At 34.2% G+C, this 72089-nt stretch overlaps 3 protein-coding genes across 5 annotated transcripts in view; all 3 read left to right on the top strand.

Annotated features, from left to right (window-relative positions):
• Positions 1-8883, top strand: part of LOC134855341 (MBT domain-containing protein 1-like) — a 144065-nt gene extending 135182 nt beyond the window's left edge. For both annotated transcript variants that reach the window (XM_063871841.1, XM_063871839.1), the window contains 2 exons: positions 858-1100; positions 8584-8883. In XM_063871841.1, the coding sequence (XP_063727911.1) occupies positions 858-1100; positions 8584-8751 (411 nt within the window). In that variant the 3' untranslated portion in view covers positions 8752-8883. The remainder of the gene's footprint in view (positions 1-857; positions 1101-8583) is intronic.
• Positions 8884-32067: 23184 nt separating this feature from the next.
• Positions 32068-37606, top strand: LOC134854995 (probable cyclin-dependent serine/threonine-protein kinase DDB_G0292550). The gene is made up of 3 exons (XM_063871374.1): positions 32068-33054; positions 33726-33960; positions 37568-37606. The coding sequence occupies exons 1-3, from the start codon at positions 32072-32074 to the stop codon at positions 37604-37606; spliced, it is 1257 nt and encodes a 418-aa protein (XP_063727444.1). The 5' UTR covers positions 32068-32071.
• Positions 37607-39592: 1986 nt separating this feature from the next.
• Positions 39593-59203, top strand: LOC134855425 (uncharacterized). Of its 2 annotated transcripts, XM_063871951.1 has the most exons (10): positions 39593-40579; positions 41251-41485; positions 42929-43033; positions 43762-43897; positions 44260-44393; positions 44557-44707; positions 46525-46697; positions 49494-49591; positions 54384-54582; positions 57264-59203. In XM_063871951.1, the coding sequence occupies exons 1-10, from the start codon at positions 39597-39599 to the stop codon at positions 59034-59036; spliced, it is 3987 nt and encodes a 1328-aa protein (XP_063728021.1). In that variant the 5' UTR covers positions 39593-39596; the 3' UTR covers positions 59037-59203. The 2 variants fall into 2 exon arrangements, with proteins under 2 accessions (XP_063728021.1, XP_063728022.1); XM_063871952.1 differs by lacking the exon at positions 57264-59203 and having other exon boundaries at positions 49494-49625; positions 54384-54536.
• The last annotated feature ends 12886 nt before the right edge of the window (positions 59204-72089 follow it).

Raw genomic sequence — 72089 nt, 5'->3', positions numbered from 1 at the left:
CGAAGATTGTTGAAAGTTATTTTTTTAGATGTGTCTGTTATGCACTAGTTTCAATCAAAGTAGAAAAAGTATGTTTGAAATGTTTTAGACTGATCTCTTTTCTTTTAGGCTTTGGGTAATTATTTTCAGATCGAAATCAGAGATATTTCTTTTTTTTCAAACTTTTCTATCATCCCGGAAAGTGAAAAAGATTCGTGTTTCGTTGAATTATCCTAAAGATTCGAAATAATACTGTTGGCTTCTTTTTCTTTTTCAGCTTTTCTTAAGAATAGTGAACAAATTGAAGATTTTGTATAGATCATGGTGATTTTTTGTTTGTTTGTTTTTTCAGGTAAAATCTTCAAATTTGTTCTGGTTCAGTTTTAATCTTTCGCGGCGTGACTATTGATCTCTTTTTAATTTCAGTTCATTTCCTTTGTTAAAAGGAAAGCAAACTCTACTATTGAACAGCAAAAGTGGAAAAGTCATGAAACACGCGATCGACTTCTAGTTTCGAAAGCGGGATTTGATTATCAGTTTTCTTAGAGAGTTGAAAATTTTGCCTATTAATCCAGTTTTCTCAAATATGTTAAATTTATTTAAAAATTGTTAAATTTAAAATTGTTCTGTCGAAACTGTGGATGCTTTTTAATTTTCCACATCCCTTAGCTATCGCTTCTGAGGATTTAGTATGCAAAATACGACAAAATTTGTCCCAGAAAAAAAAACATTTCTTTCAGTTGCAGAATCTTTCCGTTTAGAAAGAAAATGAATTGAGTTCTAATGTTCGAAAAAAAATGGCCAAATTTTTTGGACAATTGTTTCAGTGCCGCAGTAAAAGGTGATAGTTTCTTTTCAAGTCATTTTTTTCCTTTCAGGTCGAAACAGTTGACATTTTGAACCCGTCCACAATCCTTCCAGCCACTGTGATGTCAGTAGCCGGACATCTGGTCAGAGTCAACTTCGATTCTTGGCCGGCCCAGCAGGACCAGTGGAAGTACATGTACAGTGACGACATATTCCCCATTGGCTTCTGTGAACTGGTCAAGTATGATTTGATGCCGCCAAAGAAGTACTTGAACGCACAATCGGCCAAACAATTCGGAGTTGTTTTTGAACAGGTAATTGAATTAAAATAGATTCAAATGATAATTAATTGGAGAGAAATTAAATGGGGGCTATTTTTCTGGCCGATGAGCTGCGTATTTTTGTGATTTTATAACATAACTGAATTCTGATTGGCCCAGATTTTATTTGATAAGCAGAGATTCTACTTTCGGATTAATTTTGTTTGAATAATTGTTCGGTCGGGTAATTTAATAGGATCATCGGGTAAAATTAATATTGCATGCTTTTTTTAATGATCACTCAAAAGTCTTTCACAGGAAGTGATCTAATAAGAGTCTTGATTGTAGTGAATATTCTTATATAGGTCTTGGTGTATTTTCAGGAAAAGTCTTAAAATTGTTCACATTCAAATTTGATTTATTTCGCGGTTTGACTTTGTCGTCTTTTTAAATTCAGTTCATTTCCTTTGTTGAAAGAAAAGTAAACTCCACCATCGAACATCAAAAGTGTTAAAGTCACGAAAAACGTGCTGATTACGCTTGCGAGCTTTAGTTTATTTGTACGAACCTGATTTTTCTATTCTAACTTGCAAATAAAGGTGTTCATTATTTGGTGGCAAAGAGTTCTTTCTTGGTGGCATTTTTGCTTTAACGCGAGCCGTAGCATTGGAAATTTCATAGCGTCTATTCTCTGATTTGTTTGTGGCTAGTGTTTGTGATCTATAAAGCGTACGTCGCTGAGCGGTTAGTTTGAGACTCATAATTCTAGGTCGCAGATCGAATCCGAGACTTAGCCGAACTTTTTTTTACTTATTCGAAGCGTATTTCTACTTTTTTTATTACACTATATAGACCTGCTTTTTGTCGTGTTCTCGCTAGTTTTTACGAAGCGCAGTTTAGCCTCTGTAATTAAGTTAACAGAACGAAACGAATAAAACTTAAATTTTAAACAGGGTTTTTTCAAATTTTGTTGATTATACACCAAAAAAGACCAAATTTGCTTAGAATTTCAGTAGAAGTATTATTGTGTAAATAAATTTGTAATTTATTTAAGAAGGTATGATCTCAAAAAATGTGTGCACAAGTTGTGATTTGTTTATAAATAAAAAATTGAAGTTTTATGTATTAAAAATGGCGGTTTTGCTATCAAACAAAATAATTAAGTTTATACTAAATTAAGAAGATCATCTTTTTCTTAAATTTGGTTGGGTTACATAAAAGGCTCACTTTGTCTGCAATTGAAGAGGCTCAGTAAGAGGCTCACTTTGTCAGCAGTAGTTTCGTCTTAATTTTTTTTACCTGAAAAACATCCAAATTTTGCCTTATTTTAACCCAAATCCTGCTTTGCGGTAATATTTTAGTTCGCAAACCAAATTGCATCAAAAAAAATCTGCTATTTTTCTAAGTAAGTTTGTTTTCATCTTGTAATGTCTAAAGTTGACACAATTTGAGAAAAAAGCGTTTTGAATGTCTACTTTTTTTGTTTTGTCCGTATGATTTAAGATGGAACTGTAGCTTTGAAATTCGATTTTATTTTTCAGATTTCCCAGCGGAATGAAAATTTTACCTTCTGATCCAATTTTCTAAATTGGTTAATTTTTACAAAGAAGTTTTGAAAATAAATTGTTTTGAAATTGTTCAAAGAGCTGTTGGGTCATGTATTGTTTTGTTCCGACTTTCGAAGAAAATGTGAGAATATTTGTGCTAGGGGTGGTTTTTTGTCCAGACAATTTTCCTGTTAATGGGGTTTAAATTTAGCTAATTTGGAACAATTAAATTGCGATATATTCCGTGCTATTAACCCGTAAGCAGTGATTTAATCCGAAAAGAAAGCGTTCAAAATTGAAATGAGGCGTGATTTTTTGTCTATTTAATACTTGCTATATTCAAAATATATTTTTTTTGTACTGAACTTAGCGTTTGTGCTGATTATTTTCAAAAAATTATTCTCAATTTTTATTGTTTTTCCTTGTTTTGAACATTTCCATTTTTTGTAAAGCGAACAGGATTTCATAGACTTTATAACGCAGTCGGAAAATTCAGGGTTTTGGCCTGATACGAGCAGTCTACTTCTCTTTGAATTTTAAAGTAGGCGATTTTTTTGAAAAAAAAACAAGTCAGTATTTTTTCTATTTCCTTGCGTTCATGACTTTTTCCAACCTTCTGTTGATTATGTTACAAGCTATTTTTTTTTCTGTGTGTTTTTGAAAACTCAATTTGCGAAGTGACTCATGGAGAAAACCCATACTGTTTTTTTGCTTTGTTAATTTGCAATGGAACTGAGAAACCCTGGGTTCTTTCATCAATTTGGTTTGACGGATAATAGTATCATTAAGGTTTCTGCGCTCAGCAATGTGAGTTCTTAAAAAGAGTTTAACTACGCAATACGTACATAGGTTAAGAATGAACTGTGCGTATGTAACGGCTTATAAACGTGCAAGTGAAGGGATTGCTTGAAGTGTCATTTTTCCTACCATTGAAAATGGAGAAGAACTTTGTATTCGGGTGTTACTCTGTATTCGGGTGTTTTGGCTTTTTGTTTCCCACGCAAAATCAGGTACCACAAACAATCATTGAACTGGGTTGAATGATATAACATATTAAAGACCCTTTCAGTCGTGATTTGAGCATTATCGCGGAAAACCGGTTTGATGTTTTTGTTTTTTCGCCTAATTTCGACCGAATAAAGTGATAATCTATCTATTATATATTTGAATGCGGGATTCACTATCTCGCCATGTTTAAGCTTTTTCAACGTATAATTTTTGCATGTTTAAGCTATATCGTATATTGCAATGGTTAAGAGTTTTTTTCGATTTTCCAATTTGATTTTAGTGGTAATTTTACCGAGTTTAAGTTAAGCAGCCCAGTATTGAATTAGGGGTTGCGAATTTGGCCTCCAATTTTGAATGCCCGAATCATTTTCGCTAACGAGATAAGACGATTTTTGAGATTTTTTCAAAAATTTTCAGAAGTTTCAAATAACAAAAAAATTTACAAAACTTGAAGTTCCCAACCCTGTAGTTGGGTGCTGTCAGAGTACTCTACAGAGTTACAAATCTTGCCTCCAAATATGACTTTTCAAATCTTTGTAGTTTTTGAGATATGACGTTTTTTGTGATTTTTTCAAAAATTTTCAGAAAATTTTATTTAATTATTTCTCAAAATTTGAGTTTTCCAATCTTGTAGTTGGGTGCTGTCAGAGTACTGTAAGGAGTTACAAATCTTGTCCCCAAATATGACTGTTTAAATCTTTGTGGTTTTCGAGATATGACGTTTTTTGTGATTTTTCAAAAAAAAATTTCAGAAAATTTATTCGCAAATTATTCGAAAATATTTTTTTTTTCGCAAAATCTGAAATTCCCAACCCTGTAGTTGGGTCCTGTCAGAGTATTCTCAAAGATTGCGAATCGTGCCTCCAAATATGACTGCTCAATTCTTAGTAATTTTCGAGATATGATATTTTTTGTGATTTTTTCAAAAATTTTCAGAAAATTTTATTTAATTATTTCTCAAAATTTGAGTTTTCCAATCTTGTAGTTGGGTGCTGTCAGAGTACTGTAAGGAGTTACAAATCTTGTCCCCAAATATGACTGTTTAAATCTTTGTGGTTTTCGAGATATGACGTTTTTTGTGATTTTTCAAAAAAAAATTTCAGAAAATTTATTCATTTTTTTTTCGTAAAATCTGAAATTCCCAACCCTTTAGTTAGGTCTCGACAGAGTAATCTCAAAGATTGCGAATCTTGCCTCCAAGTATGACTGCTCAATTCTTTGTAGTTTTCGAGATATGACGTTTTTTGTGATTTTTCCAAAAATTTTCTGAAAACTTCGAAGTTTAAATTAATTATTTTTTCAAAATTTGAAATTTCCAACGCTATAGTTCGGTGTTGTCAGGGTACTCTAAAGAGTTGCAAATCTTGCCACAAGCGACTGCTAAACGCGACTGCTCTAATGTTTTAAGTTTCCGAGATCTGACGTTTTTTGACTTTTTCAAAATTTCTCGAAGAACTTATCTACAAAGAAATTCAAAAAATTTGAAAATACTAACTTGATGAAGATACAACCTTATTGTCAGCGTACACCCAGGCGTCTCAAATCTTGCCTCTTATTATGAATGCTCAAATCTTTTTAGTTTCCGAGATAAGACGTTTTTTTTTCAATTTTTTTTTTCGGGAAACTTACGTTTAAAAAAATTCAAAAATTTTGGGATTCCTAACCCTTTAATAGGGTGCTCTTAGTGGTTGCAAATCTGGCCTCCAAATTTCGCCAGAGGCCCATTAAGTTTTCGAGATGACGCTTTTATAAGGGGAATTAAAAAATGTAAATGTTCGAAATTACCAACCCTGTAATTGGTTGCAGTCAGAGTACACTAAAAGTTTGCAGATGTTGTTTCCAATATATGCGGTTTTTCATGAGCTGTCGTGGGTTAAAACTTCGAAAGCACCGAAGGTGCGTTAAAAGCTAGTAACTTATTAAATTGATCATTAACGCTTAAAAAACCAACCTGTTCCAAGCGGAAACTAGTTTTGTAAGCTATTTTTGGCACTTTCTTGGCAAGAGTTTTTTAAAATAAAAATATTGTTAAAAAATAAAAAAAATCGATTTTTTTTCGAAATTTTACTTCATTGTTTTTGTTTTTTTTTAAAAAAAACTCTTGTCGATTATGCCTAATTCACTAATTTCTTTTACACGTGTGTATAATTTTATCATCACACCACGTTTGAAACACGGCACTAATTGGAAGAACTTAATATTTTGAAGAATTTTTATTTGTAGTTTTTATGAATATTGTCGGATAATTCTGTGCTACTTGCACAGCAACCAGCTATCCTTGTTTTAACATCTTTTTGGTTCACATGTTTGGTTTCCACCTTCATGTTTCATTGACTTCAATGTTGTCAAACATCTTTGGGCATATTCAATAGCTAAGCCAGATTGGTAGTGCTATCTAACTGTTACTTGATAAAATGTATAATCTCACCATTCGTTTCTGATTAACAACCATTAAAAATTAACATGATGTTTTGCAGTCTTCTTTTAAAATAATTAAGGCCAATCCTTAATTTGTTGAATTCATTTTTCTCATTCAGTTTAGTTGTGAACATTTTTTGACAGCAAGCAAATATTGTTGTGATAATTAAAACCACGAAAATTGAGTGACTGTGAAAATATGACTGTTCAAATCTTTGTAGTTTTTGAGATATGACGTTTTTTGTGATTTTTCAGAAAAACTTATATTTTTTTTTTCGCAAAATCTGAAATTCCCAACCCTGTAGTTGGGTCCTGTCAGAGTATTCTCAAAGATTGCGAATCGTGCCTCCAAATATGACTGCTCAATTCTTAGTAATTTTCGAGATATGATATTTTTTGTGATTTTTTCAAAAATTTTCAGAAATTTTTATTTAATTATTTCTCAAAATTTGAGTTTTCCAATCTTGTAGTTGGGTGCTGTCAGAGTACTGTAAGGAGTTACAAATCTTTTCCCCAAATATGACTGTTTAAATCTTTGTGGTTTTCGAGATATGACGTTTTTTGTGATTTTTCAGAAAAACTTATATTTTTTTTTTCGTAAAATCTGAAATTCCCAACCCTTTAGTTAGGTCTCGACAGAGTAATCTCAAAGATTGCGAATCTTGCCTCCAAGTATGACTGCTCAATTCTTTGTAGTTTTCGAGATATGACGTTTTTTGTGATTTTTCCAAAAATTTTCTGAAAACTTCGAAGTTTAAATTAATTATTTTTTCAAAATTTGAAATTTCCAACGCTATAGTTCGGTGTTGTCAGGGTACTCTAAAGAGTTGCAAATCTTGCCACAAGCGAATGCTAAACGCGACTGCTCTAATGTTTTAAGTTTCCGAGATCTGACGTTTTTTGACTTTTTCAAAATTTCTCGAAGAACTTATCTACAAAGAAATTCAAAAAATTTGAAAATACTAACTTGATGAAGATACAACCTTATTGTCAGCGTACACCCAGGCGTCTCAAATCTTGCCTCTTATTATGAATGCTCAAATCTTTTTAGTTTCCGAGATAAGACGTTTTTTTTTCAATTTTTTTTTTCGGGAAACTTACGTTTAAAAAAATTCAAAAATTTTGGGATTCCTAACCCTTTAATAGGGTGCTCTTAGTGGTTGCAAATCTGGCCTCCAAATTTCGCCAGAGGCCCATTAAGTTTTCGAGATGACGCTTTTATAGGGGAATTAAAAAATGTAAATGTTCGAAATTACCAACCCTGTAATTGGTTGCAGTCAGAGTACACTAAAAGTTTGCAGATGTTGTTTCCAATATATGCGGTTTTTCATGAGCTGTCGTGGGTTAAAATTTCGAAAGCACCGAAGGTGCGTTAAAAGCTAGTAACTTATTAAATTGATCATTAACGCTTAAAAAACCAACCTGTTCCAAGCGGAAACTAGTTTTGTAAGCTATTTTTGGCACTTTCTTGGCAAATTTTTTTTTTTAAAATAAAAATATTGTTAAAAAATAAAAAAAATCGATTTTTTTTCGAAATTTTACTTCATTGTTTTTGTTTTTTTAAAAAAAACTCTTGTCGATTATGCCTAATTCACTAATTTCTTTTACACGTGTGTACAATTTTATCATCACACCACGTTTGAAACACGGCACTAATTGGAAGAACTTAATATTTTGAAGAATTTTTATTTGTAGTTTTTATGAATATTGTCGGATAATTCTGTGCTACTTGCACAGCAACCAGCTATCCTTGTTTTAACATCTTTTTGGTTCACATGTTTGGTTTCCACCTTCATGTTTCATTGACTTCAATGTTGTCAAACATCTTTGGGCATATTCAATAGCTAAGCCAGATTGGTAGTGCTATCTAACTGTTACTTGATAAAATGTAAAATCTCACCATTCGTTTCTGATTAACAACCATTAAAAATTAACATGATGTTTTGCAGTCTTCTTTTAAAATAATTAAGGCCAATTCTTAATTTGTTGAATTCATTTTTCTCATTCAGTTTAGTTGTGAACATTTTTTGACAGCAAGCAAATATCGTTGTGATAATTAAAACCACGAAAATTGAGCAAACTTGTTCGATTCATGTTTCTAGAGATTCGCTGACTGGAAGAAAATTTCCAAAATTTTTCATCAACTACTAAAAATACGATAATTTTTACTTGTTCATGCAACCCTTGATTTTGTCTGTCTAACAAAGCAAACGTATCATATTACAAACTCGATTTTCTCCCACCCAACTAGCATAAAATTAGGCGCAATTTGATGGTTTTTTGCTGTAAACAATTTAATAGCAATTGTTTTATCCGCTTCATTGATAACTCGTGTTTGGAGGATTTGGGGGCGTGCGACTCTAAATTTGAAGGTGGCAGGTTTGAATCCCATTAATTGATTTTTTTTTCGAAATGCTTATTAAGGCTGTTTTGTGTAGGTATTTTAGTGTGTTGAAAAGTTACTCTTTTGCCATTTTTTGTTGGTGTTTGCGAATGCAGCTTTGATGCTGTGTTCAAAATTTACTGCTGGCCTCTGTTTTAAAATGATTTTTTTCTTGCTTCAGGTAGAAATTCCAGATGTGGTAGCAGACACTACAACCGATAAATTAGCTCTTCTTGACAGTTCATTGAATGAAAATGCGGATGATTCTGGGTCGGATCTGAACATCCCCGGAGTTGAGGAGCTACTTGTCTGCGTCAATGATGAAAATAAAGAGAATTACAGTTTTTGATTGAATTTTGTTTTTTTTTGCAACTGTTATGATGTTGATTTTTTGTGCCCTGTGATTTGCAATTGTTGTTGCATTAAGGCCTTTAGTTTTTAAGTTAGAGTTGACACAACCTAATTGATATGATTTTATCGATGTCTGTTTTGTCTTCAGAGAAAGTAAGCTACTATTTTTGCTTGAGTTTGAATTGTTGGCGGTTTCTAGCCTACCAATTGGAAAGCACAAAATCTGAAAATGAGTCGACTTTTGCTATTGCGAGAGATATTTTTGTAATCGGGAACAAGGTTTTTTGCTCTAAGCAATTGAAGATCAATTTGAGACTTAAAGGTCTGAGGTTCCAATCCTAGCTTGACTTTTTTTTCGATGTCTCAATTTTTGGGTTTATGATCTTCGTTTCAATTCTTAGCTTCGTTCGGTATTTTTATTTAAACGATTCTGTCGAATCCTATTAAATGTTATATCTAGCGTTCTAACCATTGTATGTGAAACATTCATTAAAGAAGGGCAGGATCAACATACAAGTTCAGCTTCTTACAGAAAACCGCTGTTGGGTCCCTGCTTAAAATCTACATGCAGTTTTTCTGTTTCTTTTCTGGTCTGGCTAATGCTGTCTCATTCTCAAGCAACGAGAACTAGCGGTCTTTAGGCTCAGAGGCGGATATTTCTAGGAATTTCAGTGTCCCCTAATAATATCACTGTGATATTTTTGCTGATGATTTTTCTGCTTATTCGTTTCGTCTGAAGCTATATCGGTTTTCGAATAGTAAATAAACAAGTTTTTCTGGAAATATAAAGAGCCTTGAGGGTATCTATTTTTTCTAACTGTCGAAAATTTAATGAAAATTGATAGTTTTTTTCAAAAAAAAATACTTTTAAAAATGCAGTCGCAAAATTATGTGCTACTTGTTTGTTTACGAATTTCTTGATATTTTGCAGTTTGTAATAATTATCGGCCTTTCTTATGGCAAAGTGATGCGAAGCTATGCTTACCCTCTGTGTCTGAATTAGCGTTGGTCTTATGAAGTACAAATGATATTCTACAAATTGGAATTCAAATTCTTGGATCATTTCACAATACAATAGTTTAATACATTATTTACAGAATGTTTACAATTAAAAAATATTCTCAACCGAACGTCAACAACTGACTGACTTCTTTATACAACATTTTTAAAACATTAGGTAATCTTATTTTGATAATTTAACAAAAATTTTAACAATGAAGATTATTGAGCCAGAATTCGCCACTCAAAATGAGAATCAAAATAGCGAATTGAATTTTTTATTTGTGCCAACATATTTTCGTCTCTCGAAAAACAGTGTCCACCTAACCGAAAAAGACTTAAATTGCTTCCATAGATAAGCATATCTTCAATGTAAACTCGTTCTCCAGTGTAGTCGATACTCAATACTGAAAGTTGTTCTTGGTTGAATAGAATTTTCGCCAAAAGCAAGTTTAAAACTGTTGAACATGATTTAGTTACTTCGCCCAAGCTGATATTAAGCCATGATAAAGTAGACTCGAAATCCGCTAATAAATTTCCAATGTTTTCGAAAAAATGCAAAACTGCTTTAAGTTTTCGCGACTCCGATTCCAAGTTTAAAAATGAAATATGCAAAGCTTTCAAGCTTTTGATAGGCTTCAACAGCTTAAGATCTTTGGAATCAAATATTTTCAGTTTGAGAACGTTCAGTTTTGCGTATTGTGTGTGAGCGAATTCGCTTAGAATCGAAGGTGGTGTATCGTTCATTGTCAAATTTTCCAAATTTGGAAAATGAAATTTCAAAGCCTGGGCAAACTTTTTTTCTTCCTCTTCGACGATTTGTAGCGATAAGTTTAAAATATTAGGAAATAAAGGTTTGCTCAAGACTAGGCTTTCGAATATTTGAATGCTAGCTATTGACCTCAATCGAAGATCAATCAAATATTCGAAAGTGGATAAAATCTGAAACGTGCTTAAGTAATCAAAATAACCGATATTTTTCAAGTCTGTAAATGCAATGTTCGGACAGTGTTCCTGCAAATACTCGATTGATCTATCGAAGAGTTTTATTCTGCAAGCTGTAAAAGAAATAAGTTGGGAGTTTTTGGGAATATTTGGCGTTTTTGTAAATCGGCCAAGTAAGGCTCGATTTGAAATAAGTTTCAAACTATAAAGATTTTTAAATTGACTGAAAACAAAAGCCAGGTCAAAATGTACGTTTGAGTAATATTTTCCTGGGCTAAATTGGATATCTAGTTTTGTAACTTGTTCAAAAAATGGCGAGAGAAAATTAAGTTCGTAAAACTGGGATAATTTTTTGGCCACGTTAAACTCATAATTTGATGAATTGCTCGATTTAATGTAAAGTGAAATGTGACTAAAGACCCAATTTGATGAATCGCGAATCTTTTGACATTGTTTGTCGAGTGTTTCGATTTGATTTTGCAGGTTGTAAGTTGCAATAATTTTAAGCGCTAGTTTCACTTTTATTTGAGAATATTTGACTATTTTGTGCATTTTTCGACATGTAAGCATTAAATTGAGCAGGCTTTTTGTGCCCTCGGAAGAAAGCTCTGAATATGCTACGTACTGAGCTATCCATTCTAAGATGTTGAAATCCAGGTCGCAGATATTCATTTTGTTGAAGTTAATTTAAACTATAAAGTTTGATTTTGATTGATATGAAATATTGAATTTGGTATCAGACTCTGTGCAAGACACGCTATTATTCTTCAGCCAATTTGAATAGAGTCAATGGAGTAATTTTCCAAGTTGGTTTAGTGACTCTGCTTTAATGCAATCAACGCAAAATGACGCCAAAGTTTTCTTACATATCGGCACGTTGGTATGTATTTGATTGACAGGTTTAAACAGATCCAGACAATTTTAATGAAATTAAGTTGCAGGTCGAAGCATGTCCAAATGTTACTCTCTGTATCTGCCAGGTAATAGATAAGAAATATATATTTGCGTTTTTGCAAATACCAAAATCATTAATGGTTGTAAGTCACATATAGGTGCTCCAATAAGTCGTCAATAACATGTAATACTATATGAATTTTGAGTACCAAATTTGCACGTGTTCTAATATATGAGTCATCCAAAGTAAAGCCCCTTTGAAAAAACGGATGTGTTATATTTTTTTCACTATAGAACGTGCTATATGATGGAAATGGCAATACATTTTCCAAGGCGGCCTTTGAAATACGTAGCTGTTTGTATTGGGGAGTTGGAGTGGATATTTAAGTTCAAATGGATTTTTTTGTTTACCAAAAGGAATATTTTTTCCCATGACTCACAATTGTCAGTCTTATGGTGTAAGCTATAGCTTCCACATTTGAATCGATAGTATACATTCAGGAGGTTCCTTGCTAGGTAACAGGGGGGGGGGGGTGGAGAGGTGCATGTTGGATAGTTGAAGAGATCATTTTTAGCAAAAGTTTTTGTGATTACTACAATCAACGAAGTATCAAAATCCTTTTAATTAGAGGATTTTTTCCTTTTTAAAAAATTTCTTTAAACCTGATTTGTATGTTCTTCGGATTAAGATATCCGTTGCAAAACGATACAAGCGACGAGCCAATTGAGGCTTTATTGTTGTCATTCAACAGTAAGGATTCAATTTAAAATAATCATACTATACTAGTGCAACCTAGAACTAAATAGGGAATCCCACATTCTGAAAGCATATGTCATGGGAGTTTAATCGGGCTAAATTAGAAGAGAAGACAAATGAGCCGTCAGCAGCAATGTTACAAATCTTGCTTTGACTCTTATTACACTTGCGAAGCAAAGTGTATTAGTATGAACTTTCTTTTTTTCCATCCTAAGTCGCAAATATTGGTGCCACTTTTGGGGCACCTTTACATATTTTTGATAGGATGTGCTTTGACATTCGAAACGTAATCAGGTAACTTTAATGATGAATTTTTTAATTTATCAAATAAAACGAAAAAAGCTATTTGGTTCAAACAACAACAATAATAAAAACTCGATTTCAGAATTTTTCTAACTCAATATCTCGCAATTTTTTGAAATACATAATTTATACATAATATGGCTTCATGCTTTCCGGTTTGTAACATGCAAAGTTAATGTGGGTGCCTTCAGCTTAATATTTTCTAAATTATTACTTGCAAAATTGTGTCTATTTATATTTGGTGCCAATTTTGCTGAATTGCATTGGCAATTTATTAGCATATTAATTTATTTAAAGTATTTACACCATTGTGGTGAAGGGATTTCTCCCCGTCAAAACAAAGTCAATTGACGGCAAGTTGCACAGAGACACAGTATTCTCCAAGAACACGAGTTGAGTTCGTTGTAGTTGTTCATGAAGAAGTTCCAATAGTATTTCAGCAGTCGTTTCTTGAGTGTATTGAAGTCGAGAACATTCACCGATGTGTGCAGAATATTTGCAAGTCGACGTGTACGGTACTAAAAATTGTGCCTTGATTTTTCGTAGTTCACGTGTTTAACATCAAACAACTTATGGCGACCAGTCGAAAATGTTACGTAACCATCCCACTTAAAATCGTATTTCCCATTGACACTGATAAGGCGCTGATATGTATCTGCTTTATTCGTGACTAGTGTATGTCGGCGATTAAGCGTGCGTGGCTGAGTGTTTAGCGCGTAAGATTCAAAATCTCTTGATTGCAGTAGGTCGCTGATCGAATCCTAGACCTAGCCGAATTTTTGCTAATTCGAGGCTTCTATTTTGTTTCTTTTTGCTTTTTTTAGAGCTGCTTTTTGACGTTTTCTCAGAAGTGTTTGCAAAGTGCAGCTTCGCCTCTTTTTAGAAAAGATGCGTTAAAGTTTTGTGAGTTCAAGTGAGTTAAACAAAATTGGGCTTTAAAAAATTCTATGCCAGTATGAGTTTACATTAATAGGTCGTGCTATTTTTTTTCTCTTTCGAGAAAAGTATCTTAGATTTTGATCACGTTTAGTTTTGAATTAATTTTTCGATGCATCTGATAAAATGAAGGATTGTATTCCTTCTTCAATTACATAAGTACAAATGATGCAGAAATGTGAATGACTTTTCCTTTCGACATTGGATTTCTTATTTTAGATTTCCCAGCGGTATAGAATTTCGCCTGTTGATCCAGACTTTATGGAAGTTTTTTCAACTTTTTAGCTGTTTTTTCTTAAACTTATTTGGGTTTTTGTTTCACCCAATGATTCAACAGGATAGTTTTCATTTTGTTTTTCAGCGGAAAGATTTCTTTAGAACTTATTTAGAATTTGTTATTTTGATTTGTGTGATTTTATCGTTTCTTTTTAAGCAGCTTTTTCAATTTGCATGTTTCTTTCTGTTTGCATTTTCCTTGTTTTCTTTTGGCATCTGGATTATTTTAAGTCAACAGTTTAGCGCATTTTTATAATCTATAGTTTTACAGTACAAAATCAAAACTGAGATGAAAAGTTCAATTGAAAGAAACTATTAGAATGCCGAATTGGCCCATTTTTTAAGGATATCCCATTTCTGGAATATAAAAATTATAGTTGTATGCATATATTAAACTATGATGGGGGAATGTCATCCATGGATGACGATTAGGCATAAAACGTCAAAATGAGTTATATGACAACCAATAGTCTTCATGTATTATGTGACAACCATTTGTGCCCATGTAATAGTTGACGTATAATCGTCCCTATGTGATCATTGTAATTGTCATGGAATATATGACAATTAAAAGTCAAATTGTAAATTGCTGAAACAGTTGCCAGTACAGTTCGGCTTATTGGGAGTTTAGCTATATCACTCGTTCAACCTTTCCTTCCAGATCCTAGCTGACAATAACTGGACAAAAAAGTCAATTACTATGCGGTAATATTCAAATTAGTTTTATATGACTTTAAACCATATTAAATGAAGATTAATTAATGAGAGAGCGTATAAGCCAAGAAACGATCTTTCTTCTATATAACATAAGAAGCATCACCCGTAAAATTTGTGCTATAAAAAATGCAATATAAATACAAAAAGAAGCCCTTCTGGTTGATTCTGAGTCTTGCATTGGGGCACCTATCATCAGTTCTATGACTTGATCCAAATTCTCGTTTTTCCTTTGATATGATCTTCTATGTGTACAATATCAGAAGCATCAAAAGCGAAGTTAGTGCAATTAAATATGCTATATAAATAGAAAAAGAACCGATCCTGGTTGATTCTGAGTCTTGCATTGGGGCGCATGTCATCAGTTCTATGACTTGATCCAAATTCTAGTTTTTCCTTTGATATGATCTTCTATGTGTACAATATCAGAAGCATCAAAAGCGAAGTTTGTGCAATTAAATATGCTATATAAATAGAAAAAGAACCGATCCTGGTTGATTCTGAGTCTTGCATTGGGGCGCATGTCATCAGTTCTATGACTTGATCCAAATTCTCGTTTTTCCTTTGATATGATCTTCTATGTGTACAATATCAGAAGCATCAAAAGCGAAGTTAGTGCAATTAAATATGCTATATAAATAGAAAAAGAACCGATCCTGGTTGATTCTGAGTCTTGCATTGGGGCGCATGTCATCAGTTCTATGACTTGATCCAAATTCTAGTTTTTCCTTTGATATGATCTTCTATGTGTACAATATCAGAAGCATCAAAAGCGAAGTTTGTGCAATTAAATATGCTATATAAATAGAAAAAGAACCGATCCTGGTTGATTCTGAGTCTTGCATTGGGGCGCATGTCATCAGTTCTATGACTTGATCCAAATTCTCGTTTTTCCTTTGATATGATCTTCTATGTGTACAATATCAGAAGCATCAAAAGCGAAGTTAGTGCAATTAAATATGCTATATAAATAGAAAAAGAACCGATCCTGGTTGATTCTGAGTCTTGCATTGGGGCGCATGTCATCAGTTCTATGACTTGATCCAAATTCTCGTTTTTCCTTTGATATGATCTTCTATGTGTACAATATCAGAAGCATTAAAAGCGAAGTTAGTGCAATTAAATATGCTATATAAATAGAAAAAGAACCGATCCTGGTTGATTCTGAGTCTTGCATTGGGGCGCATGTCACCAGTTCTATGACTTGATCCAAATTCTCGTTTTTCTTTTGATATGATCTTCTATGTGTACAATATCAGAAGCATCAAAAGCGAAGTTAGTGCAATTAAATATGCCATATAATTAGAAAAAGAACCGATCCTGGTTGATTCTGAGTCTTGCATTGGGGCGCATGTCATCAGTTCTATGACCTGATCCAAATTCTCGTTTTTCCTTTGATCTGATCTTCTATGTGTACAATATCAGAAGCATCAAAAGCGAAGTTAGTGCAATTAAATATGCTATATAAACTGAAAAAGAACCGATCCTGGTTGATTCTGAGTCTTGCATTGGGGCGCATGTCATCAGTTCTATGACTTGATCCAAATTCTCGTTTTTCCTTTGATATGCTCTTCTGTGTACAATATCAGAAGCCTCAAAAGCGAAGTTAGTGCAATTAAATATGCTATATAAATAGAAAAAGAACCGATCCTGGTTGATTCTGAGTCTTGCATTGGGGCGCATGTCATCAGTTCTATGACTTGATCCAAATTCTCGTTTTTCCTTTGATTTGATCTTCTATGTGTACAATATCAGAAGCATCAAAAGCGAAGTTAGTGCAATTAAATATGCTATATAAATAGAAAAAGAACCGATCCTGGTTGATTCTGAGTCTTGCATTGGGGCGCATGTCATCAGTTCTATGACTTGATCCAAATTCTCGTTTTTCCTTTGATATAATCTTCTATGTGTACAATATCAGAAGCATCAAAAGCGAAGTTAGTGCAATTAAATATGCTATATTAATAGAAAAAGAACCGATCCTGGTTGATTCTGAGTCTTGCATTGGGGCGCATGTCATCAGTTCTATGACTCGATCCAAATTCTCGTTTTTCCTTTGATATGATCTTCTATGTGTACAATATCAGAAGCATCAAAAGCGAAGTTAGTGCAATTAAATATGCTATATAAATAGAAAAAGAACCGATCCTGGTTGATTCTGAGTCTTGCATTGGGGCGCATGTCACCAGTTCTATGACTTGATCCAAATTCTCGTTTTTCTTTTGATATGATCTTCTATGTGTACAATATCAGAAGCATCAAAAGCGAAGTTAGTGCAATTAAATATGCTATATAATTAGAAAAAGAACCGATCCTGGTTGATTCTGAGTCTTGCATTGGGGCGCATGTCATCAGTTCTATGACCTGATCCAAATTCTCGTTTTTCCTTTGATCTGATCTTCTATGTGTACAATATCAGAAGCATCAAAAGCGAAGTTAGTGCAATTAAATATGCTATATAAACTGAAAAAGAACCGATCCTGGTTGATTCTGAGTCTTGCATTGGGGCGCATGTCATCAGTTCTATGACTTGATCCAAATTCTCGTTTTTCCTTTGATATGATCTTCTATGTGTACAATATCAGAAGCCTCAAAAGCGAAGTTAGTGCAATTAAATATGCTATATAAATAGAAAAAGAACCGATCCTGGTTGATTCTGAGTCTTGCATTGGGGCGCATGTCATCAGTTCTATGACTTGATCCAAATTCTCGTTTTTCCTTTGATTTGATCTTCTATGTGTACAATATCAGAAGCATCAAAAGCGAAGTTAGTGCAATTAAATATGCTATATAAATAGAAAAAGAACCGATCCTGGTTGATTCTGAGTCTTGCATTGGGACGCATGTCATCAGCTCTATGACTTGATCCAAATTCTCGTTTTTCCTTTGATATAATCTTCTATGTGTACAATATCAGAAGCATCAAAAGCGAAGTTAGTGCAATTAAATATGCTATATTAATAGAAAAAGAACCGATCCTGGTTGATTCTGAGTCTTGCATTGGGGCGCATGTCATCAGTTCTATGACTCGATCCAAATTCTCGTTTTTCCTTCGATATGATCTTCCATGTGTACAATATCAGAAGCATCAAAAGCGAAATTAGTGCAATTAAATATGCTATATAAATAGAAAAAGAACCGATCCTGGTTGATTCTGAGTCTTGCATTGGGGCGCATGTCATCAGTTCTATGACTTGATCCAAATTCTCGTTTTTCCTTTGATATGAGCTTCTATGTGTACAAAATCAGAAGCATCAAAAGCGAAGTTAGTGCTATTAAATATGCTATATAAATAGAAAAAGAACCGATCCTGGTTGATTCTGAGTCTTGCATTGGAGCGCATGTCATCAGTTCTATGACTTGATCCAAATTCTCGTTTTTCCTTTGATATGATCTTCTATGTGTACAATATCAGAAGCATCAAAAGCGAAGTTAGTGCAAATAAATATGCTATATAAATAGAAAAAGAACCGATCCTGGTTGATTCTGAGTCTTGCATTGGGGCGCATGTCATCAGTTCTATGACTTGATCCAAATTCTCGTTTTTCCTTTGATATGATCTTCTATGTGTACAATATCAGAAGCATCAAAAGCGAAGTTAGTGCAATTAAATATGCTATTTAAATAGAAAAAGAACCGATCCTGGTTGATTCTGAGTCCCGCATTAGGGCGCATGTCATCAGTTCTATGACTTGATCCAAATTCTCGTTTTTCCTTTGATATGATCTTTTATGTGTACAATATCAGAAGCATCAAAAGCGAAGTTAGTGCAATTAAATATGCTATATGAATAGAAAAAGAACCGATCCTGGTTGATTCTGAGTCTTGCATTGGGGCGCATGTCATCAGTTCTTTGACTTGATCCAAATTCTCGTTTTTCCTTTGATATGATCTTCTATGTGTACAATATCAGAAGCATCAAAAGCGAAGTTAGTGCAATTAAATATGCTATATAAATAGAAAAAGAACCGATCCTGGTTGATTCTGAGTCTTGCATTGGGGCGCATGTCATCAGTTCTATGACTTGATCCAAATTCTCGTTTTTCCTTTGATATGATCTTCTATGTGTACATTATCAGAAGCATCAAAAGCGAAGTTAGTGCAATTAAATATGCTATATAAATAGAAAAAGAACCGATCCTGGTTCATTCTGAGTCTTGCATTGAGGAGCATGTCATCAGTTCTATGACTTGATCCAAATTCTCGTTTTTCCTTTGATATGATCTTCTATGTGTACAATATCAGAAGCATCAAAAGCGAAGTTAGTACAATTAAATATGCTATATAAATAGAAAAAGAACCGATCCTGGTTGATTCTGAGTCTTGCATTGGGGCGCATGTCATCAGTTCTATGACTTGATCCAAATTCTCGTTTTTCCTTTGATATGATCTTCTATGTGTACAATATCAGAAGCATCAAAAGCGAAGTTAGTGCAATTAAATATGCTATATAAATAGAAAAAGAACCGATCCTGGTTGATTCTGAGTCCTGCATTGGGGCGCATGTCATCAGTTCTATGACTTGATCCAAATTCTCGTTTTTCCTTTGATATGATCTTTTGTGTACAATATCAGAAGCATCAAAAGCGAAGTTAGTGCAATTAAATATGCTATATAAATAGAAAAAGAACCGATCCTGGTTGATTCTGAGTCTTGCATTGGGGAGCATGTCATCAGTTCTATGACTTGATCCAAGTTCTCGTTTTTCCTTTGATATGATCTTCTATGTGTACAATATCAGAAGCATCAAAAGCGAAGTTAGTACAATTAAATATGCTATATAAATAGAAAAAGAACCGATCCTGGTTGATTCTGAGTCTTGCATTGGGGCGCATGTCATCAGTTCTATGACTTGATCCAAATTCTCGTTTTTCCTTTGATATGATCTTCTATGTGTACAATATCAGAAGCATCAAAAGCGAAGTTAGTGCAATTAAATATGCTATATAAATAGAAAAAGAACCGATCCTGGTTGATTCTGAGTCCTGCATTGGGGCGCATGTCATCAGTTCTATGACTTGATCCAAATTCTCGTTTTTCCTTTGATATGATCTTTTGTGTACAATATCAGAAGCATCAAAAGCGAAGTTAGTGCAATTAAATATGCTATATAAATAGAAAAAGAACCGATCCTGGTTGATTCTGAGTCTTGCATTGGGGAGCATGTCATCAGTTCTATGACTTGATCCAAGTTCTCGTTTTTCCTTTGATATGATCTTCTATGTGTACAATATCAGAAGCATCAAAAGCGAAGTTAGTGGAATTAAATATGCTATATAAATAGAAAAAGAACCGATCCTGGTTGATTCTGAGTCTTGCATTGGGGCGCATGTCATCAGTTCTTTGACTTGATCCAAGTTCTCGTTTTTCCTTTGATATGATTTTCTATGTGTACAATATCAGAAGCATCAAAAGCGAAGTTAGTGCAATTAAATATGCTATATAAATAGAAAAAGAACCGATCCTGGTTGATTCTGAGTCTTGCATTGGGGCGCATGTCATCAGTTCTATGACTTGATCCAAATTCTCGTTTTTCCTTTGATATGATCTTCTATGTGTACATTATCAGAAGCATCAAAAGCGAAGTTAGTGCAATTAAATATGCTATATAAATAGAAAAAGAACCGATCCTGGTTCATTCTGAGTCTTGCATTGGGGAGCATGTCATCAGTTCTATGACTTGATCCAAATTCTCGTTTTTCCTTTGATATGATCTTCTATGTGTACAATATCAGAAGCATCAAAAGCGAAGTTAGTGCAATTAAATATGCTATATAAATAAAAAAAGAACCGATCCTGGTTGATTCTGAGTCTTGCTTTGGGGCGCATGTCATCAGTTCTATGACTTGATCCAAATTCTCGTTTTTCCTTTGATTTGATCTTCTATGTGTACAATATCAGAAGCATCAAAAGCGAAGTTAGTGCAATTAAATATGCTATATAAATAGAAAAAGAACCGATCCTGGCTGATTCTGAATCTTGCATTGGGGCGCATGTCATCAGTTCTATGACTTGATCCAAATTCTCGTTTTTCCTTTGATATGATCTTCTATGTGTACAATATCAGAAGCATCAAAAGCGAAGTTAGCGCAATTAAATATGCTATATAAATAGAAAAAGAACCGATCCTGGTTGATTCTGAATCTTGCATTGGGGCGCATGTCATCAGTTCTATGACTTGATCCAAATTCTCGTTTTTCCTTTGATATGATCTTCTATGTGTACATTATCAGAAGCATCAAAAGCGAAGTTAGTGCAATTAAATATGCTATATAAATAGAAAAAGAACCGATCCTGGTTCATTCTGAGTCTTGCATTGGGGAGCATGTCATCAGTTCTATGACTTGATCCAAATTCTCGTTTTTCCTTTGATATGATCTTCTATGTGTACAATATCAGAAGCATCAAAAGCGAAGTTAGTGCAATTAAATATGCTATATAAATAAAAAAAGAACCGATCCTGGTTGATTCTGAGTCTTGCTTTGGGGCGCATGTCATCAGTTCTATGACTTGATCCAAATTCTCGTTTTTCCTTTGATTTGATCTTCTATGTGTACAATATCAGAAGCATCAAAAGCGAAGTTAGTGCAATTAAATATGCTATATAAATAGAAAAAGAACCGATCCTGGTTGATTCTGAATCTTGCATTGTGGCGCATGTCATCAGTTCTATGACTTGATCCAAATTCTCGTTTTTCCTTTGATATGATCTTCTATGTGTACAATATCAGAAGCATCAAAAGCGAAGTTAGCGCAATTAAATATGCTATATAAATAGAAAAAGAACCGATCCTGGTTGATTCTGAGTCTTGCATTGGGGCGCATGTCATCAGTTCTATGACTTGATCCAAATTCTCGTTTTTCCTTTGATATGATCTTCTGTGTGTACATTATCAGAAGCATCAAAAGCGAAGTTAGTGCAATTAAATATGCTATATAAATAGAAAAAGAACCGATCCTGGTTCATTCTGAGTCTTGCATTGGGGAGCATGTCATCAGTTCTATGACTTGATCCAAATTCTCGTTTTTCCTTTGATATGATCTTCTATGTGTACAATATCAGAAGCATCAAAAGCGAAGTTAGTGCAATTAAATATGCTATATAAATAGAAAAAGAACCGATCCTGGTTGATTCTGAGTCTTGCATTGGGGCGCATGTCATCAGTTCTATGACTTGATCCAAATTCTCGTTTTTCCTTTGATATGATCTTCTATGTGTACAATATCAGAAGCATCAAAAGCGAAGTTAGTGCAATTAAATATGCTATTTAAATAGAAAAAGAACCGATCCTGGTTGATTCTGAGTCTTGCATTGGGGCGCATGTCATCAGTTCTATGACTTGATCCAAATTCTCGTTTTTCCTTTGATATGATCTTCTATGTGTACAATATCAGAAGCCTCAAAAGCGAAGTTAGTGCAATTAAATATGGTATATAAATAGAAAAAGAACCGATCCTGGTTGATTCTGAGTGTTGCATTGGGGCGCATGTCATCAGTTCTATGACTTGATCCAAATTCTCGTTTTTCCTTTGATTTGATCTTCTATGTGTACAATATCAGAAGCATCAAAAGCGAAGTTAGTGCAATTAAATATGCTATATAAATGGAAAAAGAACCGATCCTGGTTGATCTGAGTCTTGCATTGGGGCGCATGTCATCAGTTCTTTGACTTGATCCAAATTCTCGTTTTTCCTCTGATATGATCTTCTATGTGTACAATATCAGAAGCATCAAAAGCGAAGTTAGTGCAATTAAATATGCTATTTAAATAGAAAAAGAACCGATCCTGGTTGATTCTGAGTCTTGCATTGGGGCGCATGTCATCAGTTCTATGACTTGATCCAAATTCTCGTTTTTCCTTTGATATGATCTTCTATGTGTACAATATCAGAAGCCTCAAAAGCGAAGTTAGTGCAATTAAATATGCTATTTAAATAGAAAAAGAACCGATCCTGGTTGATTCTGAGTCTTGCATTGGGGCGCATGTCATCAGTTCTATGACTTGATCCAAATTCTCGTTTTTCCTTTGATATGATCTTCTATGTGTACAATATCAGAAGCCTCAAAAGCGAAGTTAGTGCAATTAAATATGGTATATAAATAGAAAAAGAACCGATCCTGGTTGATTCTGAGTGTTGCATTGGGGCGCATGTCATCAGTTCTATGACTTGATCCAAATTCTCGTTTTTCCTTTGATTTGATCTTCTATGTGTACAATATCAGAAGCCTCAAAAGCGAAGTTAGTGCAATTAAATATGCTATTTAAATAGAAAAAGAACCGATCCTGGTTGATCTGAGTCTTGCATTGGGGCGCATGTCATCAGTTCTTTGACTTGATCCAAATTCTCGTTTTTCCTCTGATATGATCTTCTATGTGTACAATATCAGAAGCATCAAAAGCGAAGTTAGTGCAATTAAATATGCTATTTAAATAGAAAAAGAACCGATCCTGGTTGATTCTGAGTCTTGCATTGGGGCGCATGTCATCAGTTCTATGACTTGATCCAAATTCTCGTTTTTCCTTTGATATGATCTTCTATGTGTACAATATCAGAAGCATCAAAAGCGAAGTTAGTGCAATTAAATATGCTATTTAAATAGAAAAAGAACCGATCCTGGTTGATTCTGAGTCTTGCATTGGGGCGCATGTCATCAGTTCTATGACTTGATCCAAATTCTCGTTTTTCCTTTGATATGATCTTCTATGTGTACAATATCAGAAGCCTCAAAAGCGAAGTTAGTGCAATTAAATATGGTATATAAATAGAAAAAGAACCGATCCTGGTTGATTCTGAGTGTTGCATTGGGGCGCATGTCATCAGTTCTATGACTTGATCCAAATTCTCGTTTTTCCTTTGATTTGATCTTCTATGTGTACAATATCAGAAGCATCAAAAGCGAAGTTAGTGCAATTAAATATGCTATATAAATGGAAAAAGAACCGATCCTGGTTGATCTGAGTCTTGCATTGGGGCGCATGTCATCAGTTCTTTGACTTGATCCAAATTCTCGTTTTTCCTCTGATATGATCTTCTATGTGTACAATATCAGAAGCATCAAAAGCGAAGTTAGTGCAATTAAATATGCTATATAAATAGAAAAAGAACCGATCCTGGTTGATTCTGAGTCTTGCATTGGGGCGCATGTCATCAGTTCTATGACTTGATCCAAATTCTCGTTTTTCCTTTGATATGATTTTCTATGTGTACAATATCAGAAGCCTCAAAAGCGAAGTTAGGGCAATTAAATATGCTATATAAATAGAAAAAGAACCGATCCTGGTTGATTCTGAGTCTTGCATTGGGGCGCATGTCATCAGTTCTATGACTTGATCCAAATTCTCGTTTTTCCTTTGATTTGATCTTCTATGTGTACAATATCAGAAGCCTCAAAAGCGAAGTTAGTGCAATTAAATATGCTATATAAATAGAAAAAGAAACGATCCTGGTTGATTCTGAGTCTTGCATTGGGGCGCATGTCATCAGTTCTATGACTTGATCCAAATTCTCGTTTTTCCTTTGATTTGATCTTCTATGTGTACAATATCAGAAGCATCAAAAGCGAAGTTAGTGCAATTAAATATGCTATATAAATAAAAAAAGAACCGATCCTGGTTGATTCTGAGTCTTGCATTGGGGCGCATGTCATCAGTTCTATGACTTGATCCAAATTCTCGTTTTTCCTTTGATTTGATCTTCTATGTGTACAATATCAGAAGCATCAAAAGCGAAGTTAGATCTTCTATGTGTACAATATCAGAAGCATCAAAAGCGAAGTTAGTGCAATTAAATATGCTATATAAATAAAAAAAGAACCGATCCTGGTTGATTCTGAGTCTTGCATTGGGGCGCATGTCATCAGTTCTATGACTTGATCCAAATTCTCGTTTTTCCTTTGATTTGATCTTCTATGTGTACAATATCAGAAACATCAAAAGCGAAGTTAGTGCAATTAAATATGCTATATAAATAGAAAAAGAACCGATCCTGGTTGATTCTGAGTCTTGCATTGGGGCGCATGTCATCAGTTCTATGACTTGATCCAAATTCTCGTTTTTCCTCTGATATGATCTTCTATGTGTACAATATCAGAAGCATCAAAAGCGAAGTTAGTGCAATTAAATATGCTATATAAATAGAAAAAGAACCGATCCTGGTTGATTCTGAGTCTTGCATTGGGGCGCATGTCATCAGTTCTATGACTTGATCCAAATTCTCGTTTTTCCTTTGATTTGATCTTCTATGTGTACAATATCAGAAACATCAAAAGCGAAGTTAGTGCAATTAAATATGCTATATAAATAGAAAAAGAACCGATCCTGGTTGATTCTGAGTCTTGCATTGGGGCGCATGTCATCAGTTCTATGACTTGATCCAAATTCTCGTTTTTCCTCTGATATGATCTTCTATGTGTACAATATCAGAAGCATCAAAAGCGAAGTTAGTGCAATTAAATATGCTATATAAATAGAAAAAGAACCGATCCTGGTTGATTCTGAGTCTTGCATTGGGGCGCATGTCATCAGTTCTATGACTTGATCCAAATTCTCGTTTTTCCTTTGATATGATTTTCTATGTGTACAATATCAGAAGCCTCAAAAGCGAAGTTAGGGCAGTTAAATATGCTATATAAATAGAAAAAGAACCGATCCTGGTTGATTCTGAGTCTTGCATTGGGGCGCATGTCATCAGTTCTATGACTTGATCCAAATTCTCGTTTTTCCTTTGATTTGATCTTCTATGTGTACAATATCAGAAGCCTCAAAAGCGAAGTTAGTGCAATTAAATATGCTATATAAATAGAAAAAGAACCGATCCTGGTTGATTCTGAGTCTTGCATTGGGGCGCATGTCATCAGTTCTATGACTTGATCCAAATTCCCGTTTTTCCTTTGATTTGATCTTCTATGTGTACAATATCAGAAGCATCAAAAGCGAAGTTAGTGCAATTAAATATGCTATATAAATAAAAAAAGAACCGATCCTGGTTGATTCTGAGTCTTGCATTGGGGCGCATGTCATCAGTTCTATGACTTGATCCAATTTCTCGTTTTTCCTTTGATTTGATCTTCTATGTGTACAATATCAGAAGCATCAAAAGCGAAGTTAGATCTTCTATGTGTACAATATCAGAAGCATCAAAAGCGAAGTTAGTGCAATTAAATATGCTATATAAATAAAAAAAGAACCGATCCTGGTTGATTCTGAGTCTTGCATTGGGGCGTATGTCATCAGTTCTATGACTTGATCCAAATTCTCGTTTTTCCTTTGATTTGATCTTCTATGTGTACAATATCAGAAACATCAAAAGCGAAGTTAGTGCAATTAAATATGCTATATAAATAGAAAAAGAACCGATCCTGGTTGATTCTGAGTCTTGCATTGGGGCGCATGTCATCAGTTCTATGACTTGATCCAAATTCTCGTTTTTCCTCTGATATGATCTTCTATGTGTACAATATCAGAAGCATCAAAAGCGAAGTTAGTGCAATTAAATATGCTATATAAATAGAAAAAGAACCGATCCTGGTTGATTCTGAGTCTTGCATTGGGGCGCATGTCATCAGTTCTATGACTTGATCCAAATTCTCGTTTTTCCTTTGATATGATTTTCTATGTGTACAATATCAGAAGCCTCAAAAGCGAAGTTAGGGCAGTTAAATATGCTATATAAATAGAAAAAGAACCGATCCTGGTTGATTCTGAGTCTTGCATTGGGGCGCATGTCATCAGTTCTATGACTTGATCCAAATTCTCGTTTTTCCTTTGATTTGATCTTCTATGTGTACAATATCAGAAGCCTCAAAAGCGAAGTTAGTGCAATTAAATATGCTATATAAATAGAAAAAGAACCGATCCTGGTTGATTCTGAGTCTTGCATTGGGGCGCATGTCATCAATTCTATAACTTGATCCAAATTCCCGTTTTTCCTTTGATTTGATCTTCTATGTGTACAATATCAGAAGCATCAAAAGCGAAGTTAGTGCAATTAAATATGCTATATAAATAAAAAAAGAACCGATCCTGGTTGATTCTGAGTCTTGCATTGGGGCGCATGTCATCAGTTCTATGACTTGATCCAATTTCTCGTTTTTCCTTTGATTTGATCTTCTATGTGTACAATATCAGAAGCATCAAAAGCGAAGTTAGATCTTCTATGTGTACAATATCAGAAGCATCAAAAGCGAAGTTAGTGCAATTAAATATGCTATATAAATAAAAAAAGAACCGATCCTGGTTGATTCTGAGTCTTGCATTGGGGCGTATGTCATCAGTTCTATGACTTGATCCAAATTCTCGTTTTTCCTTTGATTTGATCTTCTATGTGTACAATATCAGAAACATCAAAAGCGAAGTTAGTGCAATTAAATATGTTATATAAATAGAAAAAGAACCGATCCTGGTTGATTCTGAGTCTTGCATTGGGGCGCATGTCATCAGTTCTATGACTTGATCCAAATTCTCGTTTTTCCTTTGATATGATCTTCTATGTGTACAATATCAGAAGCATCAAAAGCGAAGTTAGTGCAATTAAATATGCTATATAAATAAAAAAAGGACCGATCCTGGTTGATTCTGAGTCTTGCATTGGGGCGCATGTCATCAGTTCTATGACTTGATCCAAATTCTCGTTTTTCCTTTGATTTGATCTTCTATGTGTACAATATCAGAAGCATCAAAAGCGAAGTTAGTGCAATTAAATATGCTATATAAATAGAAAAAGAACCGATCCTGGTTGATTCTGAATCTTGCATTGGGGCGCATGTCATCAGTTCTATGACTTGATCCAAATTCTCGTTTTTCCTTTGATATGATCTTCTATGTGTACAATATCAGAAGCATCAAAAGCGAAGTTAGTGCAATTAAATATGCTATATAAGTAGAAAAAGAACCGATCCTGGTTGATTCTGAGTCTTGCATTGGGGCGCATGTCATCAGTTCTATGACTTGATCCAAATTCTCGTTTTTCCTTTGATATGATCTTCTATGTGTACAATATCAGAAGCCTCAAAAGCGAAGTTAGTGCAATTAAAAATGCTATATAATTAGAAAAAGAACCGATCCTGGTTGATTCTGATTGTTGCATTGGGGCGCATGTCATCAGTTCTATGACTTGATCCAAATTCTCGTTTTTCCTTTGATTTGATCTTCTATGTGTACAATATCAGAAGCATCAAAAGCGAAGTTAGTGCAATTAAATATGCTATATAAATAGAAAAAGAACCGATCCTGGTTAATTCTGAGTCTTGCATTGGGGCGCATGTCATCAGTTCTATGACTTGATCCAAATTCTCGTTTTTCCTTTGATATGATTTTCTATGTGTACAATATCAGAAGCCTCAAAAGCGAAGTTAGGGCAATTAAATATGCTATATAAATAGAAAAAGAACCGATCCTGGTTGATTCTGAGTCTTGCATTGGGGCGCATGTCATCAGTTCTATGACTTGATCCAAATTCTCGTTTTTCCTTTGATTTGATCTTCTATGTGTACAATATCAGAAGCCTCAAAAGCGAAGTTAGTGCAATTAAATATGCTATATAAATAGAAAAAGAACCGATCCTGGTTGATTCTGAGTCTTGCATTGGGGCGCATGTCATCAGTTCTATGATTTGATCCAAATTCTCGTTTTTCCTTTGATTTGATCTTCTATGTGTACAATATCAGAAGCCTCAAAAGCGAAGTTAGTGCAATTAAATATGCTATATAAATAGAAAAAGAACCGATCCTGGTTGATTCTGAGTCTTGCATTGGGGCTCATGTCATCAGTTCTATGATTTGATCCAAATTCTCGTTTTTCCTTTGATTTGATCTTATATGTGTACAATATCAGAAGCATCAAAACCGAAGTTAGATCTTCTATGTGTACAATATCAGAAGCATCAAAAGCGAAGTTAGTGCAATTAAATATGCTATATAAATAAAAAAAAGAACCGATCCTGGTTGATTCTGAGTCTTGCATTGGGGCGCATGTCATCAGTTCTATGACTTGATCCAAATTCTCGTTTTTCCTTTGATTTGATCTTCTGTGTGTACAATATCAGAAACATCAAAAGCGAAGTTAGTGCAATTAAATATGCTATATAAATAGAAAAAGAACCGATCCTGGTTGATTCTGAGTCTTGCATTGGGGCGCATGTCATCAGTTCTATGACTTGATCCAAATTCTCGTTTTTCCTTTGATATGATCTTCTATGTGTACAATATCAGAAGCATCAAAAGCGAAGTTAGTGCAATTCAATATGCTATATAAATAAAAAAAGAACCGATCCTGTTTGATTCTGAGTCTTGCATTGGGGCGCATGTCATCAGTTCTATGACTTGATCCAAATTCTAGTTTTTCCTTTGATTTGATCTTCTATGTGTACAATATCAGAAGCATCAAAAGCGAAGTTAGTGCAATTAAATATGCTATATAAATAGAAAAAGAACCGATCCTGGTTGATTCTGAATCTTGCATTGGGGCGCATGTCATCAGTTCTATGACTTGATCCAAATTCTCGTTTTTCCTTTGATATGATCTTCTATGTGTACAATATCAGAAGCATCAAAAGCGAAGTTAGTGCAATTAAATATGCTATATAAATAGAAAAAGAACCGATCCTGGTTGATTCTGAGTCTTGCATTGGGGCGCATGTCATGAGTTCTATGACTTGATCCAAATTCTCGTTTTTCCTTTGATATGATCTTCTATGTGTACAATATCAGAAGCCTCAAAAGCGAAGTTAGTGCAATTAAATATGCTATATAATTAGAAAAAGAACCGATCCTGGTTGATTCTGAGTCTTGCATTGGGGCGCATGTCATCAGTTCTATGACTTGATCCAAATTCTCGTTTTTCCTTTGATTTGATCTTCTATGTGTACAATATCAGAAGCATCAAAAGCGAAGTTAGTGCAATTAAATATGCTATATAAATAGAAAAAGAACCGATCCTGGTTGATTCTGAGTCTTGCATTGGGGCGCATGTCATCAGTTCTATGACTTGATCCAAATTCTCGTTTTTCCTTTGATATGATCTTCTATGTGTACAATATCAGAAGCATCAAAAGCGAAGTTAGTGCAATTAAATATGCTATATAAATAGAAAAAGAACCGATCCTGGTTGATTCTGAGTCTTGCATTGGGGCGCATGTCATCAGTTCTATGACTTGATCCAAATTCTCGTTTTTCCTTTGATATGATCTTCTATGTGTACAATATCAGAAGCATCAAAATCGAAGTTAGTGCAATTAAATATGCTATATAAATAGAAAAAGAACCGATCCTGGTTGATTCTGAGTCTTGCATTGGGGCGCATGTCATCAGTTCTATGACTTGCTTGAAATTCTTGTTTATTCTTCAATAAATGTTGCTGTATTGAAAGAAAGGAAAGCCGAGAGAATGTGAAAAATTTGTTTGTGAAAAAGTTTTTTGATGGCTGATTTTTTTTTGAAAATTTTTTATTGATAATTTCGATTTTTTAGGTCACAACTGACCTTCAGTTCATGTTTTGTCGCACCTGACTTGAGGAACCATATAGGAAATCTTTTTCCGCACCGAAACTCGTTACCACAACGTTCATGAGGAATACCGGCATTCTACATGAGGACTCTTAGTTATAAAATAATACTTGGTGAAAATTAGGATAATTGCATGGTGACTATTGCTGATCAATTAATACATGGTGACCATAATGATTTATAGCCAATGGTCCTCCTTGGATGTCAACCTCCCAATCACAGTGTACTATTTGCTTACTACTATTTATCTAGTCACCCTGTTTTCTGCAACTGGGTTAATTTCATGAAAAAGTGTCAAACATCAAAGGTTCTCGGCCCTCCTACCATCCAATTTATCTCCTTTTATTGTCTGTCTTCTACCCTTAAAAATTTACTGCAAGTGGTGTCAATTTATTGACCTTGCGATAAGCAGGAGTATTGCAATCGGGTACTAAATTTTTTTCCCGTGAATAACTGTGTTCACAGAATGGTCGAACTAGAAATGACGAATTTAGGCTCAGCTCATAATAATTACAATTTTCTTCGCGTCTCCAGCACGCTCGGTCCTAAAGGAACGAATACGCCTGCGACTGCAAAGGTCTTGGGCTCGAATCTAACAGGAGTTTTTTTAAAAGGGGAAAAATTCCGTTTCAAAAAAATTTCCTGCTTATGATTTTTCTGCTTATTTGCCCTATTGTAAAATGTACGCATGATACCTTTTTTATTGTACGCATGATACGCATTTTTTACTGTACGCATGATACTTTTTTCACCTTTTTACTGTACGCATGATACCTTGTAGTTGTTTTTAGTGATTTCACTTTTTTCAGCTATTTGCTTTTATACTAACTTTGACTCTTAGTATATTTTTTTGTTTTTCCACTCAAAAACGTTGTTCTGCTCAAATGGTTTCTTGGCTTCTTGTTTTATTGGCTTAATGACTTATTTTTGAGTTATTTCTATGGAAACATGATTTTTTTGCTCCCCGCTGGTTAGCACAAATTATAGTTTGTCATGACAAGAATTTTTTTTCGCTTTTTTTCTTTTCCTTTTTGTTCCTTTTGATAGGTTTCCGCCTAAATAAAATCGGCTTCATTGCCCTATATTGCGTCTTTCGACGAGCGAATTTAGTTTGTATGTGCGTGTGTTTTGAAGGTGAGGGAAGTTTTTATTATTCGTATTTTTTGAACTTTTTTCGGCTTTTTAATTTTTTTCTGCCTGATAGTTTTCGGCCTATGTTATATAGGCTTAGTGGCCCCAAATTGTTTCATTTGACGAGCAAACAAAAGGTTTGTGTACGTTGTGTGTTTTGAGGGTGACTGGGGCTTGTTATTTTTTTAGTCGTTAGTTTGTTGATCTTTTGATTTTTTTGGCTTAAATGGTTTCTACTAAGGTATTTTCTGCTTTGTTACCGGTTGGTACATATTCTTCCGATGATAAGCTGACATTCTGTTGTCTTGGCATGTTTTGGTCTCAAAACTTGCCTTATTACTTTTGGATAGATGTAATTTGTTTGTCGTTTTCGGTTTTGTCTTTTCGGCTTAGATGCTTTCCTTGTTTCGTATCGCAAGTGGTGAGAAGCTCAGCTTCGCCGCTGTGTATAATTTGAGAGTGAGCACGCGCCCAAAAGGCTGCAAAATTTCGGCCTAGTTTTAAAAAATGTGTTTACGCTTCATAAAATTTTTGTGACTTTATAGTGAGTTTGGAGAGCTCGGAACATTACTTTGTTCAATCTAAGAAAAATATAAAGGCAAACAAAATTTATAGTGATTTTGGAGAGCTCGGAACCTTGGTTTGTTCAATCTGAGAAAAAATAAAAAGACCGACAAATTTTATGGTGATTTTGGAGAGCTCGGAACATTGGTTTGTTCAATCTAAGAAAAAATAAAAAGACGGACAAAATTTTTGAAACTCTTTCGTCTCTAAGACTCGCCCCTGAGCTGTGGAAGTATTTGGGTATGATGAGTATCCAAAAAAGAAACAAAAAGAGATCCCTAAGTTTTCAGGTACCACAATGATTCCGCAGCGCTTTTCTGCACCCCCTTTCGCGAACCGAAAGGAAACACCTGAAAGCTCATTTCAGTCTTCGAGTTTCAGCGAAGACGTATATCAAAGTGAGAGAAATCTGCTTCCATCTCCCGGAAACTCATTTGCTAACTCTTCTTCTGGACCTTTTCTCGATTCGGCAAAAATGAGGCAACCAGAGATTGAAAATTACGGAAGAACAGATTTAAATAGCTTCACGGAGCCCGCTGGAAGAAATTTGAACCAATCTCCGAGTGGCGGATTTTTTGCACTGCCTTCAGATAATAGTTTAACGCAGCCTTCAAACTCAGGAAACTCATCTGATAGATATTTCAATGCACATTCAGATAATTATAACCATGCCGATAGTGGAAGTTATAATTATAATTACAATCATAACCAGGTTAAGCATGGAATCGGTAAACCAGAAGCCCCACAAGTGGTAGTACCTACAAAACCTCCGTTTCAGTCGAATTTGGGTAGTTTTTCCAAATCAAGTGGAAATAACAATGATTCCCAAAATATAACTACAGGTGTAAGAAATTCAAGTGTAAATCAGCGCGATTCTCAAAGTTGGAGTGGAAATAATTCAACTACATTTCATGCGCGAAATGATGTTGATATTGCCAGCCAAAATCAAAATAATCGCGCAGCTTCAGAAAACTTCCAGAAATTGTTCGACAAAATCCAAAATCGATACCAGCATCATCAATATCAAAGCAGTGGCGATTCATTTTTCGATTTGGACAGGTTCAAAAATACCGAAGATTCGGGAATGCGTCGAAATAACGATGATGCTTATGATAGAAGCACAAATAGTAGTTCCTATAGAAGAGATTCGATGGGAAGCGTGAGCAGTTGTTCTACGTCGGGATTTGGTCAGAGGTTTGGCCGAGATAGTTCTAGTGACTCTGGGTGTAACTCTGGAAGTGTGACAGGAATGTCGACAGGTGTTTCTGATTTCAGCCAAGGGTACGTTTTTCTGAAAATTATGCTTCAAATTATGATTTATTTGTCGTTTGCCCCAGGAATCGATTCACGACTATTTCTAATTTAATCCTTGTAAACCGATTAAAATTTAAAATGATAACAAATGTATAATTTTGGACTAAACATAAATACTGTAATTAACGTGTTCTGTCAAAATAGCAAAAATGAAATAGCTTTCTTGTAAAGCCTCCCTGATGACGCCGTATGGTGTTTCTAAGCTACGTTTGGGTAATAAGAATTGCAAGCTGCACCATTTTAAGTATTTTCACTGTTTCAACTGTTAAAACAAGCTCCTGTCCTCTCGTAAATTAGTTGCCTTAGTAGATCACATGCGAAGTGGAGCTTCGCATCACTTGCGATACATCAAACATAGAATAGAAAGTTTTTGTAGTACTTTTTTCTGTCGGCTAGATTGCCATGCTGTGTTTAATGTATCGAAAGTGGTGTGAAGCTCATCTCTGTGATTTACCAAAGCAACTATTTGAGAAGTGGTGTTCATTAAAGATATTTGAACTTTTTCATCGTTTTTCATTCAATGATCACTATGATTGGATCATCCTGTACTAACTGCAGGATAATCTTGTGATTGGATAATCCTGTCTGTTGTAGGCTGTTTTATTCTGACATTATGAAGTTTACTCAATTTATTTCAGAGGTAAATCGAACGTCCACAGTAGATTGTCATTGACCACCACCAAGAATCACAACCAGGCCAATCAGAACCAAGAAATCCAGGCACTCAATACTGGCGTGTACCTGGACCCGTTCAACTGTGACTTGTACGTGACAGTGTCGAATAACGGATTGTCAGCTTATGATTTGGGATCGAAAGGGTTCCAGAATTTGTGGGGAGGCATTAGGGCCACACATGGACTTGTATCTGGAAAGGTATGTTGTCGAGTGAATTGTTATTAATAGATTGAAGCCTAGTTATTTTTTGTAAATTCTTTTTTGTATTTGATTTGGTAAAATTGATGAAATTACGGCGAATGAAGCACTGTAGAACTTTGATATGATCTTCTATGTGTACAATATCAGAAGCATCAAAAGCGAAGTTAGTGCAATTAAATATGCTATATAAATAGAAAAAGAACCGATCCTGGTTGATTCTGAATCTTGCATTGGGGCGCATGTCATCAGTTCTATGACTTGATCCAAATTCTCGTTTTTCCTTTGATATGATCTTCTATGTGTACAATATCAGAAGCATCAAAAGCGAAGTTAGTGCAATTAAATATGCTATATAAATAGAAAAAGAACCGATCCTGGTTGATTCTGAGTCTTGCATTGGGGCGCATGTCATCAGTTCTATGACTTGATCCAAATTCTCGTTTTTCCTTTGATATGATCTTCTATGTGTACAATATCAGAAGCCTCAAAAGCGAAGTTAGTGCAATTAAAAATGCTATATAATTAGAAAAAGAACCGATCCTGGTTGATTCTGAGTGTTGCATTGGGGCGCATGTCATCAGTTCTATGACTTGATCCAAATTCTCGTTTTTCCTTTGATTTGATCTTCTATGTGTACAATATCAGAAGCATCAAAAGCGAAGTTAGTGCAATTAAATATGCTATATAAATAGAAAAAGAACCGATCCTGGTTAATTCTGAGTCTTGCATTGGGGCGCATGTCATCAGTTCTATGACTTGATCCAAATTCTCGTTTTTCCTTTGATATGATTTTCTATGTGTACAATATCAGAAGCCTCAAAAGCGAAGTTAGGGCAATTAAATATGCTATATAAATAGAAAAAGAACCGATCCTGGTTGATTCTGAGTCTTGCATTGGGGCGCATGTCATCAGTTCTATGACTTGATCCAAATTCTCGTTTTTTCTTTGATTTGATCTTCTATGTGTACAATATCAGAAGCCTCAAAAGCGAAGTTAGTGCAATTAAATATGCTATATAAATAGAAAAAGAACCGATCCTGGTTGATTCTGAGTCTTGCATTGGGGCGCATGTCATCAGTTCTATGACTTGATCCAAATTCTCGTTTTTCCTTTGATTTGATCTTCTATGTGTACAATATCAGAAGCATCAAAAGCGAAGTTAGTGCAATTAAATATGCTATATAAATAAAAAAAAAACGATCCTGGTTGATTCTGAGTCTTGCATTGGGGCGCATGTCATCAGTTCTATGACTTGATCCAAATTCTCGTTTTTCCTTTGATTTGATCTTATATGTGTACAATATCAGAAGCATCAAAACCGAAGTTAGATCTTCTATGTGTACAATATCAGAAGCATCAAAAGCGAAGTTAGTGCAATTAAATATGCTATATAAATAAAAAAAGAACCGATCCTGGTTGATTCTGAGTCTTGCATTGGGGCGCATGTCATCAGTTCTATGACTTGATCCAAATTCTCGTTTTTCCTTTGATTTGATCTTCTATGTGTACAATATCAGAAACATCAAAAGCGAAGTTAGTGCAATTAAATATGCTATATAAATAGAAAAAGAACCGATCCTGGTTGATTCTGAGTCTTGCATTGGGGCGCATGTCATCAGTTCTATGACTTGATCCAAATTCTCGTTTTTCCTTTGATATGATCTTCTATGTGTACAATATCAGAAGCATCAAAAGCGAAGTTAGTGCAATTAAATATGCTATATAAATAAAAAAAGAACCGATCCTGGTTGATTCTGAGTCTTGCATTGGGGCGCATGTCATCAGTTCTATGACTTGATCCAAATTCTAGTTTTTCCTTTGATTTGATCTTCTATGTGTACAATATCAGAAGCATCAAAAGCGAAGTTAGTGCAATTAAATATGCTATATAAATAGAAAAAGAACCGATCCTGGTTGATTCTGAATCTTGCATTGGGGCGCATGTCATCAGTTCTATGACTTGATCCAAATTCTCGTTTTTCCTTTGATATGATCTTCTATGTGTACAATATCAGAAGCATCAAAAGCGAAGTTAGTGCAATTAAATATGCTATATAAATAGAAAAAGAACCGATCCTGGTTGATTCTGAATCTTGCATTGGGGCGCATGTCATCAGTTCTATGACTTGATCCAAATTCTCGTTTTTCCTTTGATATGATCTTCTATGTGTACAATATCAGAAGCCTCAAAAGCGAAGTTAGTGCAATTAAATATGCTATATAATTAGAAAAAGAACCGATCCTGGTTGATTCTGAGTCTTGCATTGGGGCGCATGTCATCAGTTCTATGACTTGATCCAAATTCTCGTTTTTCCTTTGATTTGATCTTCTATGTGTACAATATCAGAAGCATCAAAAGCGAAGTTAGTGCAATTAAATATGCTATATAAATAGAAAAAGAACCGATCCTGGTTGATTCTGAGTCTTGCATTGGGGCGCATGTCATCAGTTCTCTGACTTGATCCAAATTCTCGTTTTTCCTTTGATATGATCTTCTATGTGTACAATATCAGAAGCATCAAAAGCGAAGTTAGTGCAATTAAATATGCTATATAAATAGAAAAAGAACCGATCCTGGTTGATTCTGAATCTTGCATTGGGGCGCATGTCATCAGTTCTATGACTTGATCCAAATTCTCGTTTTTCCTTTGATATGATCTTCTATGTGTACAATATCAGAAGCCTCAAAAGCGAAGTTAGTGCAATTAAATATGCTATATAATTAGAAAAAGAACCGATCCTGGTTGATTCTGAGTCTTGCATTGGGGCGCATGTCATCAGTTCTATGACTTGATCCAAATTCTCGTTTTTCCTTTGATTTGATCTTCTATGTGTACAATATCAGAAGCCTCAAAAGCGAAGTTAGTGCAATTAAATATGCTATATAATTAGAAAAAGAACCGATCCTGGTTGATTCTGAGTCTTGCATTGGGGCGCATGTCATCAGTTCTATGACTTGATCCAACTTCTCGTTTTTCCTTTGATTTGATCTTCTATGTGTACAATATCAGAAGCATCAAAAGCGAAGTTAGTGCAATTAAATATGCTATATAAATAGAAAAAGAACCGATCCTGGTTGATTCTGAGTCTTGCATTGGGGCGCATGTCATCAGTTCTATGACTTGATCCAAATTCTCGTTTTTCCTTTGATATGATCTTCTATGTGTACAATATCAGAAGCATCAAAAGCGAAGTTAGTGCAATTAAATATGCTATATAAATAGAAAAAGAACCGATCCTGGTTGATTCTGAGTCTTGCATTGGGGCGCATGTCATCAGTTCTATGACTTAATCCAAATTCTCGTTTTTCCTTTGATATGATCTTCTATGTGTACAATATCAGAAGCATCAAAAGCGAAGTTAGTGCAATTAAATATGCTATATAAATAGAAAAAGAACCGATCCTGGTTGATTCTGAGTCTTGCATTGGGGCGCATGTCATCAGTTCTATGACTTGCTTGAAATTCTTGTTTATTCTTCAATAAATGTTGCTTTATTGAAAGAAAGGAAAGCCGAGAGAATGTGAAAAAGTTGTTTGCGAAGAAGTTTTTTGATGGCTGATTTTTTTTTGAAAATTTTTTATTGATAATTTCGATTTTTTAGGTCACAACTGACCTTCAGTTCATGTTTTGTCGCACCTGACTTGAGGAACCATATAGGAAATCTTTTTCCGCACCGAAACTCGTTACCACAACGTTCATGAGGAATACCGGCATTCTACATGAGGACTCTTAGTTATAAAATAATACTTGGTGAAAATTAGGATAATTGCATGGTGACTATTGCTGATCAATTAATACATGGTGACCATAATGATTTATAGCCAATGGTCCTCCTTGGATGTCAACCTCCCAATCACAGTGTACTATTTGCTTACTACTTTTTATCTAGTCACCCTGTTTTCTGCAACTGGGTTAATTTCATGAAAAAGTGTCAAACATCAAAGGTTCTCGGCCCTCCTACCATCCAATTTATCTCCTTTTATTGTCTGTCTTCTACCCTTAAAAATTTACTGCAAGTGGTGTCAATTTATTGACCTTGCGATAAGCAGGAGTATTGCAATCGGGTACTAAATTTTTTTCCCGTGAATAACTGTGTTCACAGAATGGTCGAACTAGAAATGACGAATTTAGGCTCAGCTCATAATAATTACAATTTTCTTCGCGTCTCCAGCACGCTCGGTCCTAAAGGAACGAATACGCCTGCGACTGCAAAGGTCTTGGGCTCGAATCTAACAGGAGTTTTTTTAAAAGGGGAAAAATTCCGTTTCAAAAAAATTTCCTGCTTATGATTTTTCTGCTTATTTGCCCTATTGTAAAATGTACGCATGATACCTTTTTTATTGTACGCATGATACGCATTTTTTACTGTACGCATGATACTTTTTTCGCCTTTTTACTGTACGCATGATACCTTGTAGTTGTTTTTAGTGATTTCACTTTTTTCAGCTATTTGCTTTTATACTAACTTTGACTCTTAGTATATTTTTTTGTTTTTCCACTCAAAAACGTTGTTCTGCTCAAATGGTTTCTTGGCTTCTTGTTTTATTGGCTTAATGACTTATTTTTGAGTTATTTCTATGGAAACATGATTTTTTTGCTCCCCGCTGGTTAGCACAAATTATAGTTTGTCATGACAAGAATTTTTTTTCGCTTTTTTTCTTTTCCTTTTTGTTCCTTTTGATAGGTTTCCGCCTAAATAAAATCGGCTTCATTGCCCTATATTGCGTCTTTCGACGAGCGAATTTAGTTTGTATGTGCGTGTGTTTTGAAGGTGAGGGAAGTTTTTATTATTCGTATTTTTTGAACTTTTTTCGGCTTTTTAATTTTTTTCTGCCTGATAGTTTTCGGCCTATGTTATATAGGCTTAGTGGCCCCAAATTGTTTCATTTGACGAGCAAACAAAAGGTTTGTGTACGTTGTGTGTTTTGAGGGTGACTGGGGCTTGTTATTTTTTTAGTCGTTAGTTTGTTGATCTTTTGATTTTTTTGGCTTAAATGGTTTCTACTAAGGTATTTTCTGCTTTGTTACCGGTTGGTACATATTCTTCCGATGATAAGCTGACATTCTGTTGTCTTGGCATGTTTTGGTCTCAAAACTTGCCTTATTACTTTTGGATAGATGTAATTTGTTTGTCGTTTTCGGTTTTGTCTTTTCGGCTTAGATGCTTTCCTTGTTTCGTATCGCAAGTGGTGAGAAGCTCAGCTTCGCCGCTGTGTATAATTTGAGAGTGAGCACGCGCCCAAAAGGCTGCAAAATTTCGGCCTAGTTTTAAAAAATGTGTTTACGCTTCATAAAATTTTTGTGACTTTATAGTGAGTTTGGAGAGCTCGGAACATTACTTTGTTCAATCTAAGAAAAATATAAAGGCAAACAAAATTTATAGTGATTTTGGAGAGCTCGGAACCTTGGTTTGTTCAATCTGAGAAAAAATAAAAAGACCGACAAATTTTATGGTGATTTTGGAGAGCTCGGAACATTGGTTTGTTCAATCTAAGAAAAAATAAAAAGACGGACAAAATTTTTGAAACTCTTTCGTCTCTAAGACTCGCCCCTGAGCTGTGGAAGTATTTGGGTATGATGAGTATCCAAAAAAGAAACAAAAAGAGATCCCTAAGTTTTCAGGTACCACAATGATTCCGCAGCGCTTTTCTGCACCCCCTTTCGCGAACCGAAAGGAAACACCTGAAAGCTCATTTCAGTCTTCGAGTTTCAGCGAAGACGTATATCAAAGTGAGAGAAATCTGCTTCCATCTCCCGGAAACTCATTTGCTAACTCTTCTTCTGGACCTTTTCTCGATTCGGCAAAAATGAGGCAACCAGAGATTGAAAATTACGGAAGAACAGATTTAAATAGCTTCACGGAGCCCGCTGGAAGAAATTTGAACCAATCTCCGAGTGGCGGATTTTTTGCACTGCCTTCAGATAATAGTTTAACGCAGCCTTCAAACTCAGGAAACTCATCTGATAGATATTTCAATGCACATTCAGATAATTATAACCATGCCGATAGTGGAAGTTATAATTATAATTACAATCATAACCAGGTTAAGCATGGAATCGGTAAACCAGAAGCCCCACAAGTGGTAGTACCTACAAAACCTCCGTTTCAGTCGAATTTGGGTAGTTTTTCCAAATCAAGTGGAAATAACAATGATTCCCAAAATATAACTACAGGTGTAAGAAATTCAAGTGTAAATCAGCGCGATTCTCAAAGTTGGAGTGGAAATAATTCAACTACATTTCATGCGCGAAATGATGTTGATATTGCCAGCCAAAATCAAAATAATCGCGCAGCTTCAGAAAACTTCCAGAAATTGTTCGACAAAATCCAAAATCGATACCAGCATCATCAATATCAAAGCAGTGGCGATTCATTTTTCGATTTGGACAGGTTCAAAAATACCGAAGATTCGGGAATGCGTCGAAATAACGATGATGCTTATGATAGAAGCACAAATAGTAGTTCCTATAGAAGAGATTCGATGGGAAGCGTGAGCAGTTGTTCTACGTCGGGATTTGGTCAGAGGTTTGGCCGAGATAGTTCTAGTGACTCTGGGTGTAACTCTGGAAGTGTGACAGGAATGTCGACAGGTGTTTCTGATTTCAGCCAAGGGTACGTTTTTCTGAAAATTATGCTTCAAATTATGATTTATTTGTCGTTTGCCCCAGGAATCGATTCACGACTATTTCTAATTTAATCCTTGTAAACCGATTAAAATTTAAAATGATAACAAATGTATAATTTTGGACTAAACATAAATACTGTAATTAACGTGTTCTGTCAAAATAGCAAAAATGAAATAGCTTTCTTGTAAAGCCTCCCTGATGACGCCGTATGGTGTTTCTAAGCTACGTTTGGGTAATAAGAATTGCAAGCTGCACCATTTTAAGTATTTTCACTGTTTCAACTGTTAAAACAAGCTCCTGTCCTCTCGTAAATTAGTTGCCTTAGTAGATCACATGCGAAGTGGAGCTTCGCATCACTTGCGATACATCAAACATAGAATAGAAAGTTTTTGTAGTACTTTTTTCTGTCGGCTAGATTGCCATGCTGTGTTTAATGTATCGAAAGTGGTGTGAAGCTCATCTCTGTGATTTACCAAAGCAACTATTTGAGAAGTGGTGTTCATTAAAGATATTTGAACTTTTTCATCGTTTTCCATTCAATGATCACTATGATTGGATCATCCTGTACTAACTGCAGGATAATCTTGTGATTGGATAATCCTGTTTGTAGTCGGCTGTTTTATTCTGACATCATGAAGTTTACTCAATTTATTTCAGAGGTAAATCGAACGTCCACAGCAGATTGTCATTGACCACCACCAAGAATCACAACCAGGCCAATCAGAACCAAGAAATCCAGGCACTCAATACTGGCGTGTACCTGGACCCGTTCAACTGTGACTTGTACGTGACAGTGTCGAATAACGGATTGTCAGCTTATGATTTGGGATCGAAAGGGTTCCAGAATTTGTGGGGAGGCATTATGGCCACACATGGACTTGTTTCTGGAAAGGTATGTTGTCGAGTGAATTGTTATTAATAGATTGAAGCCTAGTTATTTTTTTGTAAGTTCTTTTTTCTATTTGATTTGATAAAATTGATGAAATTACGGCGAATGAAGCACTGTAGAACTTCAAGGATCAAGAATTTAAACGATCAAGCAAAATATAAGTATAAAATTACGAAGATAGCTGTGAACGTAGCACAAAGTTGCGACCACAATAATTAAATAGTTAATTTCAATTTGTGTGTCTTTTTCTGTTCGTCGTAGTATAAGCGGGTCTGAACGAAGCCGAGAATTAATATATATTCGATAGTGATAGCAAATTAGGCTTAATCAACCACAGGTTTCTTCGAAAATTTAATCGAAGAACCTAAAAAATTCGGCGATATTTAACAATAGATGGCAGATCGAACTGATCTAACTCAGCTGAGAAAAAAAAGTTGGCTCCCGCCGGGACCCGAACCGAAGCGTCTGTGCCGGTAGTGAGATGCATGAGTCTTGAATTTCGAGGAGACGAGTTTAGAACTAAAGTCATAACCGAGCATTATCAGTTCGACAGCAGTTGTCTTGAATGTGTGCCTCAAAATAATGCTAAATATTAAGAATTCTGAGTTGATCAATAAATTTTCCATTCTTGAAAGCGTGCAGACTTGCTAGTTTCGTAGCTAACACAGCGACCTAGTACCCTCAGGTCCGGGTTCGACTGCCGTCGGGAATATGCTTTACTGCCAGTAAATCTAGCCCATATTGTGTATTATGTCACTAAAAACTCTTCTAAAATTGATTCAAATTTTCTGCAAAACATTTTTGATACCTTTTCAATTCCACATGGCGTTTAAAGCTCCAAAAACTGGAGTGAAAGTTAAGTGGAGTAAAGTTAATGTTCGCAGAGTAGGTAAAAGCTTATTGCCCTTAATAATCGTGCTCGCTCATATTATTAGCCTGACGGAATTGTCTAACCGGCTTCTCCTGACACTGTTTTTTTGGAAGTTTGTTCATATCATTCGAATCACGACTGTAAAGGTTTTAATATCACTTGACGGATTGACGGATCTACTTAACAATCTCTCCCCCCCCCTATTGTACCTATTAAAGAATCTACCCCCTTTCTTGAAAGGGGGGGAGATTGTTAAGTAGATCCCACCTGACCAATTCCGATGGCTTTTTTGGTACTTAGTTTTGTGTGGAAAAAAGTTCGGAATTGTAAAGTTTGAGTATAAAATCTAACAATCGATGAACGCAAACTACGCAAAATCAGAATAAAAGGGCGATTATGAGTTTGTACGCTCAGGTTGTCAGCCGAGTCTTAGATTAGTAACCAAAAAACTTAAATAAGTCTTAAGTCTGAATTTAAAAGCACAACAGTGGTTAGCCTTATAGAGCTGAACAGCTAACATTTTGGTCCTTTCCTCGTGGATAAATAGTGTTCATTCAGTGTGGTTCTTTTTTCAGGCAGCTTTCGAAGTGTACCTTGAGGAAAACCTGCAGGTGGAGTTTGAAGAGAACGAGACCAAAGCAGGCGGAACTCCCCACGTCACAAGAGTTGGCTGGTCACAGGTAGTTTGACTATATGATACACAAATAAAGAGTGTTGCAAAAGTTTAGGCCTATTTCAGAACATTTTTGCAATGAATCTTAGTTCATTGGCCAAGTTATTGTAGTTTATTTGCCAAGTTATTATAGTTATTGTTTTTTTACTACATTTAAATGGTTCTTTAATCTATCTTATAAGCATATTGTAAACTGCGGGCCAATCCTTTTACACTGAAAACAATTGAAAAATTTAAGAAAGTGAAGAAAAATTGTCAATTTGCTGGTTTTCAAGTTTTTTGTGCATTGTTTACTGTGGTTCGGTTTTTTGCTACTTGTGCAGCAACTCACAACCCTTATTTCCTTATGATGTTAGTTTGAGTTCATAAGTACGATTGGTTCACAGTTTAGTCAAACAATTTGGGTAATTTTGCATGCTCTTTGCTCGCGTTGGTTTTCTCCAGCTGGATAGCTTTATTCAAAAAGTTTCATGTTCAGAAGACAAAGGAGAAAAAATCGATTTTCGGTCTTTTTGGTTTAAAAAATAATAATTTTTTTGTGGTTTGCTTCCGCTCATCGACAGTTTTCGAACTTTCCGTTTGCTACAAAAAGTGTGATATGTAGAAGATTGAGAAAAAAGTCATTGTTTTTTCGGTATCCTTGCTCGAGTTCATTGCATGAATTCGTTAATTCAATAAAGTTCATTTAGTTCAAAATTGCTTGAGTTCTGTGAATCCTAAAAAGCTTTAATTTAGGATTTCACAGATTTGAATCTGGGAGAAGTGAAGGACAGTTGGGGCTACGGTGGCACGGGGAAAAAGAGCACAAAGAGGATATTCACTGATTACGGGGTCAAGTTCGCAGTTGGAGATGTTGTCACCTGCTATTTAGGTATGTGGCTTACACTTCCAATGGCTTGTATCTCTTAAGTACCTAAATTACATTAGTATAACGAAAACGCCTAAAGTATAAAGAAAAAATTCACGGTTTTTCCTCTGATATTGCGTAGGTTTATCACGGCCGTCTGCAATCTGAGATATATTGTTAGAGAATGACCATATAAATTTTTTCACCTGATTGTAGTTTTTTTATTTATTCGAAGAGAAGTTACAACGCTTATTACACTCGTCAGTTTGGAATTGCAAAAAAAGACCCCTATGTTGTCTAGCAAATGTATAAAGCGTTAGTTCAACGATTAAGTAGACAAGAATTTGTACCTGGTAGATGAATATCTAATTTGTCTTCGGTTTCAGACAAGAAAGCGCAAGGTGGCCACGGAGAGATCAGTTACGCAGTGAATGGCCAGTTCATGGGGATGGCCTTTGTGCTTAACAAGTGCGAAAAACCCCTCTTTCCCCACATAGCATCCAAGAACATGAAGTACTCTGTAAGTTAGATACGAATTCCCAAAAAAATACATTTAAGATAGTGTTACCCATTTGTCATTTAAATGATAGTGGCCATCTATGATTAGTTTGAACGTTGCCATTTGAAACCTTCGAATAGCTAGCAGAAATAATAGAAATAGAAGAAATTACTTCTTTTTTCAGGTAAATTTTGGGCTGGTACCTCCGGTCTTTGCCCTTCGGCCTGGATTTGAGATGATTGCCAGGTGTGGCGGGGAGCTGCAGCCAGCGTTTAAACCGGGAGAGTCGCCTGAAGATTACGAGTGGAACATGTTTGTTGGACTCCCGGCTGCCGGTGAGTAATACATTTGTACATTTGTGTAAAAAATTGTTTTCCATGATGCATATATTTTGTTTTTTTTTGGTCAGGAGATATTGTTCATTATTGTACATTTGAAATTGTACATTTGTAGTTTTCAAAAATGCAGTTAACAGGTATAGCAAAGGGTCATCTATTATATATTTAAATGCGGCGTTCACTATCTCGCCATGTTTAAGCTTTTTCAACGAATGATATTTTTCACGTTTTAGCTATATCGTACATTGCAATGGTTAAGAATTTTTTAAGAGTAGTGAACGTAGTGGGTACTCTTTTATAGGTCTTGCTGATTGTTGTCCAGGAAAAAGTCTTAAAATTTGTTCACGCTGAGTTTTGATTTTTCGCGGTTTGACTTTAAGCGGTGATTTTCCGTGCAGTTCTATTGTTAGAAGTCAGGCAAACTCCACTATCGAACAGCAAAGTTGTGAAGGTCACGAAAAACGTGATCGACTTTTATTTTTGAAAATGGAAATTAATTATCAGATTTCCCAGCGAAATAACAGTTTTGCCTATTGATCCAGTTTTCTCAAATTGAGTTATTTTTAACATAAAAGTGTCCATCATAAATTCTTCTGCAAATTCAAAGACCTTTAAGGCCATCTATTTTTTCTTCGAAATTCAAAAATTGAAGATTTTTGAAAAAACAAGTCTTTTTTCAGTTTCCTTGCGTTCATTACTCATGTCCAACTGTCAGTTGGCTATGTTTTCGATTTTCCAGTTTGATGTCACGGATTCTTTCATCAATTTTGAAATTAACAACCCAATGGTGGCATAATGAGGCTCTATCAGGGTACTCCCGGTAGTTGCAAATTTTGCATCTGAATATGACTGCTCAATTTCTTGTAATTTTCGAGAATGCGAATTTTGCCTCCAAATCTCACTTCTCAACTCATTGTAGTTTTCGAGATATGATGTTTTTTTTTTCAAAAATTTAGTTTTAGAGAAATTCAAAACTCTCAATCCTGCAGTTTAAAACTGTGAGGTACTCTAAGGAGTTGCGAACCTTGCTTCAAAAAATGACTGCTCAAATCCCTGTAGTTATCGAGATATGGCGTGTTTTTTTATGATTTCTTTTTAATTTTTTCAAAAAACCTAGATTTTTAAAATTTCAAAAAGTTCGAAATTCTCAACCTTGTAGTTTTGAACTGCGAAGGTGCTCTCACCAGCTGGAAGTTGCAAACTTTGCATTCAAATGCGACCGTTCATTTTCTTTCATTTCCCGAGATGTGACGTTTTTATGTCTTTTTTTAGAATTTTTCCAAGAAATTTTTAGACTTTTATGATTTTTAAAAAATTTAAGTAAAAAAAAACTTGAAAAAATTTTTTTGAAAAAATTTGAAATACCATTCCTGTAATTGGGTGCTGTCAGTGTTTTCTCAAAGGATGTAGATCTTATTTCCATTATTTGTGGTTTTATAATTTGTTACACGCTAGTTTTTCTGTAAATTAAATTCCCCTCAGGTTAGAGTCATAAAGATTTAATGGTAATAAGCAACCGTGTTGAGACAGCTGTGGTTGTCCGTAAACAACAGATTGTTCTTAACAACTCGTATGTCGGTTCGTTCCCTTTTGGATAAACAGCGATAAACTTAATCTTAAAGAATATTTTCAGATGAAAAAGGGAACTGTCAATTTTAGAAAGGTTTTTCGACATAAATCTATAATCAATTGCAGTGTACAATTAAACGCGGGAGAAAAAAAGAAACCAGAAAAAATTTTAGTTTGAGAACTTGGCGGTTTCAATTTTTCAAAACTACTTCAGTTTTTTGTTGCTTATTTGATTTCATGTTCAGGGAAGACGACCTTCATTAAGGAGTTTGTGGCTCGACACCCTGAGAAGAAGTATGTGGTGTTGGGCACCAATGACATCATAGACAAGATGAGGGTGACAGGGTTAACTAGGAAGAACAACTACCACGGCAGATGGGAGGCACTGTTCGACAGGGCAAACGACATACTCAAAACTGTACGTTTTACATAGTATTCTGAGAACAGTTTGAGTATATGAGAGGGCTGTTTATAAACGTTGAACAAAACTAAGTATTTATTAAGAGTCAATAGACGTAGTGAATATTCTTATATAGGTCTTGGTAATTTTTGTTTTTTTTAGGAAAGAAACTTAAAATGTGTTCACGCTCAAATTTGATTTTTCTCGGTTTGACTTTTTTCATTTTTCTTTCAGTTCAATTCGTTTTCTTTAATAAAGTCATTAAGTATAAAGGAACAAAAAAATCTGAGCGACTTCTTATTTCGAAAGTGGATTTTAATTTTCAGATCTCCCAGTGGGATAAAAAGTTTTTCATTGATAGGGTTTTTCAAATTGAGTTAAATTAAAAAAAAAAGTGTCAGTCATAATTTTTTTAAGTTCAAACAGCTTTAAGGCCATATATTTCTTACTTTTAAATTTGACACTTGAACTGAAACGGTCGTTTGGCTATGTTTGCAAAGTGCAGCTTTGTCTCTGTGTATCAAAATTGCAAACAAGGCTTTCTTTCGGGATTTCTTGAATGTGGTGTCCCACGGATCCATTTTGGGGCCTCTGCTGTTTCTTATATATAAACGACCTTCCAAAAGTCTGTAAATTTAGCAAAGTTTTTTTTTGCCGACGACACAAACGTCACTGGACTAAATTGCTTGGTTGAGAGTTTCAATCAAGACTTAGAAGCTATAAATAAATGGTTAATTTTGAATAAATTATCTCTAAATATGGACAAAACGGTGAAAATTGAAGGGTCATGCAAATATCTTCAGGTTTATGTAGATGCTAAATTATAATTTAATTCTCACAATATTTTCATACGATCCAAGCTTAGCAAACAATGTGGCATTGTTTCGAAAATGCGTCATTATGTTCCCAAAACTGTCATGATTGATTGTTATGGCTCTAATGTTAAGCCCATTTTGCAATATGGAATTTTAGTGTATGGTTGCACTTCCTACACAAACCTTTTACCCCTTTTTTATCCAAAAAAAATTATTCGATTTTTCTTTTTTCAAAAGAAAATATGAAAGCATTCGAAAAGTTTTTAATGATGAAAAGTTTTTAACAGTTCACGAGCTGCATGTGTATGAACTCCTCAAATTTGGTTTGCGATCAATAGCAGGACTACACTCTGAAACTTTTTTAAACGAGCTTTTTGTCTTTGATAAACCGTCGTATATGACCAGAAGGTCAAACTTTAATCTAATGAAAATTCCTAATTTCCAAAGCAAAATTCAAAGAGCTTCAATTAGTTACAGAGGAGCTAAGCTCTCTATTATACTTAGACAAAATTCCCTAATTCCAAAATTTTTTGATCAAGTTTCAAATTCAGATATTCAACGCATTGCCCACGAAATTCGGGATTCAACGCATTGCCCACGAAATTCGAAATTCGGGATGGCAGATGTGGAGTGCATGCTTGTTTGAAGTTTTTTCTAAGTGTATTTAAAAATGGTTTTCAATGCGTCTTCGGCGTTTTGAAGATCACACTTGGGCTTGTTCGCTGGTTACTGCCTTATGGGCTCAGTTGGATGTCTACTGACCGTTTAGCCCCCAATCAACTCTGCTGATGTTAGAGAGGCTTCAAGGGATGGGACACAGTTAGTAGAAGCAGTAACCGTAAAGGGAACAAGTTCAAGATTTGTTTTTGAAGCCGAATAGGGGTGCCTACGACTAGCGAGTTTGAGAAATTATGAGTGATGATTTTCAAGTAACTTCTTCTTTAATTTGGTTTTATACCGACTACGATTGAACAATCACTTTAAATATTGATACAGAGATTGGACCTCATGTCATTAACCTGTCTAGACAATGCCTTAAATCTGCTGCTTTATGTTTATTCAAACTTGAATATTTTTTCCAATATTTTCTTTTATGTTTTCAGATTTATATAATTTTCCTTGTCTTTGAAGATCACAAATTTGTCTTTCATTTGATAAAACGGGCAGCGCTGTGTAACCAAATTGGGTTCGTTAACTGTCCCTTCACTGTTTCTGGTGCTTCATGTTTAAATTCTCTTTGTATGCAAATTTACCATTAACAATGAGAAATAAATTCTTTCTTCTTTCTTTCTTTCTTTCAAATAAGGCCAGCTAATTGTCTTTTTATTTCCTTGTGCGACTCAAATTGTAATTTTTAATATTTGACCATGTAAATTAAAATTATTTTAATCAAAAACGATTGGAGCCGAAAAAGCGCAGTCAGATTCAGGGACGGGTCTAGGATTTTCTCGAGGGGGAGCTTCGGATTTTCAAAAATTTTTAGAAAATTTTGACGACCTTTTTTTAGGTCGACCAAATTGATTTTCTAAGCTCTCACAGAGCACTAAAAAGACTGTCTTGGTCAAATTTTCTGCGCCGCATACAAATTTTTGAAAAACAGGTCCCCTCAAAAAATAGTATATATACAGATTATTCAGGGCTTGCTCTGTCTTGTCTTTTTCAGTGCTTATTTTGTTTCAATACTTGTGGTATTCATATAGTTTTTACAGAAGCAGCGCTTGTGTTTTTTCCTTCTTAATTTTTAGCGTCAATGAGCGTAGTGAATACACTTGTATAAGTCTTGATTGTTCAATTCAATATCATTTGCTAAAACGATAGTAAATGACCGATTAAGCGCTCATTTCTCTGATGAGGTTATTTTAATAAAAATTATTTTTTTCTAGGATTCGAAGATATAAAGAAAACAAAAGATAAAAAAATATATTTTTAAAGAATCCTTTCTGAATTGGTTTTTTTAATCAGGGAAAACCAAAGTTTTTATAGCAGAATGTCTTTTCAGTTCTTCCGCTTCTCCCATCAAAAGCTGCGCAACTACATTGTGGATCAGACTAATGTGTATCAGTCGGCCAGGCTGAAGAAGAAGAAGTTCTACAAGGGGTCGGTTCTAATGATATTCGTTACGAATTTTGCGGTAAATGCTAAATTGGGACCAACTGTAATCTCCCCTAGCCTTGTGCTAAGTTTGAAAAAGAATTGAGTTTAAAATATGCCTTTCAAACAAACCCACTTAGGAAACTTTCTAACAAATTTTAGGATATGGGATGCCTTTTAGATATACTGATAATCAACTAAATGCATGTTAAAAAGGTTCAACTGTAGTTGCACGAAATACATAATTACGTTTTTCTGGATCTCTTTAACGATCCAGTCCCGTTTTGAAAAGGGGGAGATTCATTTCTAGGTAAAAAATGCAGACATGTTCAACCGTTAAAATTCAACACAAATTCAAATATTCAAAGAAAGACGTCAACTATATAACTGCAACAGAGCATAAAAAAAACAAACATTATTGTTCGAAACCAAGTCATTCTATATCCTCGACGTTTATCTATTATATATTTAAATGCGGGCTTCACTATCTCGCCATGTTTAAGCTTTTTCAACGTTTTTTTTTTGCATGTTTAAGCTATATCGTATATTGCAATGGTTAAGATTTATTTTTCGTTTTTCCAATTTGATTTTAGTGGTTATTTTACCGAGTTTAAATTAAGCAGCCCAATATCGAATTAGGGGTTGCGAATTTGGCCATATATTTAAATGCGGGCTTCACTATCTCGCCATGTTTAAGCTTTTTCAACGTTTTTTTTTGCATGTTTAAGCTATATCGTATATTGCAATGGTTAAGATTTATTTTTCGTTTTTCCAATTTGATTTTAGTGGTTATTTTACCGATTTTAAATTAAGCAGCCCAATATCGAATTACGGGTTGTGAATTTGGCCTCCATTTTTGAATGCCCGAATCATTTTAGTGAACGAGATAAGACGATTTTTGAGATTTTACCAAAACATTTCAGAAATTTCAAAAAACAAAATTTACAAAAGTTGAAGTTCCCAACCCTGTAGTTGGGTACTATCAGAGTACTATCAAGGATTGCGAGTCTTGCCTCCAAATATGACTGCTCAAATCCTTGTAGTTTTCGAGATATGACTTTTTTGTGATTTTTTCAAAAATTTTCAGAAAACTTAAATTATTATTATTTTTTTAAAACATGAAATTCCCAACCCTGTAGTTGGGTACTGTCAGAGTACTCCAAGGAATTACAAATCGTGCCTCCAAAATGACTGTTCAGATCCTTGTAGTTTTCGAGATATGACGTTTTTTGTGATTTTTTCAAAAAATCTTCAGAAAACTTATGGTAATTTTTTTTCGCAAAATGTGAAATTCCCAACCCTCTAGTTGGAACTTGTCAAAGTACTCTCAAAGATTGCGAATCTTGCCCCCAAATATGACTGCTCAATTCTTTGTAGTTTTCGAGATATGACATTTTTTATGATTTTTTCAAAAATTTTCAGAAAACTTAAATTATTATTTTTCAAAATTTGAAATTCCCAACTCTATAGTTCGGTGTTGTCAGGGTACTCTAAAGAGTTGCAAATCTTGCGACATGCTACTGCTTAACGCGACTGCTCAAATGCTTTTAGCTTCCAAGATGTGACCTTTTTTGATTTCTTCAAAATTTCTCAAAGAATTTATCTACAAAGAAATTCAAAAAATTTGAAACTACCAACTCGATGAAGATACAACTTCATTGTTAGCGTACACCCTGGCCTCTCAACTCTTGCCTCTTAATATGAATGCTCAAGTTCTTTTAGTTTCCGAGATAAGACGTTTTTTTCAATTTTTTGTTCGGGAAACTTAGGTTTAAAAAAATTCACAAAATGTTGAATTCCTAGCCCTATAGTAGGCTGCTCTCAGGGACTCTCAGTGGTTGCGAAACTGGCTTCCAAATTTCTCCAGAGGCCCATTATTTTTTCGAGATGACGCTTTTGAAATGGGAATTTAAAAGTTCGAAATTACCAACCCTGTAATTGGGTGCAGTCAGAGTACACTAAAAGTTTGCAGATGTTGTTTCCAATATATGCGGTTTTTCATGAGTTGTTGAAAAATTTCGAAGCACCGGAGGTGCGTTAAACGCTAGTTCTACCATCATTAAACGTGAGAACGTTATTATGCCCGGATGGTCATTTTGCTGCTTTTATGGCTGGGCTACTTTGATATTTTGCTTCATTTTCCGGAAACTTCATCTTCGTTTTGTAAATGACGGTTTTCGTCTGGACGTCTGAAAGTAGTTTGATGTTCAGTCAACAAATTTTTCAAGCTGTTTTTCCAGCCTGACATTTTCTGTTGGATTTAAGAAAGGTGAATACTTGTAAAGGCGTTTCGCTAGGAAACGAATCATTACTCAAGTTTGCCTCAGTTCAAGGTACGCCCGAAGATTTAATTCATATGCAGCAATTCAATTTCGTTTCGTCTTGGAGAAAACGCAAACAGTTCTTTCGTCATGCTGTCGCTTATAATGATATAGTGCGCAGCTCCAATATTTGGTGCTTTTGAAGCACAGAACGTCACATTTGGGCCACTTTGCGTCGCTGTGATACGGTTAGCGCGCTTTTATTTCAGAGCTGTGCCAAAAGATCTTGTTAGATTAATGTACCCAAACTGGTTCATAAAGATTTTCATTAGATTTACTTTAGCAGCCATAAACTCGATGTATTCTTTTTAGGCAATTGAAGAGTCTCTGCTTATTTTTTAAGTATATCCAAGTCAACCAATAACAAAGGCCAGTGTCTTCAAGCATACACGTAGTTTCTGTGGCAATAGTCTCCTCAACTCAGTATTTAGATTATGAGGGTAATGTAGCTATTGGCTTCAACAGGGAGACTAAACACTCTCTCATCTCTACATCAAACTTCTGATTATGGTTTCTCCAAAGGCGTTTGGTCTCTGTACACACTGCTATACGCTGTGGTGCTTTTAATTTCGCCAGCTTCAGGAAGTCTTCTCCATTTGATAGGCATTTCGTTAACTTCATGTCGAAAATGCGAACTTCCGTTTTGTTCAGTTCTTGAATGAGCAACTCTGTGAATTTGAATTTCATGTAGTCGAATGCTCCAAATGGCTTATTTGAACAAGGATAGCCGGTACTGCGCAAGTAGCACAGAATGTTCCGACCATAGTCTTAAAAATACAACAAAGTTTTTCTTAATATATTGTTTTTTTTTTCGGCGTGGTGTGATAAAACGAGCTGAACAAGAAACTGGAGATTAGGTACATTCGACAGTCATAGTCAAATAAATTAATTGAAAAACAATTTTTGTAGATAAATTACTTGAAAAACGTAAAAAATTTAGAAAAATTTATAAGTTTTTTGAGTTTTTGGACATTTTGATTACAAAAAGATGCTTAAATACTCACAGTAAACTAAGGTTAGTCAAGTAAAACGTTTAATTTTAAATTAAGCTATTGTAGGCTTTTAAGCAATCAATTTGAGACTGCGAGCTCGCTTTATTTGCTCGAAATATGACGAAAAAAATTTCAAACCGGTTTTTCTCGACAAGGGAATTTTTTTTTGAATTTTTTTAAAATGTGTTTCAAATCACGACTGTAAGAGCTGTTATATGATATACCATTCAACCGAGTCCGATGCTTGTTTGTGGTACCTGATTTTTTGAGTGGAAAAGAAACAGAAAAAAAACTAAAACACACCCGAATACAAAGTTCCTCCCCATTTCCAATGGTCGGAACAATAACGAAAGGTATCTATTCTACAGTATATTTAAACGCGGGCTTCACTACCTCGCCATGTTTAATTTTTTTTTCAACGTAGATTTTTTGCATCGATAACGAAAGAAGAAATTCTTGTAGTTTTCGAAATACGACGATTTTTGTGATTTTTCAAAAATTTTCTCAAAACAAAAAAATTCACATACTTTGAATTATTCAACTGCGTAGTTGGGTGCTGTCAGGGTACTTTCAGGGGTCGCAAATTGTGCCTTTAAAGTTTTGGCGGCTGCCATGGTACTCTGTGGTTTTGCAAATCTTGCCTTCAAATATGACTGCTGAAATCTTTTTAGTTTCCAAAATTTTATGTTTTTAACAATTTTCTAAGTTTTTCAAAAAAAAACAATTTTAGAAATCTTTACATAATTTCAAGTTCTCAACACTATGGTGTGGGGTGTTGTCAAGGTATTCCAGCAGGTTTATATCTGCACTCTAAAGCTGACTACTCAACAACTTTAAATTTTTTAGGTGGGACGTTTTTGATTTTTCAAAAATTTTGAAGTTGTCGACTCTTTGGTGGGGTGATGTCACTTACTACTAGGATTTATATAAGTGGCCTCCATCCTAATATTATTAGTCTTTTCTTTCTTTTGCGAAATCGATGTTCTTCATGATATTTCAAAAATTATCTTCAAATTAGGAATTAAACTAACAAAAAGAGTCTGATATTTTAAAAGGGATTACGCTGAATTTAACAATTAATGGCAGCAAATGATTTACGTACAGACAGTTAAGAAAATAAAGAACAAAGTTAAGCATGAATCTCATTTATGAATTTAGTGATTTTGCAAATGATTTGGTTTCTGTTTTTGTTTAATATGGAAAATTCACTTGTATGATGTCGACCATTTTATGGTTATTACTGAGTTATTTGAGAATTTTAGTTTAAAAATAATCTTTAATTTGAGTTTAGTTAATCATTCATTTTTTGAAATAAAAAGTGTTGTTGGATGCCCCTGTATATTGTTGTGGTTGCATTCATTTCGTTGTTTCTTTTCATATACTTTCTATAAAAGCACTTTTTACGTGCATCAATCTGTTTAAAGCACCGCTAGTAGTTATTTATAAGGGTGAGCAATTCGTTAGTTCAAGAGATCCCTTTTTCAGCTATCAGTGCAACTGCTACGTGGTGATGTGTGACCCAGCTGAACTGGAAAAGAGGACTGTCAAGACAGGAAGGGAGGATGGCAAATGGGTTCCAGTTAAGTCAGTGATGGAGATGAAGAAATTCTACAAACTACCGGACCAGAAGGTTGAGAACTGGACTAGTATTCACTACGTAGAGGAAGATGAACAAACGAGCAAGGTTAGTCTTAGGTTTCAAGGTCACTAAATTTGCTAATGTGAAGGGCTAATTTGAAATTTAGTTTCAAGGTTAGCTCAAGTTCTCAACAACAAATTTTGAAACAGTTTGAATGGCGAATTTGAAAATTAATTTTCAGCGCGCAAATGTAATTTTTGTTGCAGTTTTTACCCAAACTTATAGAGTGCCACGGTGTGACTTGATCAAAAGCTAAGTGAACAAAACTGCTCCTCATACAATAAAAAGCAACAGTTTAAGAGACGCTATCATGACAACAAAACAATGCTTAATGCAAAAAATAGATTTGCTGGTCAGTTTTACCGTTTTCTAAATAGAGCGTCAGAGCGATGCGAATTTTGGTATTTTTGTTTTAAACTGTAGCAATGAATAATTAAACGAAGTACGCTTTTAGGAGCCATTGAACGTCGTGATGATTTTTTCAGGAAAAGTCTTTAAATTTGTTGAGGCTCAACTTTACTTTTTCGTGGTTTGACTTTTGGTCTCTTTTTAAGTTTAAAAGGAATACAAAATCCAATATCGAACAGGATGAGTGCAAAGGTCACAAAAATGTGATCGATTTCAATTTTCAAAAATGAATTTTAATTATCAGATTTCGCAGCGAAATAAAAAATGTACCTTTTGATTTAGTGTTCTCAAATTGGGTCAATGTTATCTATAAAATGTCAGTTATAAATTGTTCTGGAAACTCACGGAGCTTTAAGGTCATCTAATTTTTTCTTTGATACTTGAAGGTTGAGATTTTTCGAAAAACAGGTCAGTTTTTATGCTGTTTTACTCTTCTCCAAATGTCTGTTGGCAATGGTTCGAAGTATCGATCACTTTTTGGTTTTAACTTCCTAAGATTTGTTCTGATATCAATGTACGCAAGTTATGTACAAAACTTCAATTGTGATATCACGTCAAATCTTTTTCAGTCATGATCCAGATTCTTACACGATTTTTCAAATGTGTGTTATGATTGATTTTCATGTTTTTGGGCTTTTTTTTCCAACTTAATTCCAATTTGAGTCCAATTGTTTCCAACCTAATTCGGAGTTTTGTGTTCAAGTTCTGTGGTGAGGGTTGTTTCAATAATTACATATAAAACAGAGTCAAAGGCTATGCTGAGGATTATAGTAGTCTACTAGTTTTTTTGTTCCGACTTTCGGAGATTATTTGCGCTGTGCTCTAGTTTTTTTTCACTGAAAAAGTTCTTGATAATTTTTAATAGCATTTTTTGTTAATATCCGAAAAGTTTTGATGTCCATGTACCACAACTAAACAAATAATACAACTGCAATCAGTTTTGTAAAGTTTTGGGGGTCTGTAAATTTACTTTTTTTATTATTTCATGGATCATTTCAGTTTGGCGAGTATTCGCTTAAGGCTCAACATAGGCGACTCGGAAATCTTTCCCATTGACATTTGGTTTTGATAATGCAATACAAGACAAAACATGCCAATTTAAACTTGTGGTGTGAAATTTTCAAAAAACCCTGATGTTTTAAAAAAAATTTTGCGAAAACTTGTTGCGACTTCATTGCACTTGGGGATTTACTATGGTGCGACTTGTTACTTCTTGATCTGGTTTCTGTCAACTCAATAAAGGGAGCAAAAGATTTTTTCGATGTTGCATTACCAAAAAAAAAACGTTTTTTTTGTATTTTATTTAGTAACTCCTGTGCGATAAAAACAGGTATTATAAAATTATATGGGATTTGGTTTTTAATTTTCTTGAGACGCGTTGAAAAAGTTTTTCACTTTTCGCAAAATTTCAAAGTTTTTTTTTTGAAACTGCACTGATTTTTGAATAAATGGTATCAATGGAAAGACCGGCTACTTCCCTGTGCGCTGCATAATCTTCTTGTCTCTTTTGTTTCTACCTTACTCCATTTTCTACGATCTTCAAAGTTTGCCATAGTGGAATCTTTGACCAATTTCAATCCAAACGATAGGTTGTGGGAATCTTCCGAGAAGTGACTACGCCCTACTTTTTGTAGAAAAAGGTATGGCCTTCAAAAAAATTCAAATTTTTGAACGTTTCTTTGCAAACTTTTTGACGTTTCCCGAAAACTAATCTGCAAGTTCTTGAATTTAGTGTTCAATCGAGAAAACGTTGTTTGTGAATTATTGCTGTATAAGTGACTACACCTCCCAGGTTTTGGGAGTGTTTCCTGCAGATGTAGCTTCGTAGAAAAAACCGTCACGAACTTTTGAGAAATCAAAATTTGGAGATTTCGATTATTTTCTCAAAAACTGCCCGGACAATTCTGAGGGTAATTGTTCATTTAAAAGAGCATGGTTCAATGATTTTCCTTGCATAAACGGGTGCTACCTAGTGTTTGCTAAAAATCCCGTATGACCATAAAAAAAACCATTTTTCGAAATTTTGATCGTTTTTCGGAAGTTTTTCTACTTTTCTTGTAAACGACCCAGCCTGATCTATTAGAGAGTTCAAGTGAAAGAACGGGTACGAGAAACCCGCCCTACATAAGTGGCTAAATCATTTTAAGTAGGAAACAACTAAGGTTCAGAATGGTGTCCAATTTTTGAAATTTTAAAAAATACGCGTTTCATCTCGCATCAGTACAACGTAATCTTAAAAATGTCAAACTGGTACCTCCAGCCCTAGTGATAAGTGGAGCAATTTCTGCGACTTGTTCAACTGTCCTTGTCTGTTTTAGAAACTGGTGACTGAGTACAACAAAGAAGCCAACCTGTTCTTTCAACAGAAACTCGACCAACTGCCAGAAAACAGAGAAATCCCCCATCCACGATACAAACGGATGATCGAAGACGACCCGAAAGGACTCAATTCCGAACCATCAGCGAAACGAAACCGACTGCAATCTTCAACAGAAAGTGACAATGATTACCAATTGAAATCGAGATATATTAACACAGAAAATAAGACAGTTGATCTTGCAAAATGCAACCCTTTCAAAGCAAAAACGGCGCCGCCTCTAATGCCACGGCGATTTGAGCCTAAGCAAGAAAACCCGAATGAAATTTCGAATTCAATTGGTTTACCTGCTGCTAAAAGTATTAGTAAGAGCAGTAATAATTATAACCAAAAACTGCATTTAACTCGATGGTCCCAAGAAGCGGAAATTAATAATTTTTCCGGGTCAAGTGGAAAAGATGTCAATAATGTATCTTCATTCCAGCAGTTTGGTTACAGTTTACACAAAGGTTCCGCTGCTAAAGATGTGCCACAAACGGAATTGTCATTTGTAAATAAAGATAATTTTGGGGTGTCGAAAGCTATGAATAGTTATCAAAGTTCGAATTACAAAATTTCGAACATTATCAGTAGTTCCCCAAATTACGTGCAGTCGAAAAATGGCTCGCTGAGTTCCCCAATAAAAACTGAAGTCTCGACATCCTTGCAGAATTCAAAAGAAGGAAGTTTCAAAAGACCTCATCCACCTCCACCCGTGGTGGTTAAATACAGTCAAACACAACAAAAAATGAGAGGGGACAACGTGCCTCTATTGAAACCAAATATCCAACCTTTCAAACCAAATATCCCGCCTTTTCAGCGACAAATGGGAATGAATTTGAACTCAGGGGTAAAACAGGAAGCCAATCAAATTTCTTTGTCGCCTGTGGTGAACTCATCTGCCCCGCCGTTTAGAGGAACCGCGAATAGTAGTTTCGATGGTTTGAGACCTGTTAGACCGACATTAAGAAAGCAATTAGCGCCTTTCAAGGCCAAATCTGAGAGGCAAGATAGTTGGTCAAGTGATGGATGGCTTTCATATGGCCACCAAAACGAAGCATCTTGCAGAAGACAAATTGATGGAGTTTATCGCCAAGAAGCTGACAATTATGAACAAGCGATTCAAAACGATAATCCGAATAGCGCAGAAATGCAATATGGTCAAATGAATTTAGGAAGTTCTCAACAGAATGATGTGAAATTTGGGAGTAGAACTGGAAGTTATGGGATGCCTACTGGCCAACTTATGCAACAATCAAGTACTTATAACCAAAGAAACTATCAATATGGGCAGGTAAATGATCAACTGTACCGAAAAAATGATCTTTTTCAGCAGCAAAATGTGCAAGTTGAGCAGGAAACTAATGCAGAATTTAGTGGACAGAAAAATATTCAACCCGGTCTGCTCTATTATCAATCGGCTCAACATTTTGACCAGCAATGCAATCAATTCGGAAGTGATCAAATTGTCCGGAAGTCGGAGGCATTTAGTCTAAATAATCAATCAACAAGTCAAAGCAGTGCTAATACGGCGATGCGCAAACAAAACTCAAGGTTCAATTCGTATGCTGACGAGTTCGCTCAAAATCCTGACGTTAGCAATGCTAGTCATAAAAGTATCGAAAGTACGTCACCAGGAAAGATGTCAAATCTGAAAAGAGGCTGTGATTTCGAAACAAACCTAGGCGAAGGACTAGGAATTGGAATCAAACTCGAACCAGAATTTTTAGACTAATAAATAGTTAAGATATAAGCATAAACTAATTGAACAAGATTGTTCATTATTATTGTAAAGATGGAATAATTTTTTTGATCCGTTTCTCAACGTTTCATTGTACATATGTTGATGATAATTTGACTTTCCTCTAATTTGTGTGCTTGTTTGAGGGAAACAAAAGTCACCGTCAGCCGTGAAAACGACAAATAACGGTACGACAAAAGTTATCTTTGCAAAGATTAAAAAACTAGGTTCGATCTAGTTAATAACAGCTGAAACTTTGTTTTTCGTTTTGCTAGCCTGGAAAATTGTAAATTGAATTAAGCAACTCGCCGCTCTAAATTAGTTTTAGAGGCAAATTCTTAAATAGTTTGGTTGCTTTCTAGAATTTGAACAAGACTGCTCGTGTCAGGGCGGAGCCCTGAATGTTTCGACTGCTTAAGGTCATGGGCAAGCGTTCGCCGTTAAAAATAATTGAATTTACAAACCTTTCGAAAGAAAGCAGTGAGATTTTTTTAAGATGCTATGTATGTAGAGCTCACAGTGATATATTTAGCATATAGCAAAGTTTTAAATAGTCCAAATAGCATGCCTAAGTTCAATTTGGAACGATGTCTAAGACGGATTAAATCTCTGTTTACGCGTTAAGAGCATGAAATATATCGCGTATCAATTAAAACAAATTGACAGTTTTAAACGCCCATGACCGTAAAAAAAGCAGGTGAAATATCGTGTTAAATTTTAGTTTAGAACAACAATACTTCTCGAATGATTTAAGAAATTCCGTTAAAACTCGATACTTAAAAAATCAACGAATCCTGTTTGAAAGTACCTTGATAGGATTTCCATTTAAAAGTGCTCTGGTTAATAAACAGCCATTTACCAAGGTTCTATGCTCATGGTTAAAACAACAAGACGCATGACTAGATTGTTTGAATTGTGAACTTTAAAAAAAAAACCAATTATCAATTTTAAAAAGTCTAATTTTCAAATTAGGTGTATAATAAACGGAAATCTACGCTCTCCAGTAAGAAATTGCAAAGAAAAAGTGAGCATTTAAAAAACATTTTTGATGCATCAAGCTCGTGTTCCCTAATTTGCCTATTTTTCAAGGCAATCAGTAAAAATCTGTTGGTATTCTTAAGAGTCGATTAATGTAATTCAGATTTTAAACGGTCGTTATGAAGAAGAGTAATGAGCTTAGTTCGATTTTTTTGTTTTTCTTAGTAAACATTTAAAAGTTGTTTGCGCTCATTTTTGATTTTTCACGGTTTGACTTAACTTCTTTTTAAGCTCAGTGCATTTCCTTTGTTAAAAAGAGTGTAAACGGTACTAGCGAAAGTGTAAAGGTCTTGAAAAACGGGATTGACTTCTGGTTTCGAAAATATAATTTACTTATTACGAAAATGGAATTTGCTGGTTAAGAATATGGAATTTACGAAAATGGAATTCGGAATTTCGAAAATGGAATAAGAATTTCTAGCGAAATTAAAAATGTTTCCTGTTGATCAAAAAAGCACTAATCATTTATTGTTCGTGATATTCAAAGACCTTTAAGCGTATAAATTTTTGTCTATAAAAGTCAAAAGTCAGTTTTTGTTTCTATTTCCTAGCGTTCATTGCTCTTTTCCGAGTGTCAGTTGACAATTTTTTTTCTTTTTTTAAGTTTATTGTGTCATGCCATTATGCTAATTACAAAAAAAAGTGCTTTCATACTTAAAAATTTCATATGATAGCCCTTAGGCGTATGTGCTTTTTTTGAATTCAATCCAAGCTCATTAGCTAGAAGTTAAGCAAAATGCACTCCCCAATTATGAAAGTTGATTTTGTGTGAAAAAACGAGATCGGTGTCTAGTTTCGAAAGTGAAATTCAATTTTCAGACTTCTCAGTGGAAAAAAATCTTTTCCTAAAAATCCCAATTTCCCAAATTTGGTTAATTTTACCAAAAAAGTACTATTGATGCATTGCTCCTGAATTTCAAAGAGTTTATAGGTCGTATAATTGTTTGTTTGAAAATCGAAAATTGAAGTTTTTTTTCAAAAATGAGTAATTTAGTTGCTTTGCGTCCATTGACTCTTTTCCAATTATCCGTTGGCTCTGTTTCAAGATTTAAGATGTAATTAATGCTATGAAATCTGAAGTCAGAGAGATTTTTTCACTCTTTTCTGATTTCTTCAGTTCTTTTTAATTGTCTGAAGGCCAGAGATTCACCATCCCAAATTTATAAATGTGTATTTGGGAAGCTAATTTGTCAATTTTAATCCAAAAAATGGCATTTTCATCGTTAAAATATAATAGTTTGTTATTCTTAATGTTCGGCTGGCTTTCAAGCGATCAATACAAATGGTTTATATTTAGTAAAATTAATCCAAATAAATGAGAAGTAAAGCCAGCTTGCATGCAGTTATTGGGTTATTTTCGTACGAATATTTTTGTATCATCGTTTTTTTGCCCAGCAATTGACATCAAAGGAAGATTTGCAAACTTTTGTTATTTCGTCTTTGATCATTTGGTCTGAATGCTTTATTTGTCCTCAAGCAGTTTTCAGCGAAATTTGCAGCAGCTTTTTTGACTGTTTTAATTGATTTTTTGGTGGCAATTCAAAATAAGCAGCTGGTGTGGGATCTAAAAACTGAAGTAAATGCATCGCAGTAAAGATTGCTTTGATAAAGCGTGATAATTTTGTCTAGATAGTTTTGCTTAAATGTGAAGCGCTACGCGAAAGAAACGTTCACTTAAACTCATTGCATAGTTTTGACTCATTTTTTGACGATTGCGCGTCTGTGAAAAAAGAAAAAAAAATCAAAATAAAATTGTTGAAACTCAGATTCCAATCAAAAGTATTTCTAAAAAAAAAACAATTACTTTTGGTTTGACATAGCTACAAACATAGTCAAAAACTTAATCGGTTGGCACCATTCTGGACGAATATTTTATGAGCAGTAATTGAGATGGTCCATCACTCATTTAAAAGAAAAAAGCTACTCCTTCAAAAGGTTTTTTTTTCAGTTCAAATCTTTTTGAACAGTTTTATATCGAAGCATAATAAAACGTATGTGGTTGATACTGGGCATGTCTTTTTTAGAGTAGTTGTTGGAACCGGCCAACACGAACATTTTATTTTGAAATTTGCAATAGTAAAAGTGGATAAGGTTGCCTGAAGTATCTGATTATCTAGCTTAATTTTTATGATCTTTTTTAAACTTTTTTTGGCATGCAACTGTCTTAATGCACTGAAAGTAATGTTTAAATGAAGATGAGTACGTTTGTGAGTTTAATTTTTTTTAATATTGAAAAAACGTACGGAAAATTTTTTATAGTCTACATTACTCAAAAAAATTGCTAAGTGATTTAATGATTTTCATTTGGTGGCTAATCTGCATACAAAACTTATCTTGTTTTTGCTTTACGCTGTTTTTTGCTTATAAAATAAACTCGCTGTTTTGTTCGAACCTATACTTCAGAAAACCTGTCGCAGGATTCTGAAAATTTTGTGCCGGAATTTACGATATTCAGATAAAAATATTCTTATGTCAAAGCGCGAATAAATTTATTGATCAGCAAAAAAAACACAGAATTATTTGATAAAGAACATTCCAGATTTTAGCCAAAGTTTTTTAATCGAGTGACAAAACGTTTTGATATCAGCAGCAAATTGATAATTGATCAATAATTGCCGGACGCAGCTTTTTCTCCCTCAATTCTAAATTCAATTTCTATCTGGACTTTTGATTATTCGCTCAAAAACTTATATTAAATCTGGATTTTGCAATTTTATAAACCTTTTTATAATCAAATTTTATAAACTGTCAAGTTACGAACACTTTCAGGATAATTTTACTACTTCTTTTGATTCACATATTAGGTTAAAAAGATATTATCGAGATTTTTCGCAAACCGACATCTGAATAGCCTAAGTGGCTGCAATACACAACCTGACAAACTAGCTTAAATTTGAGTTGATCAAGTTTTAATGCTAGTATGTTCTAATTATGATTAAGCTCTTCATTATTTTATTTACAATAAAACTTGATCGCACCAGCAAAAAACAAAAGCTATGAGGTACAAAGTTTTTTACCCGGTTGACAGGAAAGTTTTTTAATATGAAAAAATTAAGGTTCATAATGTGAAAAAATTCTCTATCATGCAGTTTCAAACAACTTCATAGACTGAAAAAAGTGTACGAAAAAAGCAAAATAATCATTTTGTACATGCAGTGAATCTTTAAAATGAGTTTTTTTCGACACTCTGGAATTAAATAACTCGCGTTTGCCAAAATTATTATCACGAAAATTTTCTGAAAATAGCATAATTTTTTCTATACAATGAACTTATGATAAACATCTTTTCCATAAATAAAATCCAAAAATTTTCGTTTTAAAATTTTAAAAAATTTGTCCAAAATAGACTAACCCAACAACTCTTACATAAATAGGAAGTGGTAATTGACCAAGAGTCTCAGTGGCAGTTAACACGCAGATAACTTGCTTTTGGTAAAACTTATGTATAGGTTTTCTTTCAGATTTAGATACAAAAAATGTAACGTCTATGATTAATGGTTTTTCGTATATGGAAATTGTATGAAAGAATTTTACGTTTTAATAATGGTTTTTTAAAATTTAATTTCCCAGAATTTTTGGAATGTGTTCGTAATCGAACACAGGTGACAAAAACTATGGTTTACTCAAAACTAGAATCAGCAAAGGTTTGATCGTCTTGCATTTACAATGCTTTGGAAGCGACGTGAAAGGTAAAAAAGCTTTCTCACACAAAACATATACTGAAAGCATCACACTTTCAAAATTTGGCAAAAATTTTCAAAAATGATGATTTTGAAATTTGAGTTTTTAAATTCCCGGACATTGATCAAAATTATTATCACGAAAATTTTCTGAAAATAGCATACTTTTTTCTATACAATGAACTTATGATAAACATCTTTTCCATAAATAAAATCCAAAAATTTTCGTTTTAAAATTTTAAAAAATTTGTCCAAAATAGACTAACCCAACAACTCTTACATAAATAGGAAGTGGTAATTGACCAAGAGTCTCAGTGGCAGTTAACACGCAGATAACTTGCTTTTGGTAAAACTTATGTATAGGTTTTCTTTCAGATTTAGATACAAAAAAAGTAACGTCTATGATTAATGGTTTTTCGTATATGGAAATTGTATGAAAGAATTTTACGTTTTAATAATGGTTTTTTAAAATTTAATTTCCCAGAATTTTTGGAATGTGTTCGTAATCGAACACAGGTGACAAAAACTATGGTTTACTCAAAACTAGAATCAGCAAAGGTTTGATCGTCTTGCATTTACAATGCTTTGGAAGCGACGTGAAAGGTAAAAAAGCTTTCTCACACAAAACATATACTGAAAGCATCACACTTTCAAAATTTGGCAAAAATTTTCAAAAATGATGATTTTGAAATTTGAGTTTTTAAATTCCCGGACATTGATCAAAGCATACATAAACATGTCATACAAAAAAAAATAAAAGTTTTTAGCGTTTTTGAAAAAGAGTTATCCAGAGAAACGGAAAAATTTGGAAAATGTTTGTTTGAGTACAAAATTCGACTTTCGGTTGAAAAAAATTTTGGGCAATTTCAAAATTACTTGGAAAAATTTTTGCTGCCTCCATCAAAAAAATGCTAGTCATACGATTTCCATATATAGAACTTGTATGATAAGCATTTTTTTACCAATTTTTTTTTATTTAGTAGGATACACCGACATTTATGCCAAAACAAGAACAAAGAAAAATCAATGACACTATTTTAGCAAAATGTATAAAATTTGAATGAAGTATTTTTTCATAGAGTTAGTTTATCGAACTGTATAATTAGCATTTATGGTCTATGGAGGTCGACCTGGGTGGTGTCGTGAAAAAAATAAAACATGACGGTTATAACATAAGAACTTTTGCGTGAAGTTCGAAACATGCGTCAAATACTCAGCCTGGGAAGCTACTACGAGAAATTTACGGAAACATCTATTAGAATGATTCATCATTTGAACAAAACTTTCATCTTGCAAAATCAAACTTCTAAATAGCAACATTTGTTTGTAATCTGTTGATAAGTATCCTGGAGAACTGCTGGAGCAAGCAATGTTAAGGTCATCGGCAACTTCAATTAAAACTAATGCCTGGTACATCAAGAGAAGATTAGAATTGCAACATCTTCAATCCTATCTTGCTATTTTTATTTGTATTTCGTGAAAATCATCCTAGAATAGATCAAAATGAAGGTGACAAAGATATTATCGGAAACATTACTTGAGATTATGCAGAATGTGAGCGAAAGATTAAAATGACATCTCGAGTTCTTTGCAGAAATTTCATTTGCAGAATTTCTTTGTTTTTTGTGCTGATAAGCATATCTTGGAATATGTTAATTCATTATTGTCAAGGTATATGGATAAACGTTTTAGGGTTTATGTTTTATATGAACAAAAACTTGAAGGCTACCGAAATGAAACGACTGGACAAAAAGAAGACAAAAACATGCAGCCGAAAAAAATCAGCCTGTTTTATACAAGGAATTTTGAATTATTGAAGGCAAAAAAAGCATCAAAATTGAGGCAACTAATATTCTGAGATGTTTTGAATTTTTAGTGAAAACTTATTCAATCGAATTTTTGTTTTTCGAATAACAACAGTAAAAAATTGAGATTGCGCGTATGATAGCGCATAGATATATATAAATGATTAAATTGAAGGGTTACCTATTTCTCATTAAGGCTGAATTTTATTTGGCGTCTTTAGTTCTCAGAATATTCTATTTACCTATAATAGTTGTCATCTCATTTGCCCAACCGGGGGTTGTCTCAGAACGGAGGGACCCAATGCTTGAAAAAACCACAAAATATTTTTTCGATTTAGTTTATGCATTTCAAAAAATGATTGCTTTAACGGCCTAGAAAACTTTCGTTTTTTTAGATTTTTTTTAGTCGACCAAATTGATTTTTAAAGCGCTCCCAAAATAGTATAACCGACCTTTTTTGAACAAATCAGCGCCGCAACCACAATTTTGAAAAAAAACCGGTCATAAATGCCGTTTTTGGGCAATTTTTGAAAAATTTTCACCAAAAAATTGCGTTTTTAGCGTGCGCTGCCCTTCAAAATTAGTATATAATGGCGCCGAAAGTACCAGAAAAACTTAAGGTTTGATCGTCCAAAAATGGATCTCAGAAAGTAACACCAAAGGGGTGACCCTCTGGTTGGTGAGTGGTCGAATCACTGAGGGGGATCCCGTTTTCCCTAAATCCGCCCCTGGTTTTTATCAAGCAATTTTCTTGTATTAAACTCAGAAAACTATCATATTAATTGTAGCAACCTATTTTTGGTTCAGTTGGAAAGTTTTATTTTTGGTCTGAAGTCCCGTCGGCTTTAAGTCTTGTCGAACTGTTGACTTCACCCACTGTCGACACAGCATCGATAAGGTTCTTACCTTCAATTGATCAAAGAATAAGTTATTTCAAATTCATTTCTGGTTTGGCGTTCAAAATTTGAAGGCAACTTTTTTAAAAGAAGAATATTCTGACAATAGTAAAGTACGTACCAAATATATGCAAATTATTTGAAACCAGTACTTTTTTTAACGTTTGAACTTTAAAGTTTAGCCTTAAATCATATTATTAACACTCAACTGAATAACACACTAAAAGCACCAACTGGAAGATCTCTTTAACCCCCACCCCCACTTTGGCACCAATTTATAAACTGCCAAATCTGTGCAAAATGGTAATTCAATGGTAACGCATATTTGAATTTTGTAAGATCCGAACTAGGACTCGGGTGGATGGTTTTGATATAATTTTATGTATGAGAACACGGGAGAAAGTCATGTTGAGATTTCCAGCTACTGGGTCCCATTTTTCGGAATAGTTCTCTGAACAATAAGCAAAATTGTCTTCGCATTGGGCTAAGAAGGCCATCCATTACAAAAAATAGATCTTTTGGATAAATTTAGCATAAATTGTTTTGCGATCATACGAATCTATTCCTGAAGTTTTTTTGTGGTCACTTCGCTCTACTATAGGATTGATCTCCAACTAATCACGTTTTCACTTTAATTTTTTTAAAAAACACTACGAGGCCAAAATGTGCACTGGATAGGCGCACAATTTGTGGGTTTATGATATTGGAATCCATAGACAAGTCTTTAAACATCTGTAAAGTGTGTCGGCAAAAACAAAGACAAGACTGCTCATATCAGGGCGAAGCCTTGATTGTTCCGACTGCCGTTTAAGTTTTATGGAGCAGTAATAACCTAAGGAATTTAATGTAATAAAATAAAATGAAAAAGATTTTTTTTCTATGACAATCATCCCCTCACGCCATATAAAATGCAAATGAATAGATTTCGCTCCTTGTAACAAATCACTTATGGCAAATAAGTTTCTTTCAACCAATTTGGAATGATTTCTAAGACGGATTAAATCTCTGCTTACGCGTTAAGAGCGCGAAATATAACGCGCGTTAATTGTCCCAATTTGGCCAAAATGGCAATCTTTAAACTACCATAACTTTACAAAAATGATCACGGGTGAAATATTTTTTCAAGTTTAGGCTCAGGACAACAATAGCTTTCGAATGATTTATAAAAAACTCTGTCAAAATGTTAGTTTTATATATCTTCACTTTTCGATTATGGGGACACTTGTTTGCAGCAAGACAGCGTTATCAGACCAACAACGGATTCATACAGTCTAACAAATAAAATTATAAGTATCCTTTTTTTCCTTAGATTTTGGCGCGGCAAGGTTTTTTTGAGCAGCTGACATTTTCAAAATTCTAGAACTTTTCCAAAAGTCCTATTCCTATATTCTAAAAATCGAATGAAAATTTGCGAAAAAAATACTTGAAATATTGGACTTTTTGGACTGAAAAGCGGCATCAAAAATTAAAACTTCATATCCTGCACTGTAGGCAAGTGAGATCCTTAGACAAAAGAAGGAAAGAAAACTACTTTTGGGCTTTGAAAATTAGAACGTATGTTTTTGCTGTAAGCACATTGTCTTTCAGTAATATAAAAGTTTTTGTTAGGTATTTTCTGAAATTAATCCACAATTTTCAATCAACAAAAATTATAATTCGAAAAACATTATTATGAATATCATCAGTAAATAGAAATTGAGTATGAGCACAAATAAGTGCATCAAGAAAACTTCTTTTTTAAAGATCCACGTATTTTTCTGAAAAGTAAGTCGAGGATCGTTGTGAGGTTTTTTTTTAAATTATTGTTTTCAAGCCCTAGAATACGGAGATGTCCTTTACAGTTGTTGCTATGTTATTGAACTTTTAATTTCTTAAAATCATCTTACAGCAATTATTTGTCCGAAAACTACCTTCTTTTGTTAGAGTTTTGATAGAGTTTTGAGTCAGATGTTCTTGTTATCAATTTATCGAAAAAAAAACAATTAAAAAAATCTTTTTTGATTCGGTTTTGGATAAAACTTACTTTTTATTGGAAAAAAATATCTCAACATTGGCTAAGAAGTTGCTGTTTTTTTTTTCAAAGTGAGTATCAGGTTTTTGTTTGAGAAACATATCACTAAATAATACAAAATTAAAGGCAAACAAGGTAAAACATGCTGTTCTTTAGTTCTCCAGTTATTCATAAGCTAAACTTCTTAACCCACAAAGCAGACCAAAAATATATTGCTGTTTTATTTAATTTATGGCTCAAGTTCCAATCACTTTGAGTTGATATGGCTTGTTTCGGATAGGTGACAAGCGCGTAGAAATTTGACAGCAAATGCAAAACAGAAGAAATTTGAATACTCATTTTAAGATTACATTAGAAAAACTTCGTTTGTATAAAAATTAAGGAAATTTGGTGAAAGAATTTTATTGAATGGAAGATGATTTTTGAAAAAAGATTAAAATGGAAACAATATTTTGTAAAAAAAAAGTGTAAATCAAACTTTGAATGGAAGAACTTTGTGCTCAAAGTGTGCAAAAAAGCGGTGCATTGCAAAAACTCCCTCGTTTCTCTTATAATTTAAGCCATTAACCTAATTTGAGAGAAAAATAGCTTGAACTTAAGTATCCAAGAACTAAAAGAAAAAAGTCATTATTTATTTTTTTTTATTGTTTAAGCTGAGTTTGATTTGAAAAAAAAAACTTTTTCAAAATAGTTTGCATGCGTTGTTTATAGTGGTTTTATCTTACGCGACAAATCTAGAACATTACCTGTTTTTTTTTGCTAATTCTCGCTAAAATTGAGCTGGATGCTGAAGACAAACCCCAATTGGACTTTTTCTGTTTCGTACAATTAAAATACTTGTAATGAAATTGGTTGCTATATCTTATCTGATAAGTATTTAAAAAAATTGTTTCGGAACCAGGCTTCTTCTTGTCAGTTGACGCCAATTATAAAAGCCTGCAATAAGTTCATATATTTGAAAACAATTATAACTTTTCATCTAACAACCGTTGACAATATGTTTTACAAGGCCCAAAAGATATTCAAGCGAAAAGTTCAAAATCAACAAGATAACTTTCAGCTGTGATATTTTTTGAGTAGTTATGGAGATTTGAATTTCAGACGATTTTGGTTTCTTGAAAAAATTAGTGCAGCCTTCCAAACAATCTTGAGGCAACTCAAATGTTCTCAATAAGTTGTTACACAGCAAAAAAAAATTATGTTTTTGTACTTGATAATATGGGAAAGTTTTTTGCAACAAAAATGGAAAAAATGATGTTTAAGCTATTGAACTTTTTATGGGTTTTTCTGAAACAACTGCAAGCACCTTAAAGGCCTATCGGAACACTTAGAGAATTGGTCTTTAAACGAGCTGTCTTTTTTTATACGCAGTCATTTAAGACAGTAACAAAACATTGTAACGATACAGAAATGACTAATAGAAAAAATTACTTTGCAACTCGTTTTCACTTAAGTTTTTTGGTGGAACAATGAAACACTTACATTTATTTTAGTGATATGAATTTTAGTGACAATTTGTGGAATACGTGAACTTTTATTCTATATTGGAAAAGTAATGTTTTGGGCATATATTGGAAATATTGGAGATATATGAAACAATTGGAAAAGATATATTGCAAATGAGTTTCATTTAAATGTTTTGGTGGAATAACGAAATTTAGCATGTATTTTAGTGATATGGAAATAAGTGGTAGTTTTTTATGCTACTAATTTTTTTATGGGAGACAAAATAGTTTAAACGTATCAATATCTACTATTTTTCTTTGAAGACAAAATTAATTTTTATTTCTTCAAAGTTTTGGCAAAACTTCTACTTATGGCTAAAATTTTGCCCTATTTGGATACCGCAAATGTAAAGCTGAGCAAAATTGAAGAGAAATACATAATTCTTTTGCAAAAACTTTCAGCTACGCTAAAAAATGCTAGGTAAACGTATATTTTCCTTTGCAGTACTTTTTTCTTAATATTTTTTGCTCGCCTTTGTACACATCAGGCATAAAATATAAAAAACACTTCTATTGTTTTTTAAAAATTATGATACCTGACAAACTTTAATGGCAATTTTGGCTCAGTAGAAAATGATTAAACACAACGGTGGCTTATAAAAACAACAAACTACAAAATGTATAGGTTTTGTAACCATTATTTTTTAAAAACCTAAATTTTGATTGTTAACCGAACATTGTTTCTATTTTGTACTATTTTTATTTTTAAACAATATACAAATCAGTCAATAGACATCTCAGGTCAAAAAAGACAAGTAAAACGTTTTTGAACGGCTGCTAAGAAAACAATGACTTTCTAAATTTTTATGAGGAAAACGAAAGAAAAAAACAGCGGAACCTTGTAAATTTACCAATTTTTGCGATGGTGTTTTTTCATTTAAAAGGTCTTCAAATCAACATACATATCAAAAACTTAAAGTTTAAACAATCAAATTAGTTAGAAACTTTTTAGCACAATTCTATTGTTTTGAATCCTCGCGAAAATCCTAGATCCGATCCTGGTTATCAGTAAGTATTAAGTCGTCAATGTCAGTGATTTCAGCGTTCTGACCAAGATTCAAGTTTTAAACTGAGTGCTCCACCTAAAAAAACATGAAAAAGAAAACTCATTAAGAGTCTGTTATGGAATCAGCTTTGAGCACGTGTTTCATATCCAACTATATTTCTCGAGAATAAATACTGTAAAATACTTAGAACTAACCAATCATGATCCATTACTAAAACTTATTATAATTTGTAAAGCTGAAGCTATTTATAATTTCGACCAGAGAAGAAATAATCTAACTTAGAAAGCAGTTGCTCTTCCTCTCCTCTAGCCTCGCAAGAATACCAGTATATACTAGATTTTTTGAGACCAGGAAACAAAAGAGTAAGATTAGGATTGCTATTAGACTAAGAAGCTGCACGAATCTATCCGGTCGAAAATAAGATAGCGTGACAAACAGACGGTGTACTAAAAAATTACTCCAAAATTACTCCATGATAAGGCCACCCCGGACCTAAAATCGGACCCCGGACCTGAAATCGGACCTAAACTCAGTTATGAGCTCTGCACAGATACTTTTTTTCTCTATTTTGGATTTTTTAGTAATTTTGCTCAAGAGGCATTTACCACGCTCTTTTTTGAAGTGGTTAAATTTTGAATTCATTGGGCTTGTTGAAATTTTCAACTGCCTAGTGGCTAGTTTTGTAGTTTTTTCCAATAGTTCCAGTGCATAAATGATCTTCAAAAAATGGAACTATAGTGATTTTAAGGTTCATGTATCGCTAAGTTTCAGGGCGAGTGAATTGGCTTCAATTCGCTGAGAAGATGGACTGTCTTAGCACCCTCATGCGATGGTACTTGGCTGCTTTTGCAGCATCTTTGATCTTGACATCAGAAGTGAAAGCCGCATCAACAGACGAACAAAGCAAAGTTGATATTTCAAACTCAGAAGAATCCTTCGTTGGAGAGTCCTACATTCTAGATGACAAGGAGGAATATACTGTTGATTTTGACAGGAGCGAGACATGGTGGTACGAAGATCTAGAATACGATGATCCAGATTACTCCAGAGTTGTTCCAGAAGGTTCCACTAAGCATATCTGTCAAGAAATTGAACCACAAGTAAT

Source organism: Symsagittifera roscoffensis, chromosome 10 (assembly GCF_963678635.1).
Source record: "Symsagittifera roscoffensis chromosome 10, txSymRosc1.1, whole genome shotgun sequence".
NCBI lineage: Eukaryota > Metazoa > Xenacoelomorpha > Acoela > Convolutidae > Symsagittifera > Symsagittifera roscoffensis.
Note: the sequence above shows the minus strand (reverse complement) of the source record. Positions and strands in the feature narration are given on the sequence as shown.

What these genes read in the sequence shown, in the direction of transcription:
- LOC134854995 (XM_063871374.1), top strand. Translation starts at nt 32,072, where the DNA reads ATGATTCCGCAGCGCTTTTCTGCACCCCCTTTCGCGAACCGAAAGGAA. An exon ending in GTTTCTGATTTCAGCCAAGG is followed by an intron (nt 33,055 to 33,725) that starts GTACGTTTTTCT and finishes AATTTATTTCAG; the next exon opens with AGGTAAATCGAACGTCCACA. An exon ending in ATGGACTTGTATCTGGAAAG is followed by an intron (nt 33,961 to 37,567) that starts GTATGTTGTCGA and finishes TCGATTTTTTAG; the next exon opens with GTCACAACTGACCTTCAGTT.
- LOC134855425 (XM_063871951.1), top strand. Translation starts at nt 39,597, where the DNA reads ATGATTCCGCAGCGCTTTTCTGCACCCCCTTTCGCGAACCGAAAGGAA. An exon ending in ATGGACTTGTTTCTGGAAAG is followed by an intron (nt 41,486 to 42,928) that starts GTATGTTGTCGA and finishes TTCTTTTTTCAG; the next exon opens with GCAGCTTTCGAAGTGTACCT. An exon ending in CAAGAGTTGGCTGGTCACAG is followed by an intron (nt 43,034 to 43,761) that starts GTAGTTTGACTA and finishes GCTTTAATTTAG; the next exon opens with GATTTCACAGATTTGAATCT.